Source organism: Dryas octopetala, chromosome 4, assembly GCF_963921425.1.
Source record: "Dryas octopetala chromosome 4, drDryOcto1.1, whole genome shotgun sequence".
NCBI classification, from domain to species: domain Eukaryota; kingdom Viridiplantae; phylum Streptophyta; class Magnoliopsida; order Rosales; family Rosaceae; genus Dryas; species Dryas octopetala.
In genome coordinates, this window is record NC_141369.1 from 7,985,520 (window position 1) to 8,053,469 (window position 67,950).

Sequence of the window (67,950 nt, forward strand, 5' to 3'; positions counted from 1 at the left end):
ATTTAAATTTTTAAATATAAACCTTTTAACTTAAAAATAAATAAATAAATAAATAAACGAAAACATGAGAGAACATAATACCATGCCATTGCTGCCAAAGCTAACGACTTGCTCAGGTTCACTCCATGAATTGGTTGCATCCACAAAGTTACGCCACTGAATCTGCTAAAAAATGATATCAAATCAATGAATGTGAATAACCCAGAAACTTAATTGTACCATTTTGTTATAGAACATCTGGTTGTGAAAATTTTATGCAGCATATATAAAAACGCAGATATAATTTTTATTCTTTTTCATTTATTCATTCATTTTTTTCCACAAAACTAGGGAGCTTCAAGAATTGGGATTGAGAATAATGAATGTGAATAACCCAGAAACTTAATTGTACCATTTTGTTATAGAATATCTGGTTGTGAAAATTTTATGCAGCATATATAAAAACGCAGATATAATTTTTATTCTTTTTCATTTTTTTCCACAAAACTAGGGAGCTTTAGGAATTGGGATTGAGAATAATGAATGTGAATAACCCAGAAACTTAATTGTACCATTTTGTTATAGAACATCTGGTTGTGAAAATTTTATGCTGCATATGAAAACGCAGATATAATTTTTATTCTTTTTCATTTATGCATTCATTTTTTTTCACAAAACTAGGGGGCTTCAGGAATTGGGATTGAGAATTTTGAAGAGGTTGGGCCATTGGACACCAATTTGAACCCAAGGAATTTAACATGATTGCAAAAAGCAGATTTTCTGTTTGTTATAAGTCAAACATAGATGAGAGAGAGAGAGAGAGAGAGAGAGAGAGAGAGACTATGCTTTCAGAACCAATCCAAATTACCATGTCGAGACAAATTTGAGCAACAAATTCATGGAGTGAACTTGAGCAAGTCGTTAGCTCTGGCAGCAATGACGTGATATTTTTAAGGTTCAATTACAAAATGCACCCATCAACTATAGGGGTATTTCAAATTAGTACATTAACTATAAAACATTTCAAATACATCTACCAACTATCAAAAACCTACAAATTAGCAGTTTTGTTAAAATTTCCATCCAAAAAATTGTTAAGTGCCATGTGAACAATGTTGACATGGCATTTGTTGTTGACATGGTATACGGTAGGGGTCAATAAAAAAAATAAGAAATGTTGCTACACCGAATTTTGAATTGCTAACCACCAAGTTGAAACTCAAGTGCTCCATCACCTGAACTGCCTTAACTTCTTACTTATTTAGTGACATATAATATATTTATAAGGTTTCACTTACTTTATTCTAGCAAATATAAGTAATTTTCTACTTAATCCTTGTCAAAATATAAATGATTGGCCAAAATATAAGTATAGATGATTGGCCAATTTAAGTACTCCAGCAAGAATAATCTTGTTATAGATGATTGACAAAAAAAAAAAAAAAGATATGCTATAGATGAAACAAAATATTAAAAAAAATGAGGATGCAGAAATTGTGAGAGCATTTGAGAGGAAGATGGCGGCCGGGAAAGTGTGAAATGAAAAATCTAGTGACCAGGGTTAGGTAGAAAAATACTTATATTTGCTGGAGTAAAGTAGGTGAAATCTTATAAATATATTATATGTTACTAAATGAACAAGAAGTGAAGTTAGTTCAGGTGGTGGAGCACTTGAGTTTCAATTTGGTGGTCGGTAGTTTGAAACTTAGTATAGCCACATTCCTTATAGTTGGTGGATGTATTTGAAATTGTAGTTGGTGGTGCATTTCGTAATTGAGCCTATTTTTTATTTTGTCCATGATAGCCAAAGGTTCTGTGTAGTGTGTAGGAGACAAATTCATCAGGAAAAAAAGTCTACATTTTCGTTTATTTATTTTGTAAGTTAAAGGTTTACATTTCACAATTTAAGGGTCAGTTTGGTATTGCCGTAAGGAAAAACAGCTGTAAAGTAAAACATCTGTAAAGTAAAGTCAGCTGTAAAGTAAAGCAATTGAGTGTTTGGTAAACTATGTTTTCAAAAGTGCTGTGAGTGCAAAAAACAGTATCAAAGTGTTTAATGTAAAAGTATTATGGCTGTGTATAATTACTAAAAATTATTGATGTGATTCACTGCAGTTTTCAAAAGCATGTAGAAACCTGCTTTCTGTTTTTGTTGTGGGGAGTTGAAAATTGTGGGGAAAAGAAGTTTTTAATTTTTTTACCAAACATCAAAGTTGTTGTAAATAATTGAAAATTGTCATCCACAATAGTTTTTGAGTCTTCCACCTCAATCCCAAATGAGGCCGAAATGAAAAATAAATTCTTAAATTATTGTAGATCATTGAATCTTATAATAGGCACATAACACATTAAAATAAAAATAGTCCGTAATTTTAAACCCGCTAATCACCTAAAAAATTTGCCTAAACTCCTACCCATCTAGAAACTCTTTCAAAACCCCCTTATAACTTATAATCCTAAATTACCCTTCTGACGTGCGCTGACGCATGCTGACGCGCGTTGACACATGCTAACACGTGCTGACGCATGCTGACATCACTATAACTGAATTTTTGTGAAACTGTTCTTTTTTTTTTTTTTTTTTTTTTTTTTCTGGAATTGAAGTTTTTTCTAAAACTCAATATTTCGTTAAAACTAAAATCAAACACTGAAATTGAATTTCATTACACTAAAACTAAATTTCAAGAATTCAGTTACACTGAAACTGAATTAAGTGATGAAACAATTACATTGACTAAAATGAAATTACACCTTAATTAAAAAACAATTACACTTCACTAAAACAGTTACACCTTTACTGAATTCAGTTTCACTAAAAAGAACACAAAAACCTTATAAAAAAAAAAACAACAATACAACAAGCCATTAAGATGAGAGAAGTTGCCAACACAGCAAGCTATCGATGTGAGCCTATCAAACAACTACTTCGTGTTCTCTAACTGATTACTCAAACGGAGCCTATCGGACAATTACTTCCCCTGCTTCTTACTTGCAATTCGAAGTCACACTTTTTAGCCAAAATCAAGAAGAGGAGTCTAGAATAAAAAAATAATTACACCATTATTTTTATGACAAAAAAATAATAATTACACCTTTACTTGACAAAAAATAACAATTATATCAATTCAGTGTTTCACTATAGACTAAATTCAGTTTCAGTCTGAATTCAATTTCAGTGAATTCAGTTTCATTGCATTCATTAAATTCAATTTCGTTCACTGAATGCACTGAAACTGAATTCAGTGAAATTGAATTTAGTGAAACTGAAACCCTAGACAACGTTGTCCGATCACCTCACGCGCGACGACTACACGACAGTCACCACTGCCTCGATCTGTTTCTACTTGCAAATTTGATTTATCATATTTCAGAACCATAATTTCATTCAAAATTCATTTAAAACTAATGTTTCACGAACTGAAACTGTTTAATCAATAAATGTAGGCTTAAAGTTCCCTATTCAACTACTGTTTTTCTGAACATCAACTAATAATTTAAATAATAATGGAAATTAATCTTTAAAACCATTTCTGAGCTCAAATCCAAATTACACACAAGGATTAAGTCAGAGAGAAAAAAATTGAACAAAAATCTTAAATAGATTTACTTATCAATCCAAATTAATGATGTTAGATGTGTAAAGAAGATACTAAGTAATGACATGTTTCTAAGAAAGGATCTTGAGGAATGAATTACCAGCAGACGAGCTAGAAAGAGATGATCAGCTTCAGTCTCGAGCTCAATTAAGCTCTTCTGGAATTGCTTCATGGTCTCATCCATTTATGAATTCTCAACAAGATGACAAATCATCCTGCATGCAACAATAAGATGAAAAAAACCAGCAAGCATGATCATTGAATCAGAGATAAAAAAACCAGATCAATAAAATAAAAAGTATCGCATGTTAAATGTCATGCCGAGCTCTATTGTTCACTGAGATAGGGGTTTTTTGATTCATTAACAATTGGACCAATCCAAACACATAGAACTAAAGAGCACAATGAGGAGAAGAAGATGAGTACTTTACTCGACGAAAATGGTTGCCAGAAAATAGACATCGCCGACGAGGGTGTCGCCGGCTTCTCTCCTTCGAACGGCGGGCCTAGGGGTCATCTAGATCTTTTGATGGCACTAGTGGACTCGGGACGACGAGAGGAAGCCATCCATGGCGGTCCGGCACCTTGTCGTCGCCGAAATCGACAGATCGCCGGTGAGCTTGGGTCTGCCTAGACCCGATCCGACGTCAATGTTGGCTTTCATGGCGAGTGGAATATAGGGGGAGGAAGAAGGAGAAAAGACGAGAAGATCGGGACCGATCTCGTCGACAAACATCGCCGTACGACGGAGCACGAGCTGTCGACAGCCACGCGGAGAGAGAGAGAGTCAGTCTGATTTGTGAGTGAGTCTCATTGAATATGATTTGTGTTATAATCAGATATTTTAAAAAATGGGAGAGATTAAAAAAGGGTAAAACTGGAATATTAAAAAAATATGGGTCAAACTATTAGTTGACTGGGGGGTTTTGGAAGAGATTAAGTGTCTAATAGTGGGTTGGGAAATAGTTTTATTAAAGGTGGAGGTTTATAAATAATCAAGCTCAAAATAGAAGGTTTTAAATAGTTTACTAAAATAAAAAACTTAGTTAAATTATGAGATTAGCTAGTTTAGGAGAGTTGATTGTACTATACTCGTATTTAGGCAACCTTACTCAAAAATTTCTCTTGTAAATGCACTGTGGATAAAATAGGCTCGTAATAATCACCCAGTCAGTTTCACTTTAAGGCTTACAGTGCTCACTTTTCATTGGCCACGTAGGAGACAATACTCCCTATACCATTAATAAGTCGCCACGTGCAATACATTGCTTATCTTTCACCACATCGTATACCTCGTCCCCTGACCTTTCCGCGTACGATAGCTAACCTACCTAATAAGGCGCGAACGCTCTCTCTCTCCTCTAATCCAATATCCAACTGGGAGTAGGAGAAGTTGTCACTCTGACTCTACAACTCTCTCTCTCTCTTATACAACAAGGAATTTACAGCCCTGCAAGGTTTGATCGAGACTTTCGGTTCTGCTTTTCTGCGTATGAATTTTCTTGATAGAAATAGTCCGTACAGTACACTTTGTTTCTCTCTTTCTGTCTTTTATGTTTGGTCTATAATTTGTTTTCTAGGGATCGGTTTCGTTCTCGTTGTTGTGGATCTTGACATGGCCTATTCCGCTTCTGAAGAAGCCCTCCAAGCCTCCATGTCCAAGAAGCTCAAACAGAATCAGGTATTTTTTTTATTTAATTTAATTAAAAAGCAATTGACTTTTTGGGTCACTTTTGGCCCATTATTTTCTGGGTTTGTACTAAATTTTCCGTTCATACCTTGATTGTGAGGGGCTTCGGTAATTTTGGGTCCTTTGATGTTTTTTATTCGTGGGTCTGCCATAACCTTCCAAAAAGTTATGGGTTGTCCTTCAAATCTCATTGGATGATTGACACGCAATTTTCTTTTTCTGTTCATGTTTGCCAATATATATATATATATATATACAAAAATGCTCTAGAGCTAACTAGTTAGTAAAATAATACAATACTAACCACCATTTTGGGCCCACTACACAATGTAATCTCATAATCCAAACCATTCATATTTTCGGTCTCCATTCAAAAATTAACCTTGCAAAAAATCAACCAAATCAGAAATCATTTAGTTATTTGATTATCATTACAAACATTTCATTTTTTATTGAAAAACTTGTGTTCGTCCATTTACATGAGCACAATTAGCTTACTAATAGTTAGCTAAACGATTTCCAATTTTGTTACTTTTTTCTAAGGATGATCTTTGAATGAGAGCCTAAAAAATAAACAGATCAGATCATGAAATTACATTGTGTAGTGGGCTCAAAATGATAGTTAGCGTTATATTATCTTACTAACTGGCTAGCTCTAGAGCACTCTATATATATGAATATATTTTCTTAGAGGTTTCTGGGAAAGTGGAGGTTTTGCTGTTTGATTAGTAAGTAAAATGAAAAGTCTTTTATCCTTCTTCACTACTGGTTTGTCTGTTCTTCACTACTGATTTCTCTGTTTGATCACCCAATTCTTTTTTTTTTTTTTTCGTTTTTTGTTTTGGTGTGGGTTTGATCACCCAATTAAAAGTTAAAAAACAAACAGTTTTTAGCAACCACTAATCCCTTTAGTTAATAGCCTAAATTTTAGCATTTGTATTGTACTATTGTTTTCAATTATGAAAACTCAAATCCACACATGCAACAGAGAACAAAAAGAAAAAAGAAATTCTCATCTATATATGACCATGTAAAATGATATATTTTAAGATTTCAGCGACTCCAAATCTTTTTTTTTCCTCCTATAGAGGTTGTCTTTTAACAAATATCAATTTGAGTTCAGATGGTTGTAATTGTATACTAGATGATAGGTCCCCTTGTTTAACCCCTCAAGTGCTGTTGCCCTGTTTTAATTTGGTTCTTCTTTCTGTAGGGTGCTTTGGCCAGTGACCCTGGGAACTCTGGTAGTGTAGCAGCATCAATAGAAAGTGTTGATGCTCTCAAGAGTTCAACATCAGGATCAATCAATTCAAATGTTGTCGAAAGCTCCAATTCTTATAATGATGATGATGATGATGAAGTGAACGTTGGAGATGATGGTGATGATGAAGATCAATCTGATTATGACGAGGATGACTTTTTGTATGATGACGATTATATGACTCTGGAATCTCAATTTGATAATGTGGATTTGCCTCCTGGGGTAGAAGCTTCACTTCCCTGGTTGAATGATCCATCACCAAGTGAAAGCATACCATCTGCTAAGACGTTACCCGTTTCAGATAAACCACTTGAAGCTAGTTCGAGGAACACACATGCGACATGCAGTTCAGCTTTTCCTTCTGACTCAAGTTCTAGTATGAAACTGGAAGACAGCAATGAAGACAATCTCATGCAAAAATTTGAACAGTTTAAGCAATTTGATATCGTGGAGGATTTCTCGGATCATCACTATAGCCGCATGGGATTTTCAGATGAGCAGGTGACTTTTATTACTTGGCATTGTGCTTCACACCTACCCCCTCCCAAACAGATATGCGTGAGCATGTGCATCTGTGGATGTGTGCATATCTGTCTTTATCTCTATCTGCCTGGTCTGGTTGTTTATGCTTGTTCACATATACATGCACATGCATGAGTGCACACACATCCATGTATATAGACATCCACCCCTAAATGGGGTAGCCCTTTCCCATGGGTGGGGGAGGGGGGGAGATACCATGATACAGTGCCTTGTTTGCGTGTGTGAAATTTTAACTAATCTTTGCTCTGTTTCTTTGTAGCCACCCAAGCAATGGGCAAAGAGAATTCAGGAAGAGTGGAAAATTTTGGAGAAGGACTTACCAGGTGAGTTCTACTACTATGTATAATGATTCACCATGCTGCTATTATATTGATAGGAATGGTGTGATATATGGTTTGGAGATATATTATGATTGATTTTGTATAGAATCAAAATTTAAGCACCTTTTTTTTTTTTTTTTTCTTTCTTTTGATAAGAAAGAAAAGTTTATTAATGCCATTAAAACAGTACAAAAAAGGTGGACAAGTACTACAACGGATAGGCAGCAAACTAAAGAAACCCTATCTTATAAAACTCAATACGATACTCTTAAGACATCAGAAGAAACATAAAACAAGCTAAGCTACAGATGCTCTCCAATCAAGAAGTATAGCTGAAAACGAAATATTTGTGAACTCGATTTGAAACTGAAGCCCAAGGAGATGACCAAGATCTGATCTTATCCTGAAGAACCTCCTCATCAACCCCCGAATAATCCTCAAATATTTGTTTATTTCTTTCCCACCTTAACACCTAAAAAAGAGCTAACATATTGCATCCTCTCAAAACTTTCGTCTTTTTGCCCACCCAAATAACTTTTGTTTGTCACAAAGAAGTGCAGCATAGCCCCTTGTAACTACCCAGTTCACATCCCCACTCTCCACAATCTAAACCACAAATTTAAAGTCAGAGGGCAGTTGAGAAACAAATGATCAACACTTAAACTGCTGCCCTTGCACATACACACAATTGAGGAGACAAAGAAGCTTTTGGTCTTCTCCTCTGTGATCTGTCTCACATGAGTTAATCCATCTGACTGACACCAGCCATACTAAACTCAACTTTGTAGGTACCTTGACTTTCCAAATGTTCTCATAAGGATGAAAATTTGGATCATCTGGATCATCAAGTAACCTTCTCAAATAGGACCTGCAAGAAAGGGAATAGTATTTTCTATTATTTAAGTATAACAGTGTTGGAATGACTTTTTTTTTTTTTGTGTGTGTGTGTGTTGGAGGTTGTCTGTTTCTTTAATATCCCCATTTCCCCATTTCAAACTTCACCTATTTTGGGAAATCAGTTCATTTCTGGTCATCTCATGGCACTAGTTTATTAGGTTTCCTCTCTTCCTCTCTCATTTTAATTTTCCTTCTGCAGACACTATATTTGTCAGGGTTTATGAAGCAAGAATGGAACTTCTGAGGGCAGTCATTGTAGGACCTCCGGGAACTCCCTACCATGATGGCGTTTTTGTCTTTGATTGTCTCTTCCCTACTAACTATCCCAAGTCACCACCGGTATGTATTTGGTACCATTGTCTTTACTTTTATTGTATATATGATCTATTGTATGTAATTGATTTTGTAATTTTTTCTGTCAGATGGTGTACTACTATTCAGGTGGTCTTCGACTAAATCCAAATTTGTATGAATGTGGGAAAGTTTGTCTCAGTCTTTTAGGAACTTGGAGTGGTAAACAAAACGAAAATTGGATCCCAGGAAAATCAACAATGCTACAAGTTTTGGTTTCTATACAAGCTCTTATTCTGAATGCAGAGCCCTTCTTTAATGAGCCTGGGTATGAGTCAACGTATACTGGAGAAGAAGGGAAAAAAGAATCCAAGAGCTACAATGAGAATGCCTTTATTTTATCTCTAAAGACGATGATGTATACGCTAAGGAGGCCACCTAAGGTATGATTCCAGCCACCATTTGTGTTAGAATTTACTGTGATCTTCTATTTGATCAACATTTTATGTCTTTTCTTGCTGGAGGATTGATTTACTAAAATGAAGACCTTTGTCTCTATTGAAGTTCGAGTTGTTTAGCACAATAGTGAATTCACTATATTTTTCTGTAGTACAATCTTATTATGTCAATACATTTTGTAATTTTACATAGTTTTGTTAAGGTTGAACAGAACTTATAACTTGAAAAAATAGCATCAAAATGATGTTAGAGCTTGCACGGCTGAAAGTCACTCATTCCACCTGCTGACCTTAATTAGGAGATATGTTGTGTTATATATGGTTGGGAGTTTCAACAGGGAATGAATTGAATTTATATACCCCTTTGAGAATTGTGGGATTCTAAGGTCTGAAGCAGAAGTTTAACAATTTTGGTAATAAAAGTATTCTAGTATCTAAGTGTATTATCCATGCCATGATGTGTGCTTGCTGAAAAACTCTGTGCTATGGTTATATTTGGCCTGTTAGGAATACAAATTAAGAGCCTATAATTGCTGCCTGTTTGAGTTGATGACTGAAACTTAATTGGCTACTAGCTGAAGCCCCTAGTGTGTTCTCCACGTACTCTTGAACCATGGCGATGGTTTGGGAGATGAGCTTAACTATTGTCATCTGATAATAACTCAGTCTTCTATATTGTTTATTGTGGATTTAGTAGCTTAGCTAAAATGAAGAGTTGGACAGTTTGGTATTATATCTTTTGGATTGAGGGCAACTTTTATCTTTTGTATCCTATGTTTGTAATTTGATGACCTAATTAAATGAATTTTCTTGCAGTATTTTGAGGACTTTGTCTTGGGTCACTTTCGCATTCGTGCACATGATATTCTGGCAGCATGTAAAGCATATACTGAGGGTGCTTCGGTAGGGTCTGATATCGGAGACACAGCCCAGAATGAAGTTGTAAATTGTGGCTCAAGAGAATTCAAGTCGACTGTGGCCAGGATGATAAATATGCTTGTTCCGAGTTTCACCAAAAATGGTTCAACAGACTGTGAGCAGTTTCGAGTTGAAGCCCAAAGAACAACTAGCTGACTTGATGGGATTATCGGAAGGCCATAATAAGAATTAAAGATACATTGGCATGGCGAAACAAATTTCTAGGGCCTGCATATGGTATATACTTTTGTTTCCTTGGTGTTTTTATATACTGCTATTATGCAATTGGCTGGATTGGATCATTTTCAGTATTTTTTATCTTTTGGGATTCCAGGTATCTAGATATGTAAGTAATTAGCAAGTCGCTTGAGGTAGATGGAATGATTTTGAATTGGACTCGGCTGATTGCCACAGTACGTATAGTGCTCTAACTGAAATGGATATGCGCATGCATATGCCAATTTGCCTAACAATTAGATTATGTGACCAGTGACAGTCGGTATGTATTTTGGAGGAGTCCATCTGTAGTAGTGTCTTAGACAAAATAAAAAATCTAGTGTATTTGTATTTCACGCAACCACATCTTAGGCTGAAGCACTGCTACTGGGACCGAGAAGGTGGTTTGTTAAGTTGGTCAGAATAATTTTATGTGCTTTTTTCAAATTTGGTACTTAAAACTTTGTCTATGTCCAATTTGGTACTTAAAGTCTAATTGTCCTAATCACATATCTATTTTTTTATTTTGTATCTGATTGATTGGTATATCTGTTTAAATTAATAACCGAAGTTGTCAAGCCAAGGGTATTTTAGTAAATGCTGTTAAGAAGATAACCCAAATGGATATTCCTTGGGGTAATTATGTCTTAACAAAATATTCTTGTCTCTGCCCCCACCCCACCCAGGCCATCACCACCGTCACGATAAATTATTTTGTATATTTGATGCATTATCACGTGGTATATTTAATATGTGTTATAATATGGGTGAATTTTATTAAAATTAGGAAAAATTAGAGTTTAGTTCTTCTAATGTTTCGTATTTGAAAAAAACTTAATGGTTTTTTTTTTTTTTTTAATAAAGTCTTTTGACCATTGTCTTGTTAAAGAAATATGGTATTATTTTTATTTTTATTTTTTAAGGGTATAGGGTATGGGTTCATCTTATACCTTCCTAGGTATAGAATGAGGTTTGTAGATGATGCATGTTAGGTTTTAACTTTTTGCCCAAAATCTTAGTGTTAAAACCTAATATAAAGCCGACAAACCATCACTTGAGAAAAAAGTAAAAATGCATTGTCGAACACTCAAACATGAGCGGTGAAAAAAAAATAGAAACTAATGGACCAATATTATGTAATATGGAATGGTTACAATATTATTGCACTTTATATGGAATGGATACAATATTATTGCACTTTAGTTACAATTTTAAAAGCTATAAGGTTTTAGTTAGTAAATTGTAAAATTAAAGGACATGAATGAAAGTACAAGATCTAATGCAGATCACCTCAGAGTCCTACACCTACCCTCGTGTACCCTATTATCTCATACTCTCTTTCTAAACCTACTGCAGATCCCTCAACAGTCCAACACCCACCTTGGTACTTATTATCTACAAAATAAAAAATTAAGAATATTAATGCATTAATTGTGACAAGTTAGAGTTTAGGTACCAAATTAGAACACAAGTCAAAGTTCAGGTAATTTGAAAAAAACTTCATTTTATTCTATGCTGGAGAATCTATACCATAATAATGGAAAAATAAACTCATCATATCGGAGGGCAAAAAATATGTTTGTATGCTATACAATACTTTTATGGTAGTAGGTTCATATGTTCTGGTGCTAGTTCGTGGTATTTTTCGTCAATCGTAGTGTTCGTTCATCAATTGTGGTTTTGTCATGGCAGAGACTATTACCTCACAATTTAAGGTAGACTAGTTCAATGGAAAGGGAGATTTTACTCTCTGGTAGAAAAGATGGAAGGGCATCCTAGTTCAATAGGGCTCGGGAAGAGTATTGAAGGCAAATGATAGACAACCGAAGAAGATGACAAACAATGATTGTGAAAATTTCAAGTCTAGGTGTGTTAGCATAATTTGACTATATATTGTAGATAATATTATTGGCAATGTTAATAAGGCGAGCGCGGTTTACTATACGAGTGACGGTGTCGAAGTAAAAGCCCTTGGGGTTATTGAACGTAAATCTGTACGCGAAGGGGGAGCAGAATCGGTCAGTGTTTCTTCGGATCGATGACAGATTCTCATGGTCTATCCTCTCACAATATTTTATGATTAGAAGGAGGTGTTCCATCACTTGTCCCCATTGTATTCCTCTTTCTCCTGAAGTCGTGTAAACCAGAAATGAATTAACGGTGGGACACTCAGTTCCGCATCGAGGAGGATTCGAATAATATAGATTTTGTACTGGAGTTGTGGGAGAATTGGACAAGTGCTACTTTGTTGCTAAGAACTTGACCACAAAGTTGAATTTGAAGTAGGACATGTAAAACACATGAAAAATGGTAGAAATCTCATGGACCACATGAACGTGTTTAAAAAAATTATGTATCAATTAGCAAATGTTGATGCTAAGATTGAGGGAAAAGATCAGATTATCTACTTCTTACCCCACTTCTGGATGCGTATGACAAAATGGTTACTGTTTGACCCCTAAGCATGTGGTGTAGCCATGACATGATGTTTGCCTTGATCCATGCCTTGGTGAATGACAGAATGCAATGCGAGATGGTTTACTTGGAAGGTTTGATAAACTTTACCTGTGGAGGTTATCCAAAGGTGTGTCGTGCATGATATTGACAACAAGGCCCAACATGCTAAGTGTTGGTGAACGACATGAGCAGCAAGGCCAAGCATGCAAGCGTAAGTATTGATAGCTCAATGATGTGGGCTAAGTGTGGCAAGCTGCAACAAGAGAAGTGTGGGCATAGTAGGTTGCATGGCATGGCATGGGCTCAGCCCAACATGCAAGAGTGGCGTGCATGACTTAGTGTGGGCAAGACTTGGTGAAGGACTGGGTTGACAGCATGCATGTGGGCCTGAGGATGCAAGTGATGACAACAAGACATGCATATGGCGGCGATTACTTGACAGTTGGTAATAGTTACCTAGTGCCCGACTCCAAGTTGTTCAAGAATAGTGGTGTGTTGGCTGCACCTTAAGGGAAATGGTGAGTAAATTCTAACTTTCTAGTCATGTCCTAATTTCGGGGGATGTTGACTATTAGTGAAAGGGCTCTTAGCATCAAGGTAGTGAATCAGGTGACAATTATCTATAGTAGATAACTAACTAGAGTGATGAAAAATGTGGAGAATGTGCTCCTAAAATCAAGGAATCATGTGAGCAGTGGCTGTATTATTTTCATGAGTAGTTGAGTAGTGCTTAGCAGGAGGCCGGCCTGACCCCTGCATTATAAATAGCTGTTTGATTCATTTGTTAAGGCACCAAGTTCACAAGATGTGAGAGTGTGGTGATCCAACAACAAAAGTGTGAGTGTTTCCTTTATTTGTGAGTGAGAAATAAAGGTTGGGGGAATTGCCCCATATGTTGCTTTTGTGTGTGCTTGTTAAGTGATTGCATACACTCGCTTGTACAAGCCTCATTATTGAGGTAGATGGTTGACTAGGCTGTGGGGTGTCCTAGTACTACATAGAGACGCTAATTTAAAAAGTTAGAGTTTGATCACTGTGATAAGTTGGTATCATCGCGGTTTGGCTCGGTGTTGTAAGTTTTTGCTGCAAGAAGAAGCGTACTTTCTTGTGATCATTGTTGCGATGGCTCGTTTGGAAGATTTCGTTGGGCCTTCACAAGGAGATGGTGTTGTGAGTTTAAGCCTCTAGACTGCTTAATAAGATGTTGCTTTTTTGGGTTGGGAACACTTGTCAACGTGCACATGATAGATGCCAATGTAGAGCTAACCTCATGATGGAGGACATGATCGAATGGATTGGCTGATGCGTTGGGAAACAAAGTGAAGGATATGGAGGGCGAGATCGGAATCCTGAAGCTTGCTTTGAACAAATGTGCTAACCTTGATGTTGATGTGTCAAAGTTCAAAGTGCTAGAATCGAAGCCTTATGAGGGAATCCGAATAGGTAAGATGCTAGAGAATTTCCTATAGGATATGGAGCAGTATTTCAGGGTTTCTCGAAGACGAGCGGGTGTCAATAACCAGCATGTATTTGATAGGTGACGCGAAGTTATGGTGGAGAACTTATGTCCAAGAGGACGAGAACGAAGGCAGGCCTATGATCGTGGAGTGAGATGCCTTGAAGAAGGAGCTAAGAGAGTAGTTCATTCCATGCAATTTTGTGTGGGTGGCGAGAGAAGCACTCAAGAAATTGAAGCATGTAGGATCAATGAGAGACTATGTGAATGATTTTTGCTCACTCATGCTTGACATTATTGACATTTCATAGGCACACAAACTCTTTAAGTTCATGTTTGAATTGCAGGGTTCAACATTAATAGAGTTGAGAAGGCAAGCTGTGAAAGACCTTTCGTCTACGACTACTGCTGCTGAAAGGTTGATGGACTATCGAAATCCGCTCAGTGGGCGCAAGGAAAAAAGAAGGAAAGGCACCTCTAAGGCCTCTAAATATAGTGTGACAGACAAGGGAAATGAGCCTCATTGTGCTAGTAAGGCCAATAAAGGTGAATCTAGTGACGAAGATAGCAGATCCAATAGGTCCTACATATGTGAAGGATCTCATCGTATGCGATATTGCCTAAGAAAACAAAATCTGAATGCAATGGTGGTGGGTGATGCAAGACTTTTAAGATGAACACCATGGTATTGCTGAACGTAGCTAAAGAGATGCAGCCTGACGGTCCTTGGCGTAGCAAGAGAATGGGGAGTATTGCCCAAAACCCAAGGATCTTGAGTTTTTTGTTGATACTTACTTGATGACCAGGGGTGATATTTCCATTTATGCTTCACTTGTAAGGAATAGCACGTTGATCGAAGCTGGTGAGAACATGCCCAACGTGGCAGGCACTAAATTATACTTTGGAGGAGATCAAAATTGTTGTTGTGCAAATGTGCATGAGCATATGGGCCTTTTCGTTGTTAGGATGACATTTCAAGTTCTATTCAGGCGTCAACCCAAACAACCTTATGGCATTCCAACTGTTTGTGAGATACATCCATAGGTATGCTATGTACAAGAGGGCTATGTCGATGTACAGTTTTGAGTGGTTGACTAAGGCAAGAAGGCATGAGGTTATGAAAGATGGTAACATGTCTGATAGTTTCCCATATTTGATTATGATCAATGACTCAAAGTCAGACCCCTATGTATCTACTTCAACTTTGAGTAGTAGTGGAATTCAATAAGATAGAATCAGCAAGAAGTTGCTGCATTTTGGTAAATTTTTGAAAGAAAAAAGGCATAGGCAAGGTCAATGGTTGGCCAATAGGGACAACAAATGGGTGATCATGCACAAGAGATGGCTTATGAACAAGAGGAAGAATATGAGGAGGATCTCGAGGAAGAGGATCCTATGGATGCATCAAATGAAGAAGAGGATGATGAGGAGACCAAGAGGATGATTCAACGAGGGCGTCAAATTCTTCTGGTGGAAGTGTCTTATTAGATCTAGGCATATGTTGTGGCATTGTGTTTGTCTTGATCCATACCTTGGTAAATGACGGAATGCTCGGCGAGGTGGTTTACTTGATAGTTAGATAGACCTTGGCTATGGAGGTTAGCCAAGGGCGTGCAGTGCTTGGCATGAGCAACAAGGCCCAACATGCTAAGTGTTGTTGCATGACATTGGCATCAAGGCCTAGCGTGCAAGGGCAAGTGTTGATGGCTCAATGATGTGGGCTAAGAGTGGCAAGCTACAAGAAGTCAAGTGCGAGCTTGGCAGTAGGTTGGCATGGCATAGGCACAGACTAACATGAAAGAATGGTGTGGAGGACTTAGTGTGGGCAAGACTTGGTGACAGACTAGGTTGGTAGCATGCATGTGGGCTTGAGCATGCAAGTGATGCCAACAAGACATATGACGACGATTACTTGATGGTTGGCAGCGGTTTCCTAGTGCTTCTTACTTTGTTGGTCTCACTTTGAGGGAAGTGGTGAGTGGATTCTAACTTCCCAATTACGTTCATACTTGAGGGGAAGTGGGCTACTAGTGGAGAGTGGCTCACAGCATCAAGGTAATGAATCATATGACATTATCTGTAGTATATAACTAACTAGATTGAAATAACTAAAACAAATCATTTTTCTGGGAAGAACCAATCAAAGAATTTCATTATATCCCTTCTAAGGTCGTTCTATTTCGTCTGGTATTTTGTAGGAATAAACGATATACAGATAGAATATATTTATTTTTTACTTCTGCTATTAATTAAAACTAATAAAAGAGACCTTCGAATGACTAAATATAAATACCGAAATGTCTCTTAGTAATGACTTCTCGTGAAATTTAAAATTTGGAGAATGTGCTCTTAAAATCTTGGAATCGTGTCAGTAGTGGTTGCATGATCTCCTCCTATTTTTGTGGGTAGTTTAGTAATGTCTAGCATAAGAGGGCTGACCCCTACATTATAGATAGATGTTGGATTCATTTGTTGAGACACCAAGTTCATAAGAAGTGAGAATGTGGTGATCTAGCAACAAAAGTGTGAGCATTTCCTTTGTTTGTGAGTGAGAAATAAAGGTTGGGAGAGTTGCTCCATACGTTGCTTTTGTGTGTGCTTGTTAAGTAATTGTCTACACATGCTTGTGCAAGCCTCATTGTCGAGGTAAAGGGTTGACTAGGCTCTGGGGTGCCCTAGTGCCGCATAGAGTCACAAATTTGAAAAGCTAGAGTTTAAGTTCTGTGACAACTACTATGGTCTTGTATGGTAAGAATTCTTTGACCATATGCCCATTTACTACCTCCCTCGAGTTATGTAAATAAATTTTTACTTAGGAATATAATTAAGTATTATAATGAATTTACTTATGGACTCACTCTAAAGCTCATATTTTAATGTCGGTCATATTCCGTTGACATAAATTTGCTTGAGTTTGTATTGGTCTAAGCCTCGTATTTCATCTCCAAATACACATTGTGCTACTTAAGAAGTGACTTAATAACTAATATCCATTAGGTGGTTGAATATTTGTATTCCATCTAGATTGCCTACACTTATTTATGCAATTTAAAATATTTAAGGTTAACTTGTGTGCCAAAATAATTTTTATAATTAACTAAAAATATTACAAATAAAAAAAAGAAACTAGAACCCAAAGTTCTAAACCCATGCCAACTCCTTTTCCTCTCTTCTTTTCGAGAGCCCCTTTCCTTACGGTGGCGCCTCCTCCTCTCGAGCCAAAGGTCCCAGCCCATGCCAACTCGGCTTTTCCTCTCCACTTTTTCGGAGGCCCCTCCCTTGACATTAATTGGCGCCTCCTCCCCTCAAGCCAAACACTTCGTCACCTCTAATCCAACACCAATGGCCACCACTTCCCCCTCTCTCTCTCTCTCTCTCTCTCCCCCCCCCCCCCCCCCCCCCCCCCTTTTCTTTTCTTTCTTTTTCACTCTATTTCTCATCACCATGGGTTCAACTTGAAATGACATCGAAGACCTCATGAGCCCTTAGACTGGAGGTCGGCAAGCCATTCTAGAGAGGTGGCTGCCGATGCTGGGAGACCTCACCAGCCCTTAGACAAGAGGCCAGTGAGCCATTATAGAGAAAGAGAAAGGAGTAGCGGCCCCTAATGCCGGTTGATAACGGCCCATTCCTTGACACTTACGACATCGCACTTTTGTTTGTAGTTGATAAATGTATAAATAATGGCCAAAAAAAAAGAAGATAAATGTATAAATGAATGAATAAATTAAAAACAAATTTGACTATTATTAAGTATTATCAATCGTTATCAACGATGATCATCATATATATATTGAGGCCATGTGTTGCCAAGTTATTATTAGGTAGGATATTTAGTCGCTAAGGGTCAATATATTATTAAATATTTTCAATCCACCAAAATGCACAATTATCAAGACATATCGACCATAATAATGTTTTTGTCTTGGTCAAGAGTCAAGACTCAAGATTTAAGTTGAGATATGGTCAATAATGGTCGGTACAGAACATATAATTCCATTCCATCCAACATGCACAACCATTGACTATGAACGAAACTGCATTGCCAGTAACAGTCAATGTGCCGTGCAATTAAACTTCACAGCCCAAAAAGTGATTGTTTTTCAAAATGTGACATTTTTAAAAAGTAGATTTAGAATTCAATCCATTCTATAAATTTTTCCTAAACTAAAATTAGTAGTAGTTTAGAATTTTTAATCAAATCCTTTTATTTTTCTTTTTTGATGATTTTTATATTAAGTTTTAAACTCCGAAATTTTGAGCTAAGTCTCTACAAAATTCACTCTATACCCTAAGAGAGAAAATACTCTTCAAATCGGAGAATGACTTTATTATGAATTAATTTTTTTTTTATATAAATTTAAAAATTTTTATTATAAATTAAAAAAAATTTCTTATAAATTTTAAAACACTCCCAGTCTCGATCTAAAATTATTTTTTTATAAGACCTAATTCTAATTATTTTCTTTTGAAATAATTCAATGGTGCATCGAAAGGTTCTCCAAAGATGTTTTTTTTTATTTTTTTATTTTAGCCAAAGAAAGGTTCTCCAAAGATTAATCAGAAAACTAATGTGTTTGCACGTTATAAATAAAATGTAGATGCCAAAAAACATCATGCCACCACATAAAGTGGCTGGTCCAGTAATTGCATGAACTCATCCCAAACATTTATTGGACTTAATTTTTCCATCATATTTTGGAAATATCAAAGAAACAAAACACTGATTCAAATCATATATAGTATAACTGTATAAGTATGTAAAGTTCGTCCAAAAAAATCTTCCACTAAAACGCCCTTTAATTTTTAATTCTTAAACAATCAATTAACATTACAATTTGATAAAGAACGTACAAGTAGAAAACATTGTAATTAAAAGGAAAAGACATTGCCGAAAAGATGCATGATAAAAGCATTGATTGATTGAACCTTGACGCTGTAACATAGTCCATGAGCAACAAGTATATATTCCTCTCCAACCAAAACTCGCTTCCAGAAACATTTCATTTGCAGACCAGCTGGAGAATTCGATGACCATAGCCTTCCGAATATTTCCATTACCTACTTTTCTAGTTCCATTAAGATAATCTGTCAAGAAGCACATAAATGTAAAATATTAGTAAAAAATATCACGGGGCAATTCGTCCCGGTCAACAGTGGGAATTTCTTTTTTCAAATACGGTGAAAGGCTTTTTTACCTATTTAATTTTAAGTGAAAGTTGAAAACCTGAGGCCGACTGGTTAGCAGTCAATTACACAACCACCCATTTCTAACTACGTCACCGTGGCTGTGTGACATTCACCAAATTGTAACACAGTTACCCAATTGTATAGAAAATCAGTGCAACAGAAAAACAGAGGACAATCACCCAATTTTAATTGAACACTAGAGTTGCTACTGAACACTAGGGTTGTTACTGAACACAGTCGCCCAATTGCCATAACACTAGAGTTGTTATACAGTCATTCAATTGTAATTGTGACTGTACAGTTGCACTGATGGTAACTGTCTGACAGCCAACAATTTAACTCCACAGCTATCAGTTGATTCAGTTGTGTCGAGGGAATTTTTTTACCGCATTTGAATGCACCTTGGGCCACTTTTGACAGGGCCTAAACGGTATGTGGGCCTAGAGCTTTTATTGAAAAAGAATGTCCACTTTCAACCTCAGCCTAATTTATTAAACGATCAAACCTAGCCAACTGATGTCTAAGATAAAATTTACTCTATGGCAATGCTTGTACAATGATTATTTACCCCAAAATTGTCTAGACATACTGTTCAAGATTTTAGGTGAGAAGCACTTCAAAGTAAATCACAATCTGTGACAGTACCCAACTAAGGCATTGTATTAGAGAAGATAAAGGGTTGTATAAGTCAAATTTACTATACAACTTGGAATCCTTAACAAGAATTATTTCCTGGCACCCATAACAATGTGAAACAATATCTTCCGGTCCATAAATTATCAGAATCCATAGCTACTAATATTTACTTCTTTTGTCAGAGCTCCAACTCAATTGATGGTCAATCCAATTGAAATTTTATTCTGAACTGAGTCTTCAAAACCTTATGCTTGGGTGGACCAGCTTAACCTAGATATCTTGAGCTTCAGAGGATTTTTGGTCTTAATTTAGATCAGGTTAAAAACTCATGAAAAAATGGGGATTAGGCCAAAGATTGTGAATTAGAATGCTATTTTCATCACCTTATATTTGGAAAACCAGAATCATACAAAAGAATATACGAGTTTTGGGGGTTAAGGCTTGGCAAAGGGCTGGCTCAGGTTGTAAAGACATGGACACGTCAAGGCATGATAATATAATATATAAAGGGTGAAAATGTAATAAGGACTTCAATGACTTGAAACTCAACCATCCAGATACGATTAACGGCAAAATGCAAGTCCATTAACAAAAAACATCAAGAGAAATGGAAAATGAGTAATCAAGGTAAGATGAAAAGGGGAAAAAAGGAAATATTTGTTACCATAACAAAAAGTGAAGCTATGCATTGGAGGACTGCCCCTGATTTAGCTCTGCACTCAACATATGGTGGAGAAGAAGATCAACTCTCTGATTCCGGGATTTGGAGCTGCACAAAAACCAGGATATCAGTTCAAAATGTCTAACTCTTCAGGAATACATGAGGGTAACCACTTAACACAGCCAAGATTTGCTAGAAATACGTACCCCACAGATCGACGTCTGCCTTTTACTCCTTCCACTTCCTAAATAAAGTAAGACAAAACTTGATCATTTAATTAGTACTGAATTCATAATGGTCAAAGTCTATTATAAATTTATACATGACTCCATGGTAACATAAAAAAAGCTCTGACGGAGCAACGAACATTGGTGGAAGAAGATGAATCTAAGTTTCCACCCTATCCATAATTTTCTCATCCTAGAAGTTCAGGGCTGGCATGAAATCAAATATTATAATGCTCAGAAATCATTTAAGGACAATCTCTCTATAAAAACCAGATGAAAAACATCTGGTACTACTTGGGCCGGCACTTCGTGAAAAGCATAAAAGTCCATTTATGGCAATTCACGACACAGTAGCCAGCTGTCACATCAAGCATTTCATGCATGACCAATATTGGAAATATAGATACTTTTAGCAACATCAATGTGTCCAGCTAATAATTTGACACTAGGGAAGTGATTAGTTTTTATTTGACACATTTGATATATGTGTAGACAGAGTCCCAATCACCAGAAGATGAGGGGAAAAACAAGACTTATCGGAATAACGGCTCAGACCCCCACCCCCAAAACAAACTTTTTTCGATTCCATCTCTTAATCTGGCTTTTGCTTACTTTTACCAAGTTAAAGTTGATATTGAAATTCAGAGTTACATGATGGAACAAATGCCATACTTTCTCCTCTTGTTTTAAATTTGTAGATGTTCATATAGAAAGAGTGCTACAAAATCAGAAGCATCATTTTTTAATTAAGTTTATATTTTGTACAAAGTTCACAGGAAATTCCATAACCATTTTTTTCTTTTCATGAATTGGCCTCACAGTATCTTATCAATCAAAACAAAAATGAATTGGCATCACAGAATAAATTTTGTTTTCAATTTGGAAAAGAAGTTCACAAAAGATACCGACCTTCTCATGTTCCTCACATTTTTCTGATGACTCGAGCTCCATTTCTGCAAAGAAAGCCTCCAAGACAAAAGCCATAACCTGAAATTACATCAAAAACAAACTTCCTGGTTTAGTTTCTCTAACTTCTTTAGGAAAACTGAAAATATGCATTATGGTACACAATACACCCATTAAGGTCTAAGACCACTTATATCAATCTTGCCATTAAAGAAATCATTCGATCATCAAGATCAAATCAGTTCCAATGATTGAGTTACATATACATACGCAAAAATAGTAAAATCTCAAAGTTCTTTACTAATTAAAATATTGATAACCTAAATATATTTAAGAGTGTAGAAAGAAATCTGAAGGAATAATTTCTGATATATTATATTCATCTCCCAAATACAGGAATAGGAAAGTTAGGCATTAAAGGATCCTATCCTAATGATTATAGAAAAATAACAAAAACCTTCCTAAACTAAGAAAGTCAACTATATATGGCTTAAAAAAGAAAGTCAACTATACCATATAGGAAACACAAGATTCACACTAACACTCCCACTCAACTCTAGTTGGTGTCTGTGATGTCCAATAAAAGAAGATTCTACTTGATACTGCCTTTGTCAAGATATCAGCTAATCTTTGATATCAAAAAAAGCACACTGATAAGACCCACTGTTAATTTTTCCTTGATAAAATACCAATCCACTTCAACATGCCTGATACAATCATGCTGAATTGCGTTGTGCGCAATTTGAATACCAGCCTTATTATCACAGTTCAAAGTCATTAGTTTTGTCGGAAAAACCCAAATCATTCATAAAAGTTCCAAACCATATGTACTCACAAACACCATTGGCAATGCCCTTATACTCTGCTTCAGCACTTGACTTAGCCACAACATTTTGTTTTTTGCTCCGCCATGTGACTAAGTTGCCTCCAACAAATGTAAGATATCCAGAAGTTGATGTCCAATCGGTTACTGATCCAACCCAATCAGCATATGTAACCTTTAGTACATATGCTATATAGTAGTACATATATTGAGTAGTCAATCAACACCAGAGAATCAGATTTTGAAGAGGGGGATATGGCTTTACTGCATGAGGCGAGACCGATGAGGCACATACCATAAGATGAAGTCATAGAAGTCTGGGCCATGCCCAGTGCTGAAGAAAATTAGCTCAAATGCTTACATGATAGAGCTGCCACCTGACCTTTAAATTAGCCGAATGTTCAATGTGCCTGATTTGTACTTATTTCAAGGATTTGATGAAGAACAAGTTTCAAAAGAGACACAAATCTAGCACTTTCCAAAGGCGTAATCGGATGTTGAAGAAGTATTAGATGAAATAGGTGAAATCAAGGAGGGGCAACCAGTATAGGCAATTCATAGTGAAATGATTGGGAAAACATGCTAGTGACAGTACATGGATTGGTGTAGAGATATATGTAGAAGTTGTAGAGACTTCCTCGCCGAAGTCTAGTCTTTCCCAACCTGGTGGAGTTGAGGCAGGACCACTTAGCTTTCCAAAACAAAGTGGGCCTGCTAGCCACTTGGCTCGGGATTTAATTATTTGGGGTTTTCATGGTTTTTTTATCTTTTATTTGATGTGTTTGGTTTTTATGTTTTATTTTGTCAAACCACCTATTTAGTTTCAATTAGTCTCTCTTTATTTCTTACTATTTTTGGCTTTCCTAAAGTCAACTCTATTTGTATATTGCTTTTAGTAGGATTACACTTTTGTATAGTTTACTGTTTTAGCCCTATACTTGTATTATAAAGAGCCTCTTGGAAAAGAATAATATATTCTGAAATTCCGAAACCTTTCATATTTAATTTTGATATATGATAGTTATGCTCCTAGTCTTTTTAAATAGTGATGTTACAATCATGTGAGCTTTTTAGTATTTTGAAGGGCTAGGATTAAATAATTCAAGTAATCAAGGGCTAGGATGCTAGGGCTGATGTAACCCTAGTATAAGTACTCTATTAACAGACTTTGTATGCAGTTTTATGCAGTACTTTTCAGAAATTTCAGATTATAGATGTAGAAATTGGAGCATCAAATCGAAAACCAATTGGTTATGAGTGGAGAGGCCAAAGACCTTATATTCTATTATGCAAGGCATTATTTTCCCATTGTGGGATACGACTCTCAACATGCCCCCTCATGTGTGGCATAACTTAAGGCAAACACGTGGACAATTGTTTGGGTGACGTGGATAGCTTGTGCTCTGATACCATGTACAAGGGAATAGAATTAGCTAATAGGTGAATTACCTAATGCTATTAGGTTTAGGAATCCATATTGTAAGTGGTAAGCCTATGCTCTATAAATAGGCTGCTACAAGTCTCATAGAAGATAGAATAGCTAGAGACTTCAAGGGAAGAAACTCAAAGGGAGACTCGGGTTAGAGACTCAAGGGTGAGTGACTTCAAGGGAGGGGTTTTTCAAGAGGGAAAAACACAAGAGGGCTATTTGTGCAAGAGAGAAGAGAGCGGCTGCGAGTTGGGTAGTCTAGGGTTTCAATAAGCTCTTGTAAGCTTATTCTATACATAATGCAGCTGTGATTCTCTAAGGATCACACGGGGATGTAGGCAAAGTTCACCGAACCTCGAGAAAAAATCTTGGTGTTCTTATTGCTTTATTCTAAGCTCTTGTAAGCTTATTCTATACATAATGCAGCTGTACAAGAGATCAAAATATGGTAAATACTAAATGCAGCAATCAATCTAAGTTCAACTCCTACAGTTAAGATAATCACGCCAAATTATGTTAATCATGTTAACAGATTGCACATGCATAAAAGGATATTCACATGCATGTATGTAGTAGCGTGTTGAGTATCAGCAGCACATATGAGTGAAATTACAGAAAAATATTGCAGTGACATTTTGTGACTTACCAAATTCAATAGCAATAAGATAGTTATAAGATAAAAGCTGACAAAATATGCAACGGTCCAAGAAGTTGCTGTTAATTCCTTGTAACTCTGAAATGAAAACCACAAACGATTAATGACATAATAGCAACTATTTCATCATTAACCAACCACATTATCAGATTCAGTACAAATATGTGGCATAAAATGGCTGCAATTGCTTAAAATGTTCCTGAACAACTTGAAAAAGTCTGAATTCTGAAATCTGCTTCATGAACCATGTGGGGTTCAAACAACACAATGTAACGAGTAAGAAGCAGCTCCGTGAACCATATGTGGTTTGAAAAATGGTTAGAATTGCTTATAATATCGATCCTGTTAATTTCTTACATAATTACAAGAATATATAATATGTTTTTATTGGAACCTTGGGCAAATATCAGCTGACACACAGTGGACACAACAAAGAAGTATTTTAGGAAAACTAATATAGCAAGGCATTCTTCTTAAATATATAGTATAAAGTTGGAAAAAATATTTTGCACACATTTTGTCACGTCACTCTGACCATACCATACTATTGCATTTGCATATGGATCCAGATTTCCTTTTTCATCAAAAGACAACAAAAGAATGCATAACCTATGTATGCAAGAAATATGCAAAAATTAAAAGAGATAGAGGTGTAAAGTAAAACAACTTCAGCAAAGTATAAACAGAAGAATTAGTTTTAGTCTTCCAATAGAAAACAAAAGCATCCATAAAAGAGATGCAAATAAGGCAATTTCTAATCTTGATCTATCATCCACAGATTTTAAGTTTTAGTCAGGGTTCCGCTCAGCAGACCCAGTACCAAGGGTTGTACATAGATAGACCATTTGGTTTTGGGTCACACAAATAATATGCCTATGACAGATTCCAGGACCTTCCATTTCCGTGTTCTCATAAGAATTGCCAACTCATTATCCATTTAAGGGCCGTGGGAGGATATCTTGGGGAAAGGATTAATATTTGTTTGATTCTTTTCATAATAATTACTTTTAGTAATAATGAAACTATAGGATATTACTGAACAAATATAGAAAACAGGGACATGAATATACTACCTGCATCCACACATGCCAGTTTCCCATGACTAGCAAATTGAAAAGTGTCACCATCCCATTTGGGTAGTCATTGAAGTTGAAAAGTAAATAGCTGGTTTTTGTGAAGAAAATTCAATGAATTGACATTCAACATGGAACCTTCCCTGGAGTTGTAAACAAATTGTAACACATTCATAAAATTAATGTAGGGTAAATTTTGCAAGTTTATCAATATTCTATTGCAGGGCGTGATGTTAAATTACTTGTAATCCATATGAAGATAAGAGCAATCATGTTCGATTATCTATTAAATATCACAGGTCTAATGAAAAGAGGTCCAATGCCAAAGGATACTCATTTTCAGCAAGATCAGTTCTTTCCAAATTCGGATTTCCAGCGTTAACAATCCCACCAAATACCTACAAATTAAAGAGGAAATAAATGCTTAGAGAACATTGTAACATTAGCATAAAGGTGGAAGCTTTAATTATATTCAGAAATGCAAGTGTATTACTGAGGGAGGTGTTTGGAACACATGCTGTTCCATAAAACAAATTCTGATTTATAGCCAACATATTCCTTAAGATGACATGGAACCTTAGAAGCTGAGAATAAAATGACTGAATAAATAATAATACTAGACGTCAGACAGAATACAATAATACTAGACAAACCAAAACCTTGCCCAAATTTTAGTCACCAAATGATGTGGCAGAGAATGGCAGATCTTAGTTATCTTAGTTGTTAGACATAGAAGATATTCAGAGTCAGACTAAATATTAACACATAAAGTATTGTCACATCAGTTGGTATCCATAATTTTCAGAATTATTTTGGTGTATATAACATTACTCTTGAATAAAAATGAACTTCATTTTGTATTTCAAATGGTAGAACATGTATAACTTTGTTGCACTTCTCCAAAAACAGCAGAATTTGGGATGACAGATGTATAGAAACTAGAACCAATAAGTGATTGACATTATTCATGCACTTTTCCCAAGATCCACCAAAAATCATAAATTTCTCACAAAGAGCAAGACACTTTCAGGGCCTGTTTGATTGCTTCTACATGAAGTGCATTTGCTTTAGCACTTCTATTATAGGCACATAAAAAAATTCATTGAAAACCAAAGTACTTCTTGCGTATTCAACCAAAGTGTTTCCTAAGGATACACCTACCAGGTGTTGTAACCGCGAGAAGAACTTTTGACTTTTTCTACTGAACATTATATAAACCGCTTTTGGTTATCTGAAGGTGCTTTACACATTGCATTCTAGTTTCTTTTTGTGCAATTAAAAACAAATTGTTAAGAGTATATACAAAAAATAAAAATGTACATTCACAAATTGTTTTTTGGACTCCTTTTAGGACAATGAAAGCAGTTGAAGAGAGCATTGTATTACCTGTACACCAAGTGAACAATAGATACACATGAAACAAAATATGGTCCCAAGGTATGGCATCAAACTTGGTATGAGACTTAAGAATGTGGCAACAAATGCCCGGTAACGCTGGACATACATTAGGAGCCTAATCAGTCGTAACATTCTTGCAATGAGAAGGTAGCGAATCCTGTTAACAAGAATACAAGAAATGCAATTTTAACATTAATATTTTCTCACATAAGTGCTTATAAAAGCTGATTACAATAATATCATGCTAACAAAATTCAAATCACGAATGCTCATAACTATATCTTACAATAATGTCTTACAACCATAGTAACCAGGATGTTCATTACTGATCTGAGTCGTGAACACACTGTGTTTGTGGTTGTGTTACCCAGATCCCATTGTATGGGAATTGTGCAGGAAGACTCTTACTTGGAATATAGTGTCCAAATTTTAGGCACAATGAAGAGTCTTACTTGGAATATAGTGTCCAAATTCTAGGCACAATGAAGACTCTTATCCTAGGGACCTACTTATCTATTGGATAAGGTATTGAGAGGATCCCAATCCTTTTCTTTCCTGGACTGTTGTTGATCATCCACAAAAAAACCTGGACCAATGGTCAATCGCCCGTTGAGGGTGAGATGGAGAGAGAAGAGGGTAAAATCACCGGTGGAGGGTGAGACCGAGAGGGGGGCAAAGAGGAGAGGGATTAAGGGAGAAAGACAGAGGGGAAGGTGAAAGGTTGAAAGGCAACCCTCTGACCATATAGTTCAATTAAAAAAAGAATAAAAAATTAAAAAGCTTAAACCCAGGTTCGGTGATGGGGAATGTCCAGTTGAGCTGCCAAACAGGTGCTTTAACATGCAGTCCAAAATTGTGTTCTCTCTAAAAATAAGATCACTCTAGGTAACATCAGAAAGTCATTATGCGACCCCAATTAAGTCCAGTTGTGTGTGGTCCAGATTATTGGAAGCAAATCTATAACACAAAAATTTCTTTTATTTTTTGGTCAAATAACACTAAAATTTGTAAATGCCTTAAGAAAAGCCAATTAAATATTCACAGATGTGTAAACCAACACCCCCCCCCCCCCCCAAAAAAAAAAAGATACTCACAGCTGCATGTGAAAAGGAAAAAAAATGCACTACACACAAAGATCAAGATAATTCCAGAGTATTAATTCCCATTAGTAACCACACACTCAAAAGAATTTTTAGAGATAAATATTTACTTCGATCCTAAAAAGTAGAAGATATTCATTGACAAACAAAAAAGAAAATCAGGACCAGTACATAGTGGAATATAACAAAGTTGATTGCACAGAGTATAAGAATTTGGCAGGCCCTACCATTCTCCATTCTCAAAGAAAGCTATCCCGTCAGGAGTCATGTAAGTTATAGTTTCTACAATAACTGCAAAAGAAATGAATATTCGTCATAAAAATATACTGCAATCTATTAAAGCTTAGTATTTGGATTGTTCGTGTGGTATTAATGTACAACTTGAAATATTATTGATATTCAATATTTGCTGCCATTATTATTATTATTATTGCCTTTTGATTCCTTGTTCACTGTTTTGTAACCTTTCTTTTTATTAATGAAAGTGATTGCTGAGAGTAATATCCCACATCGGGGAAGTAAAGCCTTTCCTTACAAAATATAAGGTTTTGGGCCTCTTCACCCATTGCCAATTGGATTTGGGTTGGAAACTCTAATTTCTACATGGATGTTTCTCATAAAATAAAAAGCATATTTCTGTTCTCCAATTTCTTAATCTTTTTTTAAATCGAATGGTTAGTAAACCAATGTCAGACAATGACCACATAAAAGAATTTACAAGAGAGAATGCATGGGAAAGAATTACTGTGGTTACAATTGAGGCACTTCATTCATCATCAAAGTTCTGATAGTTACACGTGGGACAAAAAATGTTTGTTCTTAACAATATTGAGCAAAAACATAATAAAATAAAGAAAAACCCTGGGATGTGATTGTCTGTACTGCTTACCTATTATCCACGTGACCAGAAAATCAAAGCGATTTTGACCATCCCTCCAATAGTTCTCAAATCCAAAAGAAAATACTTTCAGAGCCATTTCCAGTACATATATCCACCCTGTGGGACACAAATCAACCTATTAACGAGAAATTAAATCTGAGCTCCTCAATTAACTGTCATTAACTGACATCAACCACGGGCAGAAAGAAAACTAATGAAAACCCTAGGTACTCTAATTATTGATTTGCAACTGAAAACTGGATTTTACTGGTTGAGAACGATAATTTTTCTGGGGGAAATTGTGTAGAAGAAAGAATATGTTGGGTTATTCTGCTTTGTTAAGTAAGAATCAATGTATTTTTGGGTGTGGCAAGAAAGAAAAAGTTTTGGGCGGATGTTGTTTGCTAGCGGTGCTGTGGGCGTGTTGTGTTTGGTTCACCGGAAGCTTCTGGAAGGAATACAAAATAGGAAAAGTAGCAGTTTGGGTAATTCCTAGTAGGGTACAGTTTTTCAGGAAAGCGATGAAGACTTGCGCAAGGTTTTCCTAGTTAAGGAAGGAATTGTTTTCTTAAGTGTACAAGGATTAGAATTAGTTAATTAGGCCAATTACCTAATTCTAGTAGGATTAGGAATCCCAACTTTAACCTAATTGTATGCTGCAGTCTATGAGTTATTAATAGGCTGTAGCAAGCCTCTTTGAGAGGGTAATTAATCCGAGCACCAGAATAGAGGGGAGAGCAGAGTGGTCGAGAGAGAGAGAAGAGGAGGCTGCGGGCTATGGTTTAGGCTTAGGGTTTCAACAAGATCTTGTAACTCTGTTTCTAATCATTATAGTGCAGCTGTGATTCTCTTAAGGATCACACATAGGAAAAGTTAGCCGAACCTCAAAGAACAAATCTTGGTGTTCTTTGTGTTTTACTTTTGCTGCTATTGTTTGTGTTGTTTGCTAAACTGTCTAATCCTAGATACATCAAAGAAAAAGGTCAAGAGGGTGTTAATTCACCACAGGGTGGCGTGGTGAGAAAAAAATACAAGGATATTTGAGAATTACAGGGGTGTGGAACTTCGGGAGAAGATGAAATTCTGGGCTTCTCTTTGGGAGCCAGTAGCTTTATAATATAGACGTTTTGTTCTTGGCTATTATTTCAGATTGGAGAGCTGCTGTAGTCTATGAAAATCTTTCTGGGTTTTATGTTTCTGCTTGTTTTGTAGTGAATGGTAGGCCTGTCTTGTGTGGATGTATTTTACTTGGTGGGACTCCTTGTCTACTAGTCCTGTATTGTTTTTAGCAAAAATAAATTTTTCCTTCTTATTTAAAAAAAAAACTCTACCCACAAGTGCTAGAACATCTTAGAACTTAGCTGGCTACAAACATCTTCCAAATCAGAATAAGTTTTGTATGGCAACTATATGTACGATTATTCAACTGCTATACCAATAAGACACTACCAGAAGAATTAATGCTGTAGTGAGCCCTTACCAAAGACAAACTCCACCACTTGCCAAACCTTCTGAGCAACATTGTTTTCTATATCGAGCTGGAGCCAAATAGAATTTAAAATCAACATGCTTCATAATCAAAGTCAATACATAAAAAATAACAGCAAAGATAATGGAGCAATCAAATGTTCAAATGATAAGAAAGTGGCTTACAATCCATCGAACCCTTTGTAAAATATACAAGACGAAAGCAGATCAAAGAAAAAGGTAAAAGAGATAAATTTCTTGTATTGAGAAACACAAATAGTTTTTCAGAAATGATAAGATCGAATGAGTTATTTTACATATTGGGTAAAGTTAAAGGAAGATCTAGACATGTAATTTCGGTCCTCTCAAATTTTATTATAATACCAGCAAGTAACCGGACAACTATCCATGTTTCCTGCAAACTTAACACCAGAAAGTCTTCCTTGTTAGTGTGAGTTGACTTTTATAATTTGGAAAGTATTAATGGGGCTTATTATGTGCCATTACTTGCTGATTATTTGTAAATACTTGTGATTGTTGTACTTACCTAATCTGCATTCCTTGCATAGCTATATATACGTCCTAAGAGAGAATCCGGTTTTGGGCTTCTTTATGGGCATCAGTTACTCCAATTTTTCAGGTTTATTCTTTTTCAGTAATTTTGTCTAATTGGGGGCCTGTTGTGTATTAAGGAGTTTTTCCTAAATCTGGATCTGTTATTCTTGTAGAGTTTATTGTCTAGGAGCTTGTAGGTTAGTGGACATCTTGTTCACTGTGTTGTATGTTGTACTGTTTTGTTTTTTTAATGGAAGTATGTTTCTTAACGAAGAATAAAGGTTATCAGAAATTGATTCGCTAATAGTACTTTTCTTATTTTATAACAAACAAATTTTTATTAATATGAACAAAATTGTAGAAAACAGTGGATAAGATATCAACTGAGCTTGAAAAACTGAATCCCCACAAACAGCAACTAACTATAACAGAATTGTGTCAAAACATTAGAACTTAACACAATACAAGAGAAACTAATTAGCGGCAGCATTCCAATCCAATAGTAATACAGAAAATGAGATATCCCTACATGCTGAGGAAATTGAAGGCCATATGAATGGCATCTCCATGTTGTTTTGTAGTTTTTGATTCATTTTTCGATCAGATTTATTACTTTAGGATGTAGAATTGTCATTTAGGGCACGTGTAACTATCGGGTTTTAGACGTTAGCCTGAAATCCGAAAGTTAAAACCTCAACCAAAGCCCAAAATGTGTGCTCATTGCACTTTTTTACCAAGCCGTTCAATCAGCCAGAGGCGCTTTTCAAAAAATGCGGCTTTCCACAATACGGTTATCCATTCCATAGCCGGATTGTGTGTGTGTGTGGCACATATATGCACATATATATTTAAACTCTATGGTTTTCTGCATAGCACTTGGGTAAGTTCTGTTGAATTTCAAGCCATACCGTTGTTTCGACAATAACAGCAAACAGATTGACTATGAGTATGAACGATATTATGTATCCAAATCTGGGGCTCCGAATAAAGGCCTTCAACTTTTCGGAGAAGGGTGAATGGTAGAATGAAGGGAACTTTTCAAACCAAGATGGCTGCATCCAAAATGCACAGAATCTAAGTGCAAGCCTTCAACAATCATATTAAATAAATTGCAAGCAATTTATTAAGTTGGATCCAAAGTAATTTGGACTTACGGTATCCTCCTTCTGGAATCTTAGGCCAATGGCATTGCAAAGGTCAGTGAATTCTTCCAAGTTTATCTGCAGGTAAAATAGATAAAAGTACATGGAACAATTCAGCAAGATCCAGAGTCAAAAAATGATAATAACGGAATGCAAATTCATGTATAATGGAGTTGCAATATATACAGGATACACGTTAATGTGAACATGTATTAAAGAAAGGGAGTTGACGAAAAATAATTAACAAAGCCATATTTTAAACCCAGATAGCAGACTCAAGATTTAATATGAAATCTATTTAGCTATTTCAACTAAACATATTGAAGAACCTGTGGTCCAATCTGTTTAAGGAAGCAGGGCTGTTGTGGGTATTGCCTGAGGGAAGCTGTTCTTTGCTAAGTCAGAGGGTTAGGAGATTTGGTGGGGGCAAAACGGCCAAGGTGCTTTGAAATTGCAGAATGTTAACCATTATTTGGGACCTCTAGACAAGAGGAACAGAAATTGTTTTGAAGATTATAGAGGGGCGGATGTGGAAGAGTTGTGGGATAAAGGATCTTTTTGGTCATCTCTTTGGGCCTCTATTTCTAGTGTCTTAAGGGGTGCGACTTTGTCTCCCATTCTATTAGATTGGAAGGCAGCTATTAGTTAGATTTCTGCTGTTACAGTTTAAAGGTGATTTGTCACAGTTTAGTTTCTGGTTTGATATGTACTATAGAAAATGGAGTTCTTGTTCATTGCTTGTACAGTTTGAGTTGGGCTTAATAAAAGTTAAAAGAAAAAAAAAAAAAAAAAAAAAGATTGGAGCTGCAGAAATTTAAAGAGGAAAAAGAGGAAAAAGAGGAAGTGATTTTGTCATAAATCCACGAAGAAATTTGTTGGAGTGTAAGTTTGCAAACAATTAGTTTGAAGATTATATAAGTGTCTGTAGTGGAACTTTGGGAGAAAGTTAGAATTCGACTTCTCCGTGGGCTTCGGTCACAGCTGACTTTAGGGATCTTCCTTTTCATTCTATTTCTTTAGATTGGAAGGCAGCATATTTTGGGCATACTTCGGAAGATCACAGATTACTTGTATGTTTCAAATTGTGTTTATTTTAGATGGATAGAAGTTGTCACACAACTAATTTATGGATTTGTGTCTATCTTTCAACATCCAAAATTCATAATGCTATTCATCAAAATTTAGACTTTTTGCATATTTTATGAAATTTTCAATTAAATTAATTATTATTTTAAGCCTAAAACTTATTTTTATGTTACACGGGATAGTGCTATATAGGTTATCCAGTTTCCCAGTCCAACACTACACCAAATGTTGTATAGTACTTAGACCCCATTTGGGATTGCGGTGGAGGACCCAAAAGCTATTGTGGATGACAATTCCCAATCACCTACAGCAGATTTGGTGTTTGGTAAAAAAATTAAAAACGGCTTTTCCCCACAATTCTCAACTCTCCACAGTAAAAACAGAAAACAGGTTTATAGGTGCTTTTGAAAGCTGCAGTGAATCACAGCAACAATGAATATTTTATTTTACCCATAATACCCTCATTGATTTCTATAATTTTTATTTGTTTATTTTAAATTAAAAAAACATGTCCATTGTTAGTTATATTTTATATTGTGATAATTAATCATGATATTTTATTTGTACGATTAAAAGTATAATATACCTAAAAATTAATAGGCATACTTATTTACTAATGTTGTTCTTAGAAAAATTTATGCTAATAAAAATTTGTAGCTAAAAATTTCAAAAACAAACAATAAACCTTTTATTTTTACTAAACAAATAAGTGAAAGGCACTTTCAGCATCATGTCTATTTTAGTAATTATACACAGTCACAACACTTTTACATTCACATTTACCAAACACTTTGATACTGTTTTTTGCACTCACAGCACTTCTGAAAACATAGTTTACCAAACACTCAACTGTTTTACTTTACAGCTGACTTTACTTCACAGTTGTTTTACTTCATATCTATTTTTCCTCACAGCAATACCAAACTGGCCCTTAATCCAATTCCAACCTAATCCAGCCTTAAAAATAGTATTGTCCAGTCCAGTCTTGTGCACCGAACGCCCACTTAGACCACTGATTCCTAGTAGGTCTTATGTGGATTGTGGACTATTTGTCTAAGCGGGAGGGGTGGAACACATTATGCTATGTTATGTTTTGTATGTAAGAGAAGTGGATTGGAGTATAATGGTATCTCTCACACAAAAGGTTCTCCACATTCGTGTTGGACCATTTTATTGTATATGAGAAAGCTACCTCCACCATGGCATTTCTAATGGAGGAATATTTATATGTCGCTTTGCAAGCAAGCCATTTATCTTGACTATAAATGATATAACTTTGTATCAATGTATTACACATAGCTCATGTTTGTATAAAAATGAGAAAATGCTACTTGTACATAGAGTTTTATAAAAGGATATGTAGTTGAGTTAGCATGATGTAAGTCACACAATCCCACTCCCCTTGTGATTACTTGCACCCAAACAATTCCTCTACACACCCCCTAATTATCATTCATTTTACCATTAATAACCCAATTTAAAAGAGAAAAAAAATTCTCCCCCTGCCCTTCTCCTCTCTACTCAGCCACAAGGACGAAACCAGGATTCTAATTTAAGGTAGGCTGAATTTTGCTGAAATTTCAACCACATGTTTTTCATTTTTTTAAGATTTTCAAATTTATAGAACCTTAAATTGAACCCCTAATACTCACTAAACTATCACGTAGCATAACGGGGCCTTAATTACTCGAGTCGGCTCATACAATCTTAAAATCACACATTAAATCATACCAACCTAAAGCAAAAATTTACAAATTTAATCCATAATAACTCAAGTAAATCATTTTTTTTTTTATAGAAGAAATTCACTTAAGGCTATTAACGGAAACAAGTAACACATAACAAAACACCTAAACAAAGACTAATACATGTGTTCTAAGAAGAACAAACAAATTCTGCCAGCTATATACTTAACACATGCAACTCGAACTTTGTTTTCGGGGAGCCGCGAAGAAGGAAAAGAGGCTCCTACGAAATGTGAGTGAAGAAAGGCAATGCCGCTAGTAAAGCTCCTTCGTAGAGTGTGCGATCATGACAAGGCTCAAGGAAGAAGCCCCAGCTAACTTTGTGCTAGCAGCCGCAGTAAGAGTGGGGAGGGGGGGGGGGGGGGCAAGTGTTCTTCGGAATGATTGAGCGTAAAGGGCATGTAGTCGGTGAATCAAGTTGAAAGTGGAAGTTGCCAAAAACAGGTGAAATGCTCTCGAAACCAATTCACTTGAGTGAGACAGAGGAGAGTGGAATTTTAAGGGAGAGAACCACAAAGACAAAAAGACTGAAGATAAAAAATTACCCATAAAAATCTAAAGAGAAATGTTTAGAATATTCTAGAAAACTTATTTTGCTTCTGAAATGCGGTGGGCTATAAAAAAATTAAAAATGGAAGTAAGTGATGGTAAAATTGGAAAGTAAAAAAATCTGTAAGGGAGAGAGATGTGGAGAGGAATTGTTTGGATCCCAATGGAGAGGAATAGATTCAATCTGTGCTGAGCAGTGTCCCCCACTTATCTCTGTCAATCTTTAGATTAATTGTTTCGGTCGCTAAGAGGTTGGATAAGTTAATGAGGGATATTTTGTGGGAAGGTCAAGACAAGGGTAAGAAGGGCCACCAAATCAGTTGGGAATTAATTTAAAGACAAAGAGAAATGAGGGTTGGCTATTGGTAATATGAGGAAAAGGAACACTGCTTTGTTGGAGAAATGGTTGTGGTGTTTGCCCCTTGAAAGGATTCTCTGTGTGATGCACAATAATTAAGAGCAAGTATAAGTTGCATTCTAATGGCTGGGATTCTCGTTTAGTGGATGATGGCACCATTCGTTGCCCTTGGAAATATAGTTCTCAGGGTTACCCTATGTTTTCTTCTCTTTCCAGATTTGTGGTGGGGCATGGGTCCAAAATTCGGTCCTATAAGGACATTTGATTAGGTGATTTTTCCTTCATTCGCTATCTTCTAACCTGTAGAGGTACCCACTCAACTGTAATGCAACCATTTCTTCCTTAGCTTGCTTCTTTCCTTCTAGGTTCATCTCTGGGAATCTAACCCCTATAAGCAATTTAAGTGACAGAGAGATCATTGAATTTTCTGATCTGATGTCTCATGTTGCTGGTCTGGTTCTGTTTCCTACTCGAGCTGATAAGCAAATTTGGACTATTCAGGGGACTAGGGTATTTGTAAGTCCTATCTCTCATTACTTGATGAACCAAACCACCCCCATTATGGTCCTTACAAGTTGAATGGAATCCAGGGTGCCTTCTACAGTTCAAAAACTTTCTTGGCTGGTGGTTCATGGTAAAGTTAATAACTGTGATTTGCTTCAAAAGAGAAGGCCCTACGCTTTCTTATCTTCTGTATCCCTGCAGGTGAATCTTCTGATCATATAGATTAGTTTTGGTCTTGGGTGTGGATTAGGTGATTTCAAGTAGCTTTTATTTTCAACGGTCTGAGGTCTTGTTGTGGCAATGTGTTGTTTTGGCTTTTATTTGGGTGGTGTGGTGGGAAAGGAATAGAAGAATCATTAAAGATAGAGAAAAAGATCAGGGCTCACTGTGGGACAAAATAAAATTCCTAATGCCTCTTTGGGCTTCCTTGTCTAAGAATATAAAGTTTCTTTCTATTCAGCTGTATTGCTTTAAGTGTTGGTGTGGTTGGCTTTTTTTTTTTTTTCATTTGACTTGCATTGGTTTGGCCCATTTCTTTTGTATATTTTGGTTGGGTGTCCTGATGGATCTCTGGTCCCACTTGCTCTGTATTTTTCTTCTCTTATAAATAAGATTTTGTTTCTTATTGAAAAAAATGGAGCCACCCAAAATAAAAATTAAAACTTTATACCTCTATCACTACTCATTGAAATACATGAAACACTCTGTAACTAGGTTATGCACTTCCTTCTTTTTTTGACAATAAAGATACTTTTATTCACATTAAAAATATTACAAGTCAGTGGATAAGGCATCCACCACTAAAGCTACAAAATAAGGACAGATGCAACTGGAGCCACCCAAAAGAAAGTGGAGGCATCCACTTCCTTCTATTTAACAAAGACAAACTCAAAACTCTTTTTTTTTTTGGTCCATAACCATGAATTTGTCATATCTAGTTGTTTTCACAAGTATAAACTACTGAAAGGGACAAGGCAACTTCATTTTTAAAAACAAGAAAAGAAAGTAATCAACAAAGTTAATGTAGATGAAAAAGAAAAGACCCATTCACATTGAAAATTCAAATTTACTCTAAAGAATAAAAGACACTAAACACAAGTCTAATTAATTGGCTAAAATAAATTAATCTACCTTGAAGTCTCCACTGTCATCCAGCTCATGAAATATCAGTTCAAATTCTTCTCTTGATATGTTTGGCAAAGTCCTAAATAAAATAAAAACAAAGGCACAGTTCAACATTTACAAGATCAACATCACAAACTAGCAGTTCACCCATGGAAATACATTACAAATACAAAAACAGATTGGGACAGTGTTACGTACTATAATAAATAATTAATAGGTCTGTGAAGCAAACACAAAAGAGGCACAGTCAACTTACTGATATTACTAAGGACTGTCAGGACTCCAATCATCATTGGAGCCGAGATTTCTAAAGCAAATCTGGAAAAGCCTTGATGTTACCAAATACTAGAAGTTTTAGCAACTAACTTGACAAGAAAACAATATTTAATTCTGAAAAATGAGTTGATTACAGCAGAGAGGCAATTCCCCTTTTTAAACTAGTTTCCTTCATTAATTATCTTCACAATTCCTGAGCAGCAATGTTCCCATCCACGTTCATGAATGACCCTTTATTTTCTAATAACTACACAATGAAATACATGAATGACTCCTCAAATATCTAGTAGGAAACTTAAACAGTTTGCATCTGTTTGGCATATAATAATTTATCAAAAACAAAAGTGGTCACTCCCCCAGACGCTACGTGATAATTATTTATCAAATGGGTGTGGCCATACTCCTATTGTGATCATAGGTAGGCCCTCTCCCATGCTCCAATACATCTCCACACGAATGTGGAGACACTTATAACTTAAATGCTCCAATAATGTTTACTAAACATATAATAGTCTAAACTCTAAAGCCTTCCTAGATATGAAAAACGTACAGAAACTTTCATTCAATTTTTTTTTTTTTTTTATAAGAAACATACATCATTAATTAAAAAAGAAAGTTACAAAACAGAGGTTATGTGATAGTAAAAACCAAAAACTACAACACAGCAGTGCTGCAATAAAAAAGAATAGCCTGAAACGAATAATCCTTAACCTTAGAAGTTATTGACGCTCAAAGAGATGCCTAGAATCTAACCCTCACCCATAACTGGTCCACCTCAAGGATTAAAATTTAGCAGATTTTGTGAAAATTTCGATCAAAATAACAGTTCAGAAACTCAAAAGGGGTGGAAGCTGTATCTTTCAACCCTGTCAGAGGAAGTTCAGAGAAATATCGGTGATGTTTAGTTATATTGGCACTATATCTTTCACTTTTAGTCGATTTTTACAGAAATTCGCTGAATTATTGGCAAACATTTAGGTCAAACCCACCGAAGTTTCGGTGGTTCAGTGTGGAACAAAGAATCCCCTTCCTCTGTGTTAGGCTTTCTTCTATCTGACTCTATTAGGAAACTTGACTCCCATGGATAAGACTCTAGAACTATTGAACTGGCTGAAGAAACCCATGTGCTAGACTGCTGTCCAATTAATTAATTAGATGAATGATTGGGCAAGAGAAGTTATATAATGGTGTCGGTTAAGCTTTGTTACAATTATTAATTTAAGCCATGCTAAAATTAATATATCCCAATATCACTTAAATACAAAAATATCTAATATAAATATATATAGATAAACATATGGAAATATGCATTAGCAACATACATTGCTTTCACTGTACATGCCATGTATTTATCATGGATATGCTATTTTATAAAATTTAAATGTCTAATTTATGCATTATTGATTAGTATAATATCTATGTAAGTTTATTCAAAATTTCAATGTTTTTAAGTAACTTTATGTCATTTTTTTTTTCACCAATATTTCCACCGATATTTCCGAATGTTTGAACTACTGAAATATCTAGTGATAGTATGATATCCATATTTTTATTCTTAGTCCGCCTCCTCACCACCCTAGCTCCCTCAAGGAACCTCCGATTCCTTTCCAATCCCACTACCCAAAGACTGCCAACACAGCACTTCCCCCAAGTACCCTTATTTCTCCCTCCAAAAACTTATAGGTCTCACACAATAAACCCTCACATGAAGCTGAAATGTCCCATATCACTTCGGCCTCCCTAAACAATCTCTGCCACAAGAAAAGTGCAATGGGACAGTGAAGCAGCAAATGATTTGAACGTTCAGCATCCTTTTTACACATCATGCATCAAGTGGAGGGGATAGACACCAATATGGGAAGAGGAAAGTTGTCCATCAATTGCTTTGAATATGATATACATGAGAAAACACCTGACAACTCCAACTTCTAAATTCTTCTATCCGAATTAGATGGAACCAGCAACACACTTTCTAGGAAAGCCATCAACTCTGTTAACTCACCCTTTCCTTATCAGTTAGGTTCCACCGAAACCCAAATTCCGGGTCAAAGGAAAAGAATCCGAATTCACACACGGATTTGCAATGGAAGCATTATGGAGAAGGGATAATATGTATAAACAAGGAAAGAGATTACAAAAAGCTGTATCCCCCACCCAAGAATCCAAAACCTGACCCTCTCTCCATTACCCACCCCAAAACAACAAACAGAAGAAAAGAAGGCCTTGAGAGTTGTCTTTCCAAGGACATCGACTTGAACCTCTAGTCACAATATTGGAGTCCCAGCGATTATCATGCAAGCCATACTTACTTCTAATGACTGCATGCCAAAGAGTTTCCCTCTCCTGCTGAAACCTCCACAACCATTTTTCAAGTAGAGCTTTATTTGTACTTACCAGATTTCCAACACCTAAACCCCCTTTTTCTTTTAAATTCACCACACCTATCCCACTCTTTCTCACTTCCAGCCCTTTTCTTTATTATGCAAGACCAAAGTTCCTCCAAAGGTAAGGGAGTTAGCTTGGATTATTGCTCATGGGAAAGTTAATACTTGTGATATGGTTCAAAGAAGACAACCTTCTTTTTGTCTTTCCCCACAGTGGTGTGTGATGTGCAAAAAGGATGCTGACAGTGTGGATCATTTGCATTGTCCAGTAGCATTGACTCTTTGGTTAAGGTTATCTAGGGAGGCAAATTTGTGCTGATGATTCCGGCTACATGTGTGGTTTTATTGTGCGAGAAGTATAAACTTTTTGGAGGTAAAACAAGGGGCGGGAAGATGTGCATTAATGGCTGTATTTTGGGTCATTTGGCTAGAAAGGAATAGATGGATATTTGAGGATGTTAAGGGCGAAGAGATGAATTATTTGTGGGAGGGGGTTAGGTTCTACCGTTCTGGGATTCTCTTTGTGCATCAGAGTTTGGGAAAGCTCATTTTCTGATATTTTTTCAGATTGGAGGGCTGCTATTCTCTAGTGCATTCTGCAGATGTATTGGATATATATCTGTAGCTGGTTATTTTTTCCTTTAGAGGACACCTTGTCCTCAGTATTGTACATATTTGATTCATAAATTCTTGCTTCGTATGAAAAAATAATAAAAAACAAAGTGGCAGATGCTCTTAGAGGAGGACCACACTGCTGAATATTAAGTCCACAAGCATCAAAGGAGATGAATCTTATAAATGATTATATCCTACGGATCCATAGTTTGGCTCAATTTGGAGTTATGCACTGATGGACAGCAAATAGATCCTTGAAAGTCTAAAGGGTCTGTCTAGTTGTTTATTTAACTGTTATTAGTGTTGTATGGGGAATCTGTCTGGTTGTCATTAATGCTGTATGGGTAGTTTAAAGAGTCAGCCTGCTTAGTTGTTATTAATTATATATGGGCAGTTTAATGGGTGTTTCAAGAAAGTTCTAGGGTAATTATTAATGTTTTATAAAAGGGTCTAGCCAGGTCAGGGGGATATAACCTGCAACAAATTTATATGAGGAATTATCAGTTTCTAGACTATCCTAAAGCCTTTCTTTGCTTTCCCTTTAAAGATCTAGGCTCCAACAGTGGTTGGAGTGACTCTCACCTATCCTACAGCTACAAGAAAAGGGTTTCAATTCACAAATATTGCTGGGGTTGCTATCCTATTTAGATCTGTTTACATCAAATAATGAAACATAACACTAAACAAAACAAGAAATCTTTAAAAAAAAAAAGAGACCTTTATTCACGACAAAAAACACTACAAAGCAGTGAATAAGACATCCACCACTGAACTACAAGATAAAGACAGTAGCAGCTGCACTTTTCTACAAACCAAACAATAAATCTAAAGGTTAGGAATTGGGTATCACAAATAGTATAACAATTTGGAATTCACATAGTGAGAGCAACTCACAATATTGCAAGTAGATAAAGTGCAAATGCATGCTAGAAATTCAAAGTCATTCACGGGTCACAAAAAAAGCTTCAAAGTATTTTTCTCAATCAAATACTTCTCAATGCATCTCTTCTACTTAGAGTAGCCACTTTCACATTCAAGAAAAAGGACCCAAAAACCCTACATGGAACATCACATAGACAGAAAATAGATGAGATTGAACCACTTATACCTGTATTTATTCAATTCCTCAAACAGTTGAATGCACTGATCCTTATTGATATATCGAACATTCTGTCAACCACAAAATGATGAAACATTTAGATTACTTATAGCACGAAACAAAATAAAAATAAATAGTGCCAAGCATAACGACCACACTACATTCCATTTGAAATGTATGTATAATTGTGTTGTTTCAAATTTACATACAATTCCAGGTAAGGATTATTAAATTGTTACAAATAAAATTGAATGCCATGGGGGAGGGGGGAAGGAAAACGACAAAACTGATAGCAAGGATGCAGTTCCTTGGTAGATAACTCGATCTATTGATGGAAAATTGGACAAACTATATTTTTACAATTAACACAAATTGGATAGCATTGGGTTTTTTTTTTTTTTTTTTTTTTTTTTGGCATTTCAAAATTTCTAACAAGAAGTAGTAATGGGTAAACATAATACAAAAACACATCAGAACAATGCCATTAAGCAACAAACTGCGAACCCCTTCCTAAATAACAAATATGCCAACAGAGCCCATCCGCTACAAGTCAACAACTGTTGTATTTGACATGTAACTGGTATACTTCTTTGTTGTTAGTTTTTAGATTTTAAGTTTAGGGGATATCTTATCCACTGTATTGAACCATTCTGTTTATATTAATAAACGACTTTCATATAAAAATATAAAATATAAAAAAAAGAGCGACTAACTATATAGATGAAAAATTGAATCATAAATGTATAACAGTACTCATATCTCTTATTGTCCGTATGAAACAGATAAGGCGAAACTTGTTTTAAAGCATGCTGCCAATGGAAGATGGAATCAATAAGGGACAGCCATTACTTACATATTTATCTAACAAATTAAAGGCTTTCTCCAGTATAATTTTCCTCGACTGGTCCATCTCAGAAACTTGTTTTGCAAGCTACAAAATAAAAGAGATATAAGCTTGGGCATTTATATTCATTCTTGAGAAGTACAAAAAATAATCAATCAAAATTGTTAATGTAGTAAGAGCAGAATTTTCATCCATGTAATTGTTCACATGCGTAAGAGCAGGATAATAGATAAATGGATACACCTGACTTTTGAAGCTGTCGTATACAACAGCAAGGATCAAGTTAGTGACAAAGTATACTCCCAGCAGCACGTAGAGAGCAAAAAACACGCAATACCAACGTGAGGCCCTAAATAAAAAAAATATAAAATATAAAGTTGACTTCCATTAAATAATGCTACCACGGATCACATGTCAAGAATAGAAGTCCAAATTCTGTAATATGAAAACGTTAATGAAACTGTGAATTTTTCTAATGCTGATTTGCAGAGAAATATACAATGTCCAGAAGCTAAAACAAAAAACAATGCTGCTGCGAATTCCGGAAATCCAAATGTGAAATTTCTAGAAATGCCAAAACGAAAAAAGAAAACTCTAAATGCACTACAAGTACTTTAATGTAGCCATCTAAAGAGAAAATTACAAGATGCTCTGTCAGATTCTTGAAATCACAATGGCAAAACTTGGTGTTGTAAAAATAACACAGATAGCCCTTGAGATTCTATAACAATCTCTTATCTCCCTTCACCTCCTGTTGCAGTTAGTCTGGCGACTTACACTTCCTCACCTCCTGTTGACTTTTCTCATTTTAATTACTCCCTCTGCTGCATATTTAGTGTCTTAATTTCCATTGTTGTTCATCCCATAATGGGTGTTCATATTCAGAAAGTGAAAGCAATACCTTCTTGAGGGGTGACATTAAAACCACTCACTAACTTTATGGTTGAACATTGAAAGTTTTTGAACAAGAGGGCGCAACGTGAAATTAGGTGTATACTTCAGGGGTGCAAAGTGTAATTAACCCTATATTATATTATATATTTTAAAAAATTGGTTAAATAACAACCATGTATATTATGAGTTGAAAAAAAAAAATATATATATATATATATAGGCCCATTCAAGTGCGAACGTCCGCAAGTTCGCACCTGACACCGAGCGCTCAATGGTGCAAAATTTTGCAGCTACCGAGAGCTCGGCGCTGGTTTGTCGGCGTTTATGTTAGCCCAAAATCCTGAAGCTAAAACCTAACAAAAAGCCTCCATCAATCTCATTTTATACCCTAGCAGGGGATGGGGTGAAAAGATGGGGGTTTACTCTCAAAACTCAGAGGAGGAAGCAGCTGTGTTAAAAAAACATTGCCGAGCACTCGGCGAAGCCACTGAGCACTCGGTGACAGGTGTGCACCTGATCGAATCTATATATATAGATTGCACCCAACTAAAGCAAATTTCTAGCTCTGCCATTGTAAGTAACACTCAAGATTGTTTGATGCTTCAATAATTCAAAATGTTGAAGTGCTCAACATCACTAATTGAGCATAACACTTTGAAGGTTCTTAAGGTATACATACACACTTTTAAAAATAAAAATGAATAAAATGGATCGTATAGTTAAAATGTTGACTGGATGTGACACAAGGAAAGCCCATGACCATTTGAACACAAAAAACAAGTACATATATGGCCTGAGCCGCATGACTAACACAAGGGAGCTAGCATTTTTAACACACTAAAAAAAGGTAGCTAATTCAGACATAAATTCTAGCAATTTGAAGCAGAAGTAATAGAAGAAAAAGGAAGAGAGAGCACGGAAGAGAGGATGACGGGGAGGAGAAAGAGAAAAAGAAGGAAAAAGAAGAATAGTAGGGATGCAATAGGATTTCAATATTTCATGGTTCCAATCTACCTCCAAAGAGTTACTAGCCAAATCAACTAAAATTTAAATCCCTAATCAAATCAAACTCCTCCCCAATCAAATCCCTATAACTATGGAAGAAAAAATTCAAAATCTCTAAAAAAAACATAAACAATTCTTAACTTAGAGGTAGCAAAATGGGAACCTGACTTTACTGGTTGAAACTAAGAAGCAAAAGTCAGAAAAAATGAAGCATGCTAATCAATTTTCAAGGTCACGCTTACTTGTAGGCAGGTATCCAAACATCTGGATTGTTGGATGTGGTGAATAATACAAACATCTGATACAATGTGGTGCCATATGAAGTAAAAACAGTTGTCCCCTGTTCAGTATCTTCAAAAATGACATAGGCTAACCAACTGGCAAACAGAAGAAATAAAAGCCCTAGAAACTGCAATTGAAGAAGAGAAACCAGTGAGAGTATATAAAGAAAAGATTTTGTATTTTCTGTTCTTTGAAACAAAAAAATTTGAAATTGAAGTAAGAGCAAATGGAAGTATGCCATCACAGAAACCTGACAAACTGTAAACAAAAAATAAAATGAAGGTAGCAGTTATCACTATGAGAAATTAACAAAGTGAGCAAATTAGACACCAATATAAACAAGAATAGATAGTTAACAAACCAAGATGTTTAAGTATGTTCCAAGCATTCCAGCCAGGATGAGCATGCACGATCGTAAGTCCCTATTAATAAAAGTTAAATGGGAAAAAAAAAAAAACTAATCAAATATAATTGTGTTGTTAAAACTATGATGAACCAACATCAAATCAAGTAAACTAAAATTGTTTTAACAGTAAAACAAACATAAGACAGGCATCAAAAACTAAGTAACACATATTTTCATCTGTAAGGATGATGTGAGCTTTTTCTTTTTTTCTTGAAGAGAAACAAAATTTTATTAATTATGAAAATATATACAATCCATGGACAAGAAGTCCAATACATCAATTCAGCTCCTACAAAATTGAAAATCAAAATCTAACTTGTGCAATAAAGCTAAAACACTTCCTTACACAAACACCCACAACATCAGTGCACAGCAGCTTTCCATTATATTGAAAAAAAAAAAAAAAAAAAAAAAAAAAAAAAAAAAAAAAAAAAAACAGCTTTTAGCACAATAACTTCAATTAAGGCTAAGGAGCAAAGGGAATTGCAAAATTTGAGATTTGGAATTAATTATGAGAGAAAAAATGGTAGGACATCTGGAGGGAGTGTAGTAAAGAGAAAACGAAGATCATCAGCTGGAATATAATGTAAGAGGATTGAAAGATGCTAGAAAGAGGAGAGTTATATTATATAGGAGTTGTTGGTCAACTGTGGTGCAGATATTTTGTTGTTGCAAGAGACCAAAAGGGTGTTAATTGATGAAGAGTGGTGAATAGTATTTCGGGTGCAAGATTTAAGGATTGGGTCTTTGTACCTTCGTCGTGTGGAACACTAAGATGGTAAAGGTAAAAGAATCAGTTTTGGGGGAATTTTCTGCTTCGATTAAAGTACTAGGGAGTAGTGGGGATGTTATCAGGGGTCTATGGTCCAAATAAACCAAGGGAGAGGACTGATTTTTTGGAGGAAATGGCTGGATTATTCGGTCTTTGTGGACCAAGGTGGTGCATCGAAGGTGATTTTAATGTTACAAGGTTTGTTACAGAGAAGTCTAATGGTGGGCGATTGAGAAGTATGAGAGTGTTTAATGATTTTATTCGACACGAATTTTTGTGATCCAGATTTACATAACATGGTGTTTACTTGGTCAGATATGAGAGAAAATGAGATTCAACAGAGGCTGGACAGATTTCTATTTGATCCAAAATGGAGGGGATGTTTCCGCATGTGAAGCAAGTTGCACTGCCAAGGGTGACTTCAGACCATTACCCTTTATTATTGGATTTGAACATCAAAAAGTGAGGGCCCAAGAGTTAATTTCTTTGCCATGAGTGAACCACAATGCGGTATGTAATCTAAAAAAAAAAAAAAAACCAATGAGAAAAACCACCTTAAAGCAATCTCAAAGAACTGAACCATACAATGAAAAGAAATATAAAGATATACACTTCAACTAAATGATCATTTTGTCTGATTACAGTCCCATAAAATCATCCTCCTCAATCAAAATTGGTATAAGCAAATTCATGTGCATAAATGGTCGTGGTTGCATGATTTTGCTTGCTTAAATTGACATATGTAAATTTCTTCTGCATCACTAAAAAAAGAACTAAGATGATTGCATTCCTCCAGGCTTTTTTTTTTTCACTGAATTTGAAAGAATCCCCCAAATTGATTTATTTATCACATCTGTATATGATTATGCACTTCACATTGAATAAACACAGGAATTGGGCTTTATGAACAATACCTAAAGTTCAAGATGAAAAAGATAACTCTGATATATGGCGCAATCCTGAGAGGAAGATAATCAAAGGCCCATGAAGACAAATAGAGGCCATAAACCAGCATATCAGCAACCAAAATTAACAGGCACGCGACCTGAAAAGAAAAAAAATTAATTATAATTATTGACTAAATAAAACAAAAATATCATAAGGCTTTCACGTTCCATGTACAAATCAAATATTATCTCAACCTTGCTTTTCATTAATTTGTATACCAGAAACTGCTTTCTACTTAACGAAATTAATAAATTGATATTGGAAGATGGGAGGGTAATTGAGGATGTAAGACTAATTGAGTAGGAGGTGGTGAACTTTTTTCAATTGATTGTTTTCTAGTGAGGCTAGTATTTAGGGTTTGATTGGAGCCCAATTAGTGAACATGAAGTAGGGTAGTTGGAAAAGCCCTTTGAGAAGGAGGATATTAGGAGAGCAATTTTTAATTGCATTTTTTTTTTTTTTTTTTTTTTGAAAAAATAACATATACTTTTATTATAGAAAAAATCCAAATACATAAGATGCATTTTCAAAAGGCTTTTTATCACTAATAGTCCCTTTACTTTCACTCCAACATCAAATTGGTCCCAAAAGTGCATTTGTAATCAATTTCATCCCTCATCTTTGTCATCGATCATCAATTTGGTCCCTAGACACACTTTGAAAATTTGCCAATAATAGTTCGGGATACGAAAAAATTCCTCAAAAATTCCTACAAACTCGTCTTGACTACTACTATTTTTATATGTGGTCAAATTATCAAATTGATTTTCCAAAAAATTCGGAATTCCCAAACTAATTTCCCGAATCTTCTAGAAAATACTAAAGGTCAATTTGATAATTTGACCCCATCTTAAAATAGTAGTAGTCAAACGAGTCCATAGGAATATTCGGAGAATTGTTTCATACCCTGAGCTATATTTGGCGAATTTTCAAAGTGTGTCTAAGGACCAAATTGATGTTCAGTGGCAAAGATGAGGGATGACATTGAGTGAAAATGCACTTTAGGGACCAAATTGATGTTATGGTGAAAGTTGAAGGACTATTTGTGATAAAAAGCCTTTTCAAAATCATTTCCAAGAGACTGGCTTCTAGATTAAGGGAAGTGTTGACCGGGACAATATCGTCGGCTCAGGGGGGCCTTTGTCAAAGATTAACAGATAATGGATGTTGTGCTATTGGCAAATGAGGTGGTAGAAGTGAGGAAAAAAGAAAGAGGAGGGCTGGTTTTTATGATAGACCTTCAGGCAGCTTATGATCATGTTGAATGGGATTGTTGGGAATTTCTATTGGAAAAGAAAAAGGCTTTGGAGTAAGATGGAGAAGCTGGAGTAGGGGCTGCTTACGATCCGTAAATTTTTCTATCATGTGAGAGACTTCTTGTGGGCAGGTGTGGAAGAAGGAAAGTGAGAGCATCTAATTAGTTGGGAGGTGGTGTCATTAACAAAGAAGAAGAATGGGTTAGGGATGGGAAGATTGCTGCTAAAAAAATAAGGCTCTACTTGGAAATGGTTGTGTCGGTTTCTTTAGAAAGGGAAAACTTTGTGACAAAGTGATTAGAAGTATGGGGTTCAAGAACATGGGTGTGATGCAAAACCGTTGGCGAGAGGCTCTACCATGTCTCCTTGGAAGGATACTGGTTTCGGCTATGAGGGTTTCATTAGCCACTGCAGCATGGTGGTAAGAAATGGGAAGAAGGTAGATTTTGGGAAGATGTGTGGTTTGGGGAGCTACCGCTGAACAGGGGGTTTCTTCAGCTGGACAACTTGTCTAGAAGTCATAATATAGTTATTGAAAAGATATTAGTTGATTATAATTATCTGGGTAAGTTGGTATTTTGCTTTTAGAAGGAATCTAAGGGATGAGGAAGCTCGGGAGTTAGCTGTCTTGTTGCATGCTGTGGAAGGGTTAAGTTTACACAATAATAAATAGGACAAGAGAAGATGGCTGCTGGATAAGTCAGGGAAATTTTCAGTCAATTCATATCTCAGAAACTGTTGTAATAATGCAGGTAGGGTAGTGTTTCAAAAGGTGCAAATCTTGGCATGGCTGATGGCACATGGCAGGGTGAATACAAGTGATAAAATCCAAAGAAGAAGGCCACATACGTGCCTATCACCTCAGTGGTGAATTATGTGCAAAGCCGATTATGGGAATAGTGATCACCTATTTATTCATGGTCTGGTAGCTTTGGGCTTTATAGCTGAAATTGTGTGAGGAAGGAAATGTTAGTCAGATAACCCCGCGAGTTGTGCTGCATTATTAAGTGAGAGCGTCAAGTTATTTGGGGCAGGGACGAAAGTCAAGGTGTTGGGGGGTTGCTGTGTGCTAGCTATTCTCTGGGTGATCTGGGAAGAGAGAGAGAGAGATACAAGAATTTTTGAAGACTACAAGGATGTAGGTGGGGAGGAGTTGTAGGAGAGATTTTGAGCATCACTCTGAGCTTCAGTATCATCAGAGTTAGGGGAGTTTCATTCTCAAAAATATATTTCATTTGGAAGGTTGCAGTGTTTTAGTTCTATAGTACAGTTATGTTTATTTGGCTTTGTTGGTTAGGCTTGTGTGAACAGATAAGTTAGTTGGTTTTGTATAACTTGCTTCTTGGTGGACATCTTGTCCACTTTGTATGTAACTTTTGTGATTGAATAAAAATTTGTTTCTTATAGAAAATAAAACAAAAAAAAAAAATACACTTTCAGATCTTCATGTAAATTCCTTCTTAGATTATATTGCATTCCTTATGAACCAACCATCAAGCAGCCATCAAGGGAAGGAAAAAATTTCACAAGACTGCCTGAGGCCAAAATGCATTGTGATAGAAACTGATAAAAGTTCAAGACATAATGATGCTGAGATGGTTGGTTCCAATATAAATAAGGATTGCTTAACAGTTAAATGCATCTGCAGGATTCTTGATGCAGGAGCATCTACTAGGGTTTCCAAAATAATTTCCTAGATTGATTAGGAATTTAGGAGTCTAGTTTCTTGATTATTAGATCTTAATTAATAAGGATTTGCCTTTTTGTTTTCCTAGTTAGTTTAGGTTTATGTTTTCCTAGTTATCTTAGGTTTATGTTTTCCCTATATAAGCTCAAGGCTTAGGTTGTAATAGACTGTTTATGCATTATATTTTTCTGATAATTCAGATTTGAGAGCTTATTTTGGGTTCCTAACCCTAGAACTCATCTATCTACGTTCCAACTTTGATTATATAGCTTTATTCTCTTCTTTTCCTATTGTTTGTTGCTGGATATTATCTACAGTGGTTTTTTGCCCTAAAACTATAGCTAGACAGCAGCCTTTGCTCCTGTCCTGCATCAAATTGATATTAGAGCAAAACCCTAGGTCTACACAATGGCTGGACGTGGTCGAGGCCCTGGAAGAGGCAATCAAGCACAACAAGCAGAGATGGCAGAGATACGGCATATGATCGGAGAGTTGTCACGAGCGGTGCAAACCCTCCAACATCAGGAACGTGCAGCAGTTCGTATGGAGAGACCAGAAAACAACCGCAACCCCTCTGACATGTTGGAAGGCAGTCAAGAGGATGACGCTACTGAGGCAGGTGTGGACAACCCCTTTTATGCTGCTAGAAACCGAATAATCCGGGTCGCGGCAAGTTGGAGGAGCGGTTGGTTCGTGCCTTGGATTTGAACGGTGGGGTAATCAAGATTGAAGTTTCTGATTTTTATGGAAAGATGCATGCAGAAGATTATTTAGATTGGGAGGCAAGTTTAGAGAACTAATTTGAATGGAAGCCTATGGAAGAGGATCAAAAGGTGTTGTTTGTCAAGCTGAAACTGAAGAGTACCGCCCTTCAATGGTGGAAGAGAGTTGAGGAACAGCGACCTCGACAAGGGAAGCCAAAAATCAACACGTGGGAACATATGAAAGCGAAGTTGCGTAAACAATTTCTGCCTGCTGATTATACAATGGAGTTGTATGAAAAATTTCATGCTTTGAAGCAACGAGAGATGTCCGTTGACGAGAATACATCTGAGTTTAACAATCTCTCAATTCAGGTTGGTTTAAACGAAAGTACTGAACAGATGACATCGTGTTATCTCGCTGTTTTGCATCAGTCCGTTCGAGATGAGATGGGGGTGGTACGTTTGTTCAATCTTGAAGATGCTCGACAATATGCTTTAATGGCAGAAAAATGAGTACTGCGTCATGTCGTCAGACGACCCAATTCTGGTGGTGTTTGGCAGAGAAATCCAGATGCTGCTCGGGGTGTTCGAAGTGACCAAATTGCTAATTCCAGTGTCCGAACAAGTGGTGGGAATGTCATGGGGGCTGAAAGGATCGACAAGGGTAAGAAAATACCAAGATTTGCCCCACACAACAACGCTGGTGCAAGTAGTTCTAGGGCTACCAGGATGTCACAAGTTCGTTGCTTTACTTGTGGAGAAAAGGAACACACGTCTTATGGTTGTCCACAAAAAAGGGTGAATTTCGCCGAGGTACAAGATGAAGAAATGGAAATTTCAGACCCGATCTTTGATGAACATGACGACAAGGAAGAAGTTATCGATCTTTTGCTAGCAAAGGGAGAATCTTTGGTGGTAAGAAGAGTGATGACAACTCCCAAGGTTGAAGAAGAGGACTAGAGACGCCATAACATATTTCGTACACGAGTTCTATGTGGTGGCAAAGTCTGTAATGTGATTCTTGATGGCAGTAGCAGTGAAAACATTATCTCGAAAGAGGCAGCGGAAAAACTCAAGTTACCAAAAGAGAAACATCCTAATCCCTACAAGGTTGCATGGTTCCGAAAGGGAAATGAGGTACCAGTCACTTCTCGGTGTTTAGTTAAGTTTACTATGGGAAATACTATTGATGATGAGGCTTTGTGTGATATTGTGCCTATGGATGCATGTCATATTCTCTTAGGACGGCCTTGGTTATTTGATAAAAACATGATCCATCACACTAGGGCTAATACATATTCGTTTCGTAAAGTTGGGAAGACGATGACCTTGCAGCCTCTTAAGGAAGAGGTCTCTAGCATTTCGAAGACAGCCAAGATTAATGGGTTCTTGAGGGAATAAGTTTGAAATTGAAAGTAAAGAGGTGGGAATTAATGTTGGCATTGGTTTCTAAGACAATACAAGAAAACCAGCACTTAAAATTTGGGGAATATCTAGCTGAAATCCAGCATATCTTGATGGAATTTCAAGCATTGGTTGGTGATGAATTACCACAAGGGCTACCACCAACGAGGAGCATTCAGCATGCGATTGATTTGGTACCAGGTGCATCATTACCAAACCTCCCTGCTTACCGAATGCCACCCACACAGCGAGCTGAAATTCAAAGACAAGTGGAAGACCTAATTGCCAAAGGACTTGTGCGTGAAAGCAAGAGCTCTTGTGCTGTTCCAGCGTTACTCACACCAAAAAAAGATGGGTTTTGAGGAATGTGTGGATAGTCGTGCCATTAACAAGATTACAGTGAAATATCGATTCCCAATTCCTCGCCTGGAAGACATGCTTGATATGTTGGTAGGATCCAAGATATTTTCCAAGATAGACTTGAGAAGCGGCTACCATCAGATTTGTATGAGAGACGGTGATGAATGGAAGATAGCATTCAAAACACCGAATGGACTTTATGAGTGGTTAGTGATGCCCTTCGGACTTTCTAATGCTCCTAGCACATTCATGCGAGCGATGACAAAGGTACTAAAACCTTTCTTGGGTTCATTTGTAGTAGTTTATTTTGATGATATATTAATTTATAGTCAAACAAGAAACGAGAACTTAATCCATTTACATCAAGTCATGGAGGTTCTATGTAAAGAGAAGCTTTATGTCAATTTGAAGAAGTGCTCCTTTTTGTGCGACAAAGTTGTGTTTCTTGGCTTTATTGTTTCGGCCGAAGGTTTGCAAGTTGACCCTGAAAAAGTACGAGCGATTGAGGAGTGGCCAGTACCTAAATCTATGAGTGATGTTCGCAACTTTCATGGATTGGCTTCGTTTTATAGAAGATTCATTCGCAATTTTAGCTCCATAATGAGTCCATTAACTGAATGTTTGAAAAGAGCTGCATTTGAATGGTCAAAGTCAGCACAAAGGGCCTTTGAAGAAATAAAGAGGATGATGACAGAAGCTCTAGTACTTACCTTACCAGATTTTGAGAAGCTCTTTACTATTGAGTGTGATGCATCTCATACAGAAATAGGGGCTGTTTTGAGTCAAGAGGGAAGGCCCATGGAACTTTTCAGTGAGAAATTGTCAGAAGCTAAGAGACGTTACTCCACCTATGATTTAGAGTTTTATGCCCTAGTTCAAGCAATTCAACATTGGGAGCATTACTTAGAATATAAAGAATTTGTGGTTTATTCAGATCATCAAGCTTTGAGGTATTTGAACTCTCAAAAGAAGTTGAATGCTTGACATATCAAATGGAGTTCATATCTTCAGGAATTCAATTTTTGTCTCAAATACAAAACTGGTGAGTCCAACAAAGTTGCAGATGCCTTGAGTAGGAGATCTTTACTATTGGCTGTTATGAGTACTCAAATCACAGGGTTTGAGGAGCTGAAACATCAGTATGTTGCAGACCCTTATTTCAGCTCAATAGTTGCTGAACTTGAAGGTCCTACAGGCTGGAAGATGTTGCCATTCAGAACGCAAGATGGATATTTATTTAAGGGAAACTTGGTGTGCATTCCAGAAGGATCTCTACACGAACAAATCATTAGGGAACTTCATGGGAATGGATTAGGACGACATTTTGGTAGAGATAAGACATTGGCAATGGTAGCTGATCGCTATTATTGGCCTGGAATGTACAAGGATGTTGCAAAGATGGTTCAAAGGTGTTAGATTTGTCAATTTGGGAAAGGCAACGCACAAAACACAGGATTGTACACGCCTCTACCGGGGTTCACATTAGCATGGATTTCGTATTAGGACTTCCAAAATGGCACATTTTATTCCATGCTCTAAGACTTCTGATGCTTCATATGTGGCTGATTTGTTCTTTAAAGAGGTGGTGAGATTACATGGTGTGCCAACTTCTATTGTTTTTGATAGAGATGTCAAATTTTACAAGGCATTTTTGGAGAACCCTATGCAGAAAGTTTGGGACTGATCTAAAATATTCTAGCACCTGCCATCCACAAACAGATGGCCAGACTGAAGTAGTAAATCAGAGTTTAGGGAATATGTTGAGGTGCTTAGTTGGAAGTCATGTGAAGAGTTGGGATATGATTATTCCGCAAGCAGAATTTGCATCCAATAATTCAGTTAATCGTACTACAAAGTAGACCCCCTTTGAAGCTGCTTATGGATTGAAACCTCAGCATCTTCTTGACCTAGCACAGCTACCACAAGAAGCAAGGGTGAGTCGAGATGGAGAAGCTTTTGCAGATCATGTTAAGAGGGTGCCCGACGAAGTGAAGGCTGCCATAAAAGCTAGTAATGACTCCTATGCAGCAGCAGCCAATCAACATCGAAGGGTCCAAGAATTTGAAGAAGGGGATATCGTTTAGTGCATCTGAGGTGAGATAGATTTTCAAGAGGCACGTACCATAAATTAAAGTCCAAAAAGTTTGGTCCATGCAAGGTGCTGAAGAAATTCAGCTCAAATGCTTATATGATCGAGCTGCCACCTGACCTTCAAATTAGCCCAATTTTCAATGTTTCTGATTTATACTTATTTGAAGGATTTGATGGGGAACCAGTTTCCACAGAGGCACAAACACAACAACTTCCAAAAGCACAACCCGATGATATTGAAGATGTTTTAGACGTCAAAGAGGTGAAATCAAGGAGAGGCAACCAGTATCGGCGATTCTTGGTCAAATGGTTGGGAAAACATGCTAGTGAAAGTACATGGATTGCTGAAGAAGAGTTGAAAAGAATTGACCCAAAGATATATACTGAAGTTGTGAAGACTTTCTCGCCAGAGTCGAGTTCTTTCCAACCCGGTGGAGTTGATGCAGGAGCATCTGCTAGGGTTTCCAAAATAATTTCCTAGATTGATTAGGAATTTAGGAGTCTAGTTTCTTGATTATTAGATCTAATTAATACGAATTTGCCTTTATGTTTTCCTAGTTAGTTTAGATTTATGCTTTCCTAGTTATCTTAGGTTTATGTTTTCCCTATATAAGCTTAAGGCTTAGGTTGTAATAGACAGTTTTTATGCATTATATTTTTCTGATAATTCAGATTTGAGAGCTTCTTTTGGGTTCCTAACCGTAGAACTCATCTATCTACGTTCCAACTTTGATTATATAGCTTTATTCTCTTCTTTTCCTATTGTTTGTTGCTGGAAGTATTCTCTACAGTGGTTTTTTGCCCTAAAACTATAGCTAGACAGCAGCCTTTGCTCCTGTCCTGCATCAATTCTTGTCTGGGCTTCGGCCCCCATTGTACCAAAAAAAAAAAAAAAATGCATCTGCAGGAAGCTAAAGATAGCACCAACCATATCCTAGATTTAGCTTCCCCCCCCAAAGATAGAGCAGAAGCCAAACACATACCTTAAATCGAGTAAGAGAACTTTTCCAATAGAGATGGAATCCTTCATATGAAATTGGAAAGAAAATATGAACCATAAGCACAATTAGTGTTATGCCCTGCACAGAAAAAAAAGAAAAAAACAAAAAAAAAAGGAAGAAAGTCATGCAACTTGTAAAAAACTAGCTATCTAATACATCATCAATAGAAATTAGGCAAAACTGAAATGAAAATCTCATCAGTGAATCTTAAAAGCTTAGGTTAATCCCATTACTATTCTTCTTCTTTTTATAAGAAACAAACTTTAGTTGAAATAGAAAGTAAAGATTACATTCCGCCAAAATAAAAATAAAAAGAAAATGAAGTTTACAACACAGGGGACAAGGTGTTCCCTGAATGTCACCCATCTTTGACCAAAAAAAAAAAATGTCACCCATTTAATGTACATAAGAACAGAAAAGCCATCAAAAACTAAATAGCAAGCTAAATAGCAGACTAATTTACAACAGTCCCCAATTAGAATAAATAGCATGAAAGACCAATCCTTAAACTCTGTAGAAACCAAAGCCGATAAAGATGCCCAAAAACCAATCCTTATACTTCATAACATATTGAAATTTCTCTAACACATACAAGCCTAAATTTTCTCTTATATGCCCTGTATGCTGAAGTTTTTTAGTATAATTTTATAATAATTAATTAACAATCTCCACACTGTTGATTCGGTGCATTAAATGCATATTTGGCAGATAAGAAAGCAAGTTTCTTTATAGGAATAAAAGAGCAAGTGTATTATTATTTAACATACGATTACTTGAATGCAGAAAAAATTAAATGTTTTATAAATTCAGTTAATTGCTTCAAGAATTCTTCCAATAGGGAGAGTGTGTGTGTGTGAGAGAGAGAGAGCGCATGTGTGCCAAGTGGGCATATCGTTGCAGCACTTATGGATACAATAAATGAAACATTTTCAAGAACTTCTCGTTCCACACATAATGCAAGTAAATGAATGAGCTCTGAAGTTAGTAGAATGGTAAACTAAAAACAACTCATTGAAATCTTTAAAAGCAACATCCAACGGCTATCCAACATTTTCTGATGAAATCTATTGGAATGTTGAGTGTGAACAAGAAATGATACTACAATGGCAACACAGATGTCGAAAAATTAAAAAATATCTTTGGAGAAGATAGTATTGTATTGTACCTCATAAATAAGCGATTCTGCAGCAGTTAAGTATGGCAATTGCCCAAGATAAAAGTACTCTCTGTCACTGCAAGAATACTCAGTAGACCTAGCGCACCACAGAGGTTTCTGCACATAATTCACCGACACCAAGCAACACTAGGAGAATTGGACAAATAACCCATAAAAAAAAATAATAATAATAATAATAATAATAAATAAAAGAAACAGAAAAGGAAAACGAACCTCCAAGAAATTGAGTACTATGAGCGCAAAATAGACGAGGGCCCAGAGGAAGCCCAATTGAACATAAAAGAAGTAGAACTTTGCAGCACGTTGAAAGTCTGAGCGTTCAAGTATCTGCTCAGGTAAGCCAATGCCATCTTCGGCCTGCAGATTGCATTAATTTTCAAGCACAATTCTGATAGAGTAAAGAGGAAAGAGAAGATAGAAATGAGAGATTGAGACCAAATCGACGAGTGCGGCTGCTTTCCGATAAGAAGAGCCGTAGGCGATGGCATCGGAGCGGCGATAGAAGCCTGACGACCGATCTCTCCGACTAAATCCACTGCTTTCACCGCTCAGAAGGGGCTTTTCCATCTTCGCCGCTGCAACCAAAACGCCGAAATGGTGTTGTCCGTTTGGTTACTTTGGTATGGTATGGTAGTAGAGACTGGTTCTCGCTTGTCTTCTGGTTAATGATGTGAAGTTGGTTGGCCTTGTAGGAAGTTTTGGAAGCCTTGGACGGTTGTCGGTTGGACGCGGGATAAGTATATAAATAACGCGTACGATAGTCGATGGGATTTGTATGAATCTGTGCTTTTGATGTGCGTTTGTTGCTTCGTCATCATGGTGCTCGTGGATCAGCAGCAGCTTGCCGACATATGCTTGCTATTTGGAAATTCTATTTGTAGCCGACAATCTTTTCTTACTCAACAAAATTTTTGACCAATTATATCCCATCATGAAATAACCATTAGACAAAGATCAGTGCTAGTGCTATTTCGACCGTGTGAAACTGCTATGTTGACCACCCTATTTTAAAATTTCAATTTTATTCATCGAATCACAGTTATCTACCGAAATATTTATGATTATTCGACAGTTATTTACTTAATATTGGTAAATTATTCAGTAGATAACCACCAAATGGAAATAAAAAAGACATTTGACAGTTATCTACCGAAATGTTTGTATTTATTCGATACTTATCTACCGAATATTGATGAATATTTTGGTAGATAACCACTGAATTCTAGGTGATTTCATCATGTTTTTGCAATAAAGGGTAAAATAGAAAAAAAAGTTTGACAAAATATGTTAGGGTGGTCAACTCAGCAGCTGAAGGTGATCTGCATAGCCTCACTCTTAGACAAATTATGTTTAAAATCAAAAAATATTTCTAGAGAAAATTTAGAAAAACTATTAAAAAGTGAAGCCATTTATGATTTACTACTAAAAACTTCCAAAATACTCAAAATAGACATTAAGCAATAATGTAGAAGAGCACATAGGGCTGCACTTCCCTTGCCACAAAGCAACAAATTAGTTAGCAGCAACTGTGACTGATTGACAGCCATTTTTAGTCAAAAGTCAACTAAATTCCACACTTCATAACGCATGTAATGCAAAAACAGATTCTTTAGTTTCTTGTAACGTAGCATGCCTTAGTTTCTATAAATAGAGAAGTTTTCACCAATGTAAAGCACAGCAATCTTGAGAAGCAAAAATCCCTCGTGTTTACTGCCCCTCTTTCTCTTTCTTTCTCACTTGTAAACATTTTCTCTGTACATTCAAGCTATCAGCAATAATAAACTAGTAAGTTTTTATCAGCTTTTCTTTATCTGTTTCTCTTAGTTTAACTTCAACTCCAAAACAGGGAAACACTATCATAGCATATTATTATCTTGATAAACACGGTCCTTGTATTTCTCTACTTTGGTTATTGTCTCTCTGTTATGTTAAATCTAGCATTGTAAGAAAGGTCCTTGAATCTGCGAGTCCCTGAGTTTTGACCGCCATTATAGCCTGAAGTGTTGCATGCGGTATTCTATACTTGTTGTATCATACTGTACACAGTGTTCAGACGCAACTGTTCCAGAGACACGATCGCTATAGTAAATTGGTATCAGAGCTTTGTTTATCACTATAATAATATTGTTAGATAGTAAAGTACCATGAGGATTGAAGTTATCATTACATATTGAAAAGTTTATTGTATTCTTTGCATGACTGCATGATATTAAATTAAGAAGTTATTATGTTATTTATATGAATTATTTTGCTATTTACATGCCAAATTATACTATTATTGTAATAAAAGCTAGATTATAAGCTATAAAGCGTACTACTAAATTTCATAAATTTAGAATAGAATATTATTTAGAAGTCTTACAATTACCTAACCGTAGTGAACAAACTCAAGCAAATTACTTTGAAGTTATAGGAATTAATCACGAAGCAATAGAAAACTTAGAAACAATTGAAAGAACATTACATAATACACTAATAATTGAACTAGAAAAATGTAGATTATGATAGATTATCTAAATTTAGAAATAAGTGAGCATCAAAAGAAAAAACTTACTTTAGATAATAATACTTTAGTTTGTCATTTTCATAACAAATAATATAACCATATTTTACATAATAAAAGCAAATAGAAAATAGTATAATCGATTTACTTATAAATTTGTCAGAAAATATTAAGTTAGAACAACACAAGCAAAACCAGTCAATAGAAATATTAAGACAAAATCTAGAGAAAAACTCAACAAATATATTAAGAAAGAATTTAGACTACATTACTAAGCAAGTAGAAGAAAATAACAAAACTATTCAAAGTTTTCCAATATTAATAGGTCAAGTTAAGAAGCAAGTATAACAAATACAGTTAGTACAAAAAAATTTAACAGAACAAGTGACACCTTACATAATAAAATAGATCAATTATTAAAATAGATACAAAATGCTAATAAAACTAGTTAGTAAGAAATATATAAAAGCCCTTAGAACAATTCAAGAACCATAATCAAATCCAACACCAATAGGTATTTAGGATTATATATTTAACATCCCAAATCAGCATATACCAGTTAGACAAAATAAATTTATTATTAACTTTTAGTAAACATATCAGAAAAATTAGATAACCTAGAAGAAAAAATAGTATATATACATAAAACTTTAGCAAATCATAAAGCTACACTACCTCCATAATTAGTACATAAATTAGATGATTTAACCTTAGGAAAAACAGTAACAATGCAAAAGAAAATAAATCCCTTTCATAATAGTAAATGGAATTATTCAGAAGAAAAGGCAAGGAAGTGGTTAGAGCAAAAGACATCTACTCCTCAGAAATAGAAGCACAAGAATACTATATGAAAGGTTTTCAACACACACAAAGAAATAAAAGTTCTATAAACATAATTTGAACACGATTTTTCACAGGCAATTAGAAGACATATTAATACTCATGCACAAAAATTTTCAAAGCATTTAGAGTTGTGCACGTAGAGTTTTCGAAGAGCCAAAGTTCACACTAGAAAACTGAAATCTGCATTATCATTGTTCATTTGGTCAAAAATCATATCTTTGTGTATATTGAACCAAATCAAGTGAAACCAACTGGTACAAGTCTAAAATCATCCCTACAACCTACTATATCAATTTCAAATCAAAACTCTAAGTATAAGAAAATTCGAGTATGCAAACCTCATGATTTTTCTTTGAAAATGCTACAGAAAATTAATTGGTAGATTTTAAGGAAACTTTGAAAACTCATAACTCACTCAATACATATGCGATTTGCATGATTCTTAACTTGAATGAAAGGTGTACATGTTTAGTTTCATGCATGAAAACAGTTTTGCAAGTTTCTATCTCAAATAGCACATAATTCGATTTCTAGCATACATGGTCAGAAAATATAAAAATAGCCAAACAAGACCAAATTATGAGACTCTTGGATTTTTCTTTGGATGCACTTAACCCTAGCCATTCAACAAGGTTCTAAGGTATTGAAAATCAGACTTAGAGGATAGGGTGAGGGTTCTTACCAATTGTTGCTGAGTTTTCCAAAGAGGAATGCAAGCTGCAAACTCCTTCTCTCCTTATCGAATTGGCCTTCTCCTTTGGCTTTTCTCTTCTCCTCCTCTCATTCTCTCTCTTTCTCTAGAACTCATAATTAATGTAGGAGATTTGTTTGAGGAAGGACTTGGTTTATAAGAGTATGTTTGTGTCTGTTGGAGGGAAAACTAAAGAGTCACCTCTTCAGGTTTCATTTTTACGTGAAAATGAATTCACGGCTGGTTGTCAGGGTTTTTGGTTTCCCAAGAGGACTTTGGTTGGCTAATCAATCCCTTGAGGCCTTTTAAATGAGTGATTAGCCTAATGGACTAGGCTTAACAACCCATTATCCTATTTATGGTCATTACTTGTTTAGCCCCTTTTTAAATAAAAGTCATCATTGCATTTTTTTCTTCTTTTAATTCCTCTTATCCGAAATTACACTCCTTCTCCAGCCCTAGTAATGATCACTAAACCATGATTGGCTGTCTAATTTATCCCTTACTCAAGTAACCTAGAGCTCTAACCCTTTGTGGTCTAGGTTGGTCAACATAAGGGTTTCATAGTCAAACCCTCACCCTTTGGGATTCCTAGTGGAATAGATCAACCTTTGGTGTAGACCACTTGGTTTGCACATGGGATCCGAAATTGGTATCTCTTAAAACCTAAATAAATTTGTTTGATTAAAAACTTAAGGGTGTGCATTCCTTAACAAATTGATTCCTTAATACTATAAGCAACCTTAAGTGCTCAAGTGATCCGAAATAGTCACTTGAGCTACTTCTTCAACCCTAATTAATTAGCAAATTAATAAGTAGTCATTTAGCAATTTAGTCAAGTAAGTGTAAATATACCTCAAACCCGAAATCACCATAATCAATCAAGTGATCGAAAATAAAAATGGTTCATGCATAAATGAGAAACTAATATAAAACCTTAATGCAGAATAAATCCACATTTGTGTTCCAAAAAGTAACAATTAGCTCTAATTAATTTTAATTAGCTTAGTAACACACTTAACCCAAAATCATTAAACTTTAGGGTGTTACACATAAATTGGCATTTTGCAGTATTTTGATACAAAAAATTAATCAATTTGTTAATCAAGTTAACAAGGGATTGTTTCTCAAATATGATAGATTAAAAAGACAAAGCATGCACTCTCCTAGAATCAAAACCCAAATCATGCTTCTACCCAAGAAAAAAAAAAAATTGAAGTTAAGAAGTCGGTGATACCTATTGTGCCGCAACCGTTGATGATGCTTCTTGATTGAAGGTTGTCTCAATTAGTGATTGTTGCAAACTCAATCTCACTGGGCTTAGATAAATTTTGGTCAAGATCTCTTATGCTTTTAGATTAGAGAGGATAAAGAGAGACAAAGGGAGAGAACATTTGTTTTTTTTAGGCCAAAGTGCACTTATAGTCCTTGTACATTAAAAATAATTTCACTTTAGTCCCATTCTTTCAATTTTAGAAATTTTAGTCCAGTACTTTCATTAAGTTTTGCAATTGGGTCCAAATCATTAATTATGTTTAAATTGTTGGCGAAAATATGACGTAACAGAGATATTTTAGAAATTTTAAATAGCCTATAAGTGGAACTCATTTAATCGGGTGATGTTGTCCAATCACATTTGGACACATGTCTTTTTTTTATTAAGTATTTAAGTTTTTATCTTTTCTTTTTTTCTTAATTATCTTTTTATTAATTATATTTTATTTAAATTATTTTTTCAGACCGTATTAATCATGAAATGTTTAAAATATCTCATTCATATGCACTTTCATGTCATATTTACATCTAAAAAATAAACGGAGTTAACAGTTTGGACCTAATTGCAAACGTAAAGAAAGTACGAGATGAAAATTACAAAAATTGAAAAGCAGGGACCAAAGTGAAGATTTCGTTAAAGTACAAGGACTAAAAATGTATTTTGACTTTTTTCTTATTGAGATAAGATAACAGTGATTTAAATTTTAGAGGAGAGAGGAAGTTTAAAGCAATTAACTAACGAGAGGAAATAGAAAATGAGTAAAATGTTATATTGTTATTTTCTAGGTATATTTTATTTAAATTAATAAAATTATATTGATATATCAGATTTATTATAAGCCATTGATGATGTTCTGATCTAATGGTTAAAAAGTTGTGTCAAATTTGTAGTGTCGTAGATCCATCCCCTACTAAAATACCCCCAAAAAAAAAAAAAAAATCACCACCCCCCAAACTTTAGCCAACCCAGCAGGCCCACGCCCTTGAAAGGCTATTTTCCCTTCTCACTTTGTCCGTTGTCTCAACACCATTACACTGCTACACACTCTGCTCTCTCACTTTGCCTTCTTTGCAATCCAAAATTCTGTTATTAATTGCAAATATCTCAAGTAGACAAGTCTTCTGACCTGCTCATCTGCAATCAACTACTCATATGCACATTTGAATCCAAATACAAAATGTCAAAACACAAGACATTGTAGCATTTCTCAACCACACAACCAACATCTTCGAGTGGAACAACAAATGAAAGGCCATGGCAATTACTGATATAACTTCACCCACCAGTATTATCAATACTCAGCTAGTCAAAATTCATTCCTTTTATCACAATAAAGCAAGTTGGTACTAGAATCCTGGTGACCCAAACTAAAACAACATGTTCCTGTCAACTAAAATGAATTCAAATCTGTAAGCCAAGCAATATGGGTTTTGCAGTCTCAGTCACAGACAACATTTTAAGAAATAAATGAACTCAAAATTAGTACCGGAACTTAATGCTTCACAATTTTTATTGCCTTGTGATGTTATCGAAATAGTCAGTGTTTGTGGGAAAATCCACATAGATCCGAACAGCCAATCACGGCTCGACACGTGGCTGGTCAACATCCATCTCGGAGTTGACTCTCAGTGGTCAAACTTTGACCTCCACATCATCACTGGTCAGCATTTCCTCTGCCAGCTCAGACCGAGTTTCCACGCCGGGCCCACCATGTTCGGTCCGAGCCGAACCGATGATCTTTCAAGGGATCGAGTGTCCATCTTTCCACGGTCATCCCGGTTCGGCTCGGCTCGGCGCAAGGGATGGTCTCTTGTCGAGTTCTGGCGTCGGCCAGTTAGGGCTCGGAAAGACCCCAGTTTACTGGATCAGCTCGGTCTGGAATCCCATGTCTGATCCGACCACACATGGACTTCATGTCAACGCATAAGAACATGTGCTTGTATCGGCTCGGCTCGGTTCTCCGCCGCCATTCCCGGGAAGATCACGTTGGGACGAACCGCCACACTTAAATGCACCTGACACAAATCTTCTGACAGAGGGAATGTCAGGCCTGCATTCATGACTACTGGGGCAGTTTGCCTGAACCTTCCAACCTTGCATTTAATAGGGCATTCAATGCAGCATTGAATGCTGAGGAAGCAAGCAGCTGAACATGCAACTAGGTCTGGCCAGATGCGTGGGTCTCTGGCAACCATTCATTCACATGCAGGTAACTTAATCATTAAGTCTTCCTTTGCCTATATAAAGGGATCATGTATGCACAAAATGGATATAGAACAATCTATGCATCTACCCACAAACACTTATACAAAATTTCCACTCACCAAAGAGCTTACCCAACTTGCTGAGAATAACCCAGAACATTTACCTTGTTCTTCCTATTCTCCCAAGTTCATCCTCTGTTCTTCCTCATCCACCATCAAACACCATCACTGATTTCATCATCGGAGTGTGTTTGGCTGGTACCACACCGGTCCCTCTCCTCTGATCTTGTTTCTTTTGCAGGAAGATCTCAACCAACATCCACTTCATCATCCAGCAAAGCACCTGATCAGCCAGATCAGCTATTCTGAGTTGTTGCATCTACCTTACGAGAATTTGCATCAACAGATTGGCGCCGTCTGTGGGAAGCTGACTTCAGCCGTTGTGTTCATCACCGCAAGTGCTAAGCTCTTCCTTCACGCAAGTCATCATGACTACCATCTTTCGGGACACCAGTTCTTCTTCAGGGGCGTCTCAGAATGATGAACAACATCAGCCTGAAACACCTGAAAAGACAAGGGGAGCACAACTCCCCAGGACATCAAAGTCCAAGGGTCCCTCGAAAATCCGAGCTGCTCATAAACTCCTTAAGGAGAGCCAGCGACATCTAGCCGCTGAGAATGCACTCCTGAAGCAGAATAATGAACTGCTCGCAAAACAGGCCGAGCTGGCCGGGGAACTTGCGCGCCATCGTGCTCAGCTCGAGAACAGTGGGGGATCGGGTTTCCGATCGCGACGGACCCGAACCGAGCAGGAGGTCCTTTCGCCGTCTCCTTCTCGGCAAAGCGCTCCCGCCGAGCCGAACGACCAGACCGATCGACAGGAAATGGATCACATCTTCCCGGGCTTCGAGGACATGACCCCGGCCGAACAGGCCGAGTGCCTGAACGCCCACCGTCTTCTTCAGCAAAAACAGGCGGCTTTCGGGAAGCGGGTCCCCAGGAATTCGAGCGGAGACCGTGCCGACCCGAATACAAACCGGCGACCCCCGGCCCAATCCAGGTTGGGGGCCAACAGTCCAGCCGATTCGGCCGAAACCAGGGTCCAGATTGAGGATAGGCTCGGCCCCATCACCGGCCAGGATCCTTCCCCATCAGGAGCTCACTCAGGGAGACGATCGGTGAGCGACCGACTGGGATCGACTATGATCATGTCGGATCGACGACCGGTGAGCGAGAGGATCACTCGCCAACCGGTGAGTGAGAGACTCGGTAACCAGGCCGAACGCTCAGGGGAAAATGCGGCCGAGCCGACCCCGCCCGACGTGGAAAATCTTGTCCGGACTTTGGTCCAGGACCAAATCCGGAGCGTCCACGATCGGCTCGGCCACGTCGAGGTTTCCAGGGGGTACACCGGTAGAGCCGACCACGGAGAGGAACTCCTCCTCCCGTACACCAGCAGAATCATGGATGCTGAGGTCTCCCGCGACACCAAGCCCCCCAAGATGGATCAGTACGATGGGGCCAAGGATCCGTACGACCATCTTGACAGCTTCAGATACGCCATGGAGGCCCGCCAGGCATCTGAAGCCACGAAGTGCAGAATCTTCCCTTCGACCTTGAAGGGCTCGGCTCGGGGATGGTTCCGAACTCTCCAACCGAACTCCATCGACTCCTTCTCCGACCTCCGGAGGGCCTTCCTGGCGAGATATCGGGTTGTATCCGAACGACTCTACAACTTGAACGATATGTCGCTCATTAAGCAGCAGGAAGGGGAGAGCCTCAAGGCCTATCTGATCCGCTTCAACATCGAATATACGAAGTGCGACGATTGCGACGATAGGTCAGCTAAGAACGCCCTCATGCAAGGTCTGCACGCCGGGGGACTCCGCTCCCACCTAATGAGGAATCCTCCCTCCACTTACGATGAGCTCTCTGCCGAAGCCACTAAGTGGGCGCGGGCTGAGGAGTGGGATGCTCAAGTGGAGGCCCTGAATCCCAGGCCGACCTCGGCCAAGAGGAAGGAGGGAGAGGTTGCAAGTCCCAAACCCCAGGTCCAAATCCAAGAAGACCAGGACCGAGGAGCCACGCCAACTTCTGGGCAAGGGGCCCAAGTTTGTCCAGTACACGGAGTACACTCCCCTCAATGCCGGTCTGGAGGCGATCTTTTCCAAGATCAAGGACCAACTCCCAGCTGCCAGGGAGATCAAGGGACCACCCCCGGACAAAATCAGGGAGGGCGTCTTCTGCAAATACCACTCCAATCACGGCCACGTCACGGGTGATTGCTACGCTCTCCGCGACGGGATTGAGACTCTTGCCCGGGCGGGTAAGATCAATCAATTCCTGGCCGGTGGGCCTAGGGTACCCAAGGCCGCGCCGAAGAAGCCCACCAACACCATCGAGGTTCAGGATGCTGCCATCGGATCAATCGGCGGGGGACCAACCTTCGTGGGAAGCTCTAACCGATCCCAGAAGGAGTATGTCAGACAGGCGGCTCAAGCTCACGAGTCCCTGTCGATCCAAGCGGGTCAGCCCAGCACTTCCAAAAGACAACGGAAAGACTGGGCACCGGTCACCTTCAAGCCTAACGAAGCAAATGAGATCATCTTCCCCCACTATGATCCGGTCGTCATAGTGGCTGAGGTGGCCGGAACTACCATTGCACGCTCCTTCGTCGATGGAGGGAGCTCAGTCAACATCCTCTACCACTCGGCGTTCGCGCAGATGGGAATCAGTGAGGATAAGCTGGAGACCGATACACCTGCCTTGGTCGGATTCGGGGGAGAAGTGGTTCAGCCCCTCGGACACATTTACGTTCCCCTTTCGCTCGGGAAGGGACCGATCAAGAAGACCTGCATGACGTACTTCATCGTCGTCAAGCGGCCGTCAGCCTACAACATCATTCTGGGCAGACCGGCTCTGGTCGACCTTGACTGCATCGTCCATTATGCCAACCTCCTCATCAAATGTCCGGTGGACGACGACTGCATTGTCATCCAGGGAGATCAATGCTCGGCTCGGTCTTGCTACGCCGCTTCGATCAAGCAGAAGGGTCAGCTGCCGAACTCACAGGAACTCGACTCCATCGCTGGTTCGGGCAGGTGGCCGAGGGCGGAAACATTCGACTTCACTTCCGAGCCGAACCCAGATACTCGGCCCCTTCCCGCCGAGGCCTGGGAGGAAGTGCCGATCTCGGCCGAGACACCGGATCGGCTTGTCCGAGTGGGGACTCAGATCAGCCCCGAACAACGTTCTGCCGTAATCGACTTCCTCCGCGCCAATGCGGAGGTGTTCGCCTGGTCTTACGATGACATGCCAGGCATATCGTCTGACGTGATCACCCACAGGCTGAACACCGACCCGGGATGCAAACCGGTCCGTCAGAAGAGGAGGTCTTACGATCCGGTCCGATACGCCGCCATGGCTGACGAGGTAACCAAGTTGCAAAACAACGGGTTCATCCGGGAGGTCAATTATCCCGACTGGCTTGCCAACGTGGTCATGGTGAAAAAGAACAACGGGAAGTGGAGGATGTGCGTGGACTTCACCGATCTGAACAGGGCTTGCCCCAAGGATAGCTTTCCCTTGCCCAGAATATATCAGCTCGTCGATGCGACAGCAGGGCATCAGCTCCTCA

General features: G+C 37.1%; 2 protein-coding genes across 3 annotated transcripts; one reads left to right on the forward strand and one right to left on the reverse strand.

Annotated features, from left to right (window-relative positions):
• The first annotated feature begins 4,903 nt into the window (after positions 1 to 4,903).
• On the forward strand, positions 4,904 to 10,693 carry LOC147286474 (putative ubiquitin-conjugating enzyme E2 38). Of its 2 annotated transcripts, none has more exons than XM_086240222.1 (7): positions 4,904 to 5,032; positions 5,156 to 5,256; positions 6,479 to 7,027; positions 7,329 to 7,392; positions 8,486 to 8,625; positions 8,709 to 9,020; positions 9,852 to 10,693. In XM_086240222.1, exons 2-7 carry the CDS (start codon positions 5,191 to 5,193, stop codon positions 10,107 to 10,109), a joined length of 1,389 nt encoding a protein of 462 aa, XP_086096348.1. In that variant the 5' UTR covers positions 4,904 to 5,032; positions 5,156 to 5,190; the 3' UTR covers positions 10,110 to 10,693. The 2 variants fall into 2 exon arrangements, with proteins under 2 accessions (XP_086096348.1, XP_086096349.1); XM_086240223.1 differs by having other exon boundaries at positions 4,935 to 5,065.
• Positions 10,694 to 18,751: 8,058 nt separating this feature from the next.
• TPC1 (two-pore channel 1) lies at positions 18,752 to 57,670 on the reverse strand. The gene is made up of 24 exons (XM_086239403.1): positions 57,232 to 57,670; positions 57,010 to 57,153; positions 56,785 to 56,892; positions 55,602 to 55,697; positions 47,083 to 47,213; positions 45,352 to 45,412; positions 44,951 to 45,117; positions 43,053 to 43,158; positions 42,819 to 42,896; positions 41,975 to 42,036; positions 37,598 to 37,670; positions 32,237 to 32,302; positions 31,991 to 32,134; positions 30,541 to 30,598; positions 29,070 to 29,177; positions 28,408 to 28,471; positions 27,069 to 27,237; positions 26,016 to 26,080; positions 25,683 to 25,773; positions 24,601 to 24,687; positions 21,706 to 21,783; positions 20,776 to 20,813; positions 20,573 to 20,677; positions 18,752 to 19,170 (listed from the first exon to the last, which is right to left on the reverse strand). The coding sequence occupies exons 1-23, from the start codon at positions 57,361 to 57,363 to the stop codon at positions 20,590 to 20,592; spliced, it is 2,214 nt and encodes a 737-aa protein (XP_086095529.1). The 5' UTR covers positions 57,364 to 57,670; the 3' UTR covers positions 18,752 to 19,170; positions 20,573 to 20,589.
• Between the last annotated feature and the right edge of the window lie 10,280 nt (positions 57,671 to 67,950).

What these genes read in the sequence shown, in the direction of transcription:
- TPC1 (XM_086239403.1), bottom strand. Translation starts at nt 57,363, where the DNA reads ATGGAAAAGCCCCTTCTGAGCGGTGAAAGCAGTGGATTTAGTCGGAGA. An exon ending in GTTCTCTTACTCGATTTAAG is followed by an intron (nt 47,214 to 55,601) that starts GTATGTGTTTGG and finishes TTTTCTTTTCAG; the next exon opens with GTCGCGTGCCTGTTAATTTT. An exon ending in ATGACAGTGGAGACTTCAAG is followed by an intron (nt 32,303 to 37,597) that starts GTAGATTAATTT and finishes TTTTACCTGCAG; the next exon opens with ATAAACTTGGAAGAATTCAC.
- LOC147286474 (XM_086240222.1), top strand. Translation starts at nt 5,191, where the DNA reads ATGGCCTATTCCGCTTCTGAAGAAGCCCTCCAAGCCTCCATGTCCAAG. An exon ending in AGAAGCTCAAACAGAATCAG is followed by an intron (nt 5,257 to 6,478) that starts GTATTTTTTTTA and finishes TTCTTTCTGTAG; the next exon opens with GGTGCTTTGGCCAGTGACCC. An exon ending in CGCTAAGGAGGCCACCTAAG is followed by an intron (nt 9,021 to 9,851) that starts GTATGATTCCAG and finishes ATTTTCTTGCAG; the next exon opens with TATTTTGAGGACTTTGTCTT.